Source organism: Eucalyptus grandis, chromosome 4, assembly GCF_016545825.1.
Source record: "Eucalyptus grandis isolate ANBG69807.140 chromosome 4, ASM1654582v1, whole genome shotgun sequence".
In the NCBI taxonomy this organism is placed as follows: domain Eukaryota; kingdom Viridiplantae; phylum Streptophyta; class Magnoliopsida; order Myrtales; family Myrtaceae; genus Eucalyptus; species Eucalyptus grandis.
The window spans coordinates 27,839,309-27,908,729 of record NC_052615.1 but is presented as its reverse complement, the minus strand read 5'-3'; the positions used below and the strand labels follow the sequence as shown (position 1 = coordinate 27,908,729).

General features: G+C 41.6%; 9 protein-coding genes across 10 annotated transcripts in view; 6 read left to right on the top strand and 3 right to left on the bottom strand.

Moving 5' to 3' along the window:
• Positions 1–4,073: 4,073 nt before the first annotated feature.
• LOC104441611 (probable lysophospholipase BODYGUARD 3) lies at positions 4,074–9,248 on the bottom strand. Its single transcript, XM_010054764.3, has 4 exons — positions 8,365–9,248; positions 7,816–8,147; positions 6,935–7,134; positions 4,074–4,854 (listed from the first exon to the last, which is right to left on the bottom strand). The coding sequence occupies exons 1-4, from the start codon at positions 8,927–8,929 to the stop codon at positions 4,530–4,532; spliced, it is 1,422 nt and encodes a 473-aa protein (XP_010053066.1). The 5' UTR covers positions 8,930–9,248; the 3' UTR covers positions 4,074–4,529.
• A 3,366-nt stretch (positions 9,249–12,614) lies between these two features.
• LOC104443091 (GDSL esterase/lipase At5g41890) lies at positions 12,615–15,017 on the top strand. The gene is given in 5 exon segments (XM_018872682.2): positions 12,615–12,858; positions 13,129–13,271; positions 13,871–14,113; positions 14,208–14,469; positions 14,566–15,017. Coding segments are annotated over 5 exon segments (1,095 nt in total). The 3' UTR covers positions 14,769–15,017.
• Positions 15,018–18,900: 3,883 nt separating this feature from the next.
• LOC104441610 (beta-carotene isomerase D27, chloroplastic) lies at positions 18,901–21,949 on the top strand. Its single transcript, XM_010054763.3, has 7 exons — positions 18,901–19,483; positions 19,771–19,863; positions 20,605–20,666; positions 21,021–21,127; positions 21,278–21,373; positions 21,446–21,505; positions 21,603–21,949. Exons 1-6 carry the CDS (start codon positions 19,082–19,084, stop codon positions 21,493–21,495), a joined length of 810 nt encoding a protein of 269 aa, XP_010053065.1. The 5' UTR covers positions 18,901–19,081; the 3' UTR covers positions 21,496–21,505; positions 21,603–21,949.
• A 3,973-nt stretch (positions 21,950–25,922) lies between these two features.
• LOC104441609 (endoglucanase 1) lies at positions 25,923–28,752 on the top strand. Its single transcript, XM_010054762.3, has 7 exons — positions 25,923–26,252; positions 26,355–26,564; positions 26,939–27,139; positions 27,235–27,327; positions 27,418–27,579; positions 27,683–27,794; positions 28,110–28,752. Exons 1-7 carry the CDS (start codon positions 26,022–26,024, stop codon positions 28,598–28,600), a joined length of 1,500 nt encoding a protein of 499 aa, XP_010053064.1. The 5' UTR covers positions 25,923–26,021; the 3' UTR covers positions 28,601–28,752.
• A 4,337-nt stretch (positions 28,753–33,089) lies between these two features.
• LOC104441608 (growth-regulating factor 8) lies at positions 33,090–36,051 on the top strand. Its single transcript, XM_010054761.3, has 4 exons — positions 33,090–34,007; positions 34,209–34,394; positions 34,565–34,874; positions 35,126–36,051. Exons 1-4 carry the CDS (start codon positions 33,554–33,556, stop codon positions 35,715–35,717), a joined length of 1,542 nt encoding a protein of 513 aa, XP_010053063.2. The 5' UTR covers positions 33,090–33,553; the 3' UTR covers positions 35,718–36,051.
• A 2,750-nt stretch (positions 36,052–38,801) lies between these two features.
• LOC104441607 (protein IQ-DOMAIN 1) lies at positions 38,802–41,858 on the bottom strand. The gene is made up of 6 exons (XM_039311052.1): positions 41,615–41,858; positions 41,105–41,410; positions 40,491–40,739; positions 40,237–40,374; positions 39,184–39,893; positions 38,802–39,141 (listed from the first exon to the last, which is right to left on the bottom strand). The coding sequence occupies exons 1-6, from the start codon at positions 41,738–41,740 to the stop codon at positions 39,060–39,062; spliced, it is 1,611 nt and encodes a 536-aa protein (XP_039166986.1). The 5' UTR covers positions 41,741–41,858; the 3' UTR covers positions 38,802–39,059.
• Positions 41,859–49,737: 7,879 nt separating this feature from the next.
• Positions 49,738–51,224, top strand: LOC104441606 (uncharacterized protein At3g28850). The gene has a single exon (XM_010054758.3). It carries the CDS (start codon positions 50,017–50,019, stop codon positions 51,118–51,120), a length of 1,104 nt encoding a protein of 367 aa, XP_010053060.2. The 5' UTR covers positions 49,738–50,016; the 3' UTR covers positions 51,121–51,224.
• A 4,643-nt stretch (positions 51,225–55,867) lies between these two features.
• Positions 55,868–57,641, bottom strand: LOC104441605 (NAC domain-containing protein 66). Its single transcript, XM_010054757.3, has 3 exons — positions 57,318–57,641; positions 56,934–57,202; positions 55,868–56,794 (listed from the first exon to the last, which is right to left on the bottom strand). The coding sequence occupies exons 1-3, from the start codon at positions 57,493–57,495 to the stop codon at positions 56,090–56,092; spliced, it is 1,152 nt and encodes a 383-aa protein (XP_010053059.2). The 5' UTR covers positions 57,496–57,641; the 3' UTR covers positions 55,868–56,089.
• A 9,149-nt stretch (positions 57,642–66,790) lies between these two features.
• The window catches only part of LOC104441603 (hypothetical protein), a 6,367-nt gene continuing 3,736 nt past the window's right edge, over positions 66,791–69,421 (top strand). The window contains exons 1-2 of one of the 2 annotated variants that reach the window (XM_010054756.3): positions 66,791–68,189; positions 68,400–68,713. In XM_010054756.3, the coding sequence (XP_010053058.2) occupies positions 67,316–68,189; positions 68,400–68,713 (1,188 nt within the window). In that variant the 5' untranslated portion in view covers positions 66,791–67,315. Of the gene's footprint in view, positions 68,190–68,354; positions 68,714–69,421 lie in introns of both variants that reach the window. The other variant, XM_018872215.2, reaches the window with a different exon arrangement.

Genomic DNA, 69,421 nt, shown 5'->3' with positions numbered 1-69,421 from the left:
TCCACTTTGTTGCGAGAGCTAATCATACAACAATGCTCTTTTTCTTGACTAAACCATGAGGCTGCCATCAAGATTACATTGTTATACCAAAATGCACATCATTATTCTAGATTTCTTTTGTCATATCAAATCATTAAGGCTGCCCAGACCAAACACTAATGCACATTGAGAGTTACACCAATTAATCATCGGCTCTGATATCATTTGTTGGAAGCCTGCAACAAAAACTCAATACTTTCACCTAGGGAGATCATTAAGAAAAAACTCAAGTCTAAGCCCATCAATATATTCAATTAGACTCACTTTATTTAAAAACTTAAGTTAATGTGTTATGGGTCAACTAGGATATATATAACCGCTCACTATCATGCCAATTTTTTGATGTATGATTTTTTTTTACAGAATTCACAAGTATATCTTAACGTATCTCAACAATAAAATAATTTCTTTTTTTTTTCTGTGCTAACACATAGGATCAAACTTGTGACCAGCCCTATCTCATGCCATCGGGCAAAATGGCCCAGGATCAAGAAATCACAATATCGCTTGTACATATGGTGTTTTGCCACTAGAGCATGTCAATGTCATCACATGTCTCTGAATTTTTCTACCACTCCAACCGTCTATTCATAGACATGTCATCGATAATTTATCGATTATGTTGAGGGAGTAGAAATTATGAATAAATTAGGTAAGGCAAATCATATTATCACCGATAGAGTTAGTGCACCAAAAATTTATGACATCAATGATGACATGTAACACGTGATGGTTAGTTTGAGATCACAAAGGTTCATATCCTAGCATTAGTGTCATTTCTATAAAAACTATCCGAGGGATAATTGTATTCGACTCTCTATCCAACTCAGGTCAGCTCTAGAAGTTATATATTGGTCGCCTCTAGTTGATCAAATTCGTCCTTGCGATCTTACAAAATTATGGTAAGAATTCTGCGCACGAACTCATTTCACCGTCGTTGGACCAATGCGAAGGACTCACGCTCATCTCATCAATGAATCAGCGGTATTGCCAGGAGACGAGAATACAAAGGAGCAGTAAACGGGGACTTGTACGTGCGTGAGCGACTGCAACTTCTCAACTCCAGCTGATTTGATGCGCTAGACGAAATCGATATAACTTGGGTCTGTCGGAATCTAGAAAGACGCTGCAAAATGCCAACCACATCACGTGTCTCCCCACTAATTTGTTTATATTTTTCGTACTCGGCACAGCTAATGGGTGCAGGATTGCTTCTTTCACCAAAAACAGCTCGAACATCATGCGTGCCGACACGGACGACGACGTTAACGTCGCCCTTTCTTTATTTGCCATCTTCTGCAGGTCACCCAACAACAATTTTCGAACAGTCTTTTGCGCAAGAGATCTTTCTAATTGTATATCTGCGCTCATCTCAAGTCAATGTGAGCGGTGCACCTAACAAGTACACGAGAGTTCTTAGTGCTACCCGAGCTATGTCTTCCCTTAGAAGATGTGACATATGCTTATTTCTTTCGGAATTTTATTTTATTTTTCGCTAATTGGTGTGGACTGCATCAAATTGCAAGACACTTTTATTTATGGTGGACGTTTGTTTGGTTTGAAGCAATGGAGGTACCCCAGATTAGGCACCGTAATGAACCGTCATCATCGTCATGGACCCATTCAAGCAAAAGCTTTGTCGGTTATAACTAGAGGCGCAATTATTACATGGGGGTGGGACAACTTGGTCAGTCCTTCTCAGGTGGGAAGCGAGCGTTTCCTCATGCATTAATTGGCGATTCGAATGCCGATGTTTTTTTTTTTTTTTATCAATCCTACTCTATTTCTACTCTACACTCACTCTTAGACTTTTGCCCTGCCTCTTCCATGACGTGGGAGTCGAAACCCACTCCTGAAACTTACGCGTCCTCACCCCATCCCCCCTGAGAATGTGGGGATTTGAATCCCTCACCTCCCATTCCATGTTGAAAGGGTGGCTACTGGGACAAATCCCAGTGGTTGGATGCCGATGTTTAACGAGTGGAAAAGTGGAAAGAGAATCCAATTCTTATGTTACGATCAATCTCCCAGAGATCTAATCATATCATCAATTTGTACCCTAATGAAAATGGACGATCAATACCTGAGATGGACCCATCATTCTAAAAGAGTCGGAAAAGTGTTGATTTTCGTGCCCAAACAGTGGTTATCCGCAGTAAATTCGACCACCGAAAATCGACATATGGAGGACATGTGGGATCAACATGTTCTAACAACGTCGCTCCCGAAAGGTTGCCCAAATCTGATTGAAAGCTTGGCAATGAAACAAACGAGGGGCACTCGTCCGTGCGCCGAATTTAGCGGCGTCGGAGTTATATCTCTGCACGACGTCATGTCTTGTAAGCATTACGACCGAGAGAATTTTGGGTTGTCGGTGTTACCGTTGTGACTACTATATTCGCGCATGATTCGCATGGGATTTTTCACATAATATTTTTTGCGAATTTGTGTTGACAGAAATTGTTTCTCTGCTCTTGCACATTCAACATATATGAAAACAGTGACAATAATATTGGAAAAGAAACAATGTCACTCCAAAATATTATATACAACTTGAAAATTGATCGAATATAGTTGTGTCATTAGCCATATATATTTGCAATCTGCGCTTATCATTCATCTCATACGCTATATTTTACAAAGTGAATTTATCCGAACCTAATTCTATATAATTTAACTTGATCATTTGGTCATTTCATTTTTAGTATTGTTATCAAAGTAGTATTGTTATCGAAGTAATATTAATCTGATATTTTCATTTACTGGATGTAATATTAGATGGCAGCGAAGTTATTTTACTCTCTACGGTGTATTATATTGCGACAACAAACTCAAATTTTCCTTTCATACTGCTTCATAGAGATATGAGTAGAAATTTTTTTATAAATATATCACATCATGCATCATACATGTAAAGTCTATTTCTTATGCGAATTATAAATATAATTGCTTTCTCATTGCTGCAGAGGTAATTTTAGTACTCGTTGCTGTACATATTACGAAAGAGATGTAATAACTATAATTATATTAAGATTTTAGAAATATATTCTTTTAGCTTTTTGAAAAATATTTTCTCATCCTCTTGGTCAATTTCACTACACATTGTTAATGGAAAAATTATCCAAAAAGTTATAAGCCTATTACAATTTCATATATTCAGTTCTAAATATTTTAATTATGTCTATTAAGTCCTAAACATGTTTATGTTATGTCATAAACATGTTTGAAATCACTTATGTGGATGCTGATCATCCTATATGGCATAACTTGTGTTGATGTGGACAATTTTAATAATAATTCAATTTTTTCCTTTTTTAGTTAATTTTTTAATTTTTCCCTCTTTACTTTTTTTTCCTTTCTATTCTTTTCTTTTTCCCCCTTTTCCTTTATCTCTCCACTAGCCTCAAGCAAGGACTACCCTCACTGGCCTCGGGTGAGGGAAGCTACACCTAGCCTAGCGAGGGCCACCCTCGCCTAATTTGGTGAAGGGCCACCCTCGTCTAAGTCTAACAACCTTCATTGGCCATTAACAAGGCCCGACGATGGTTGACAAAGGGAAAAAGGGAAAAATGAAAAAAAAAAAAAAAAAAAAATTAAAGAAGGAAAATAGAAGAAAAGAAAAAATTATAAAAAAATCGAAAAAAATATTAGAAATTATCCACATCAACTCCACCCGCACCACATCAACGATTTTCATCCAAAATTAGTGGATGGGCTCAATTAGCGAAACTTCAAAGCTAAGTTTAGGATTAGCAAAAGTATACTAGATTTAGGACTTATTGGACAAATTTTCTGAGATGGCTGTTTCAGGCATTTCTTGAAAAGTACCACTTAAATTTTCATTCGGAAAGCTCTTCAATTGTTGACAGATACACCACCTGATGTTTGGCGGGACTCAGGAGCAACGAATAGATTGAAAAGGAAATCAAAATCTACCGAAAATGGTTAGACAAAACATATGTGGTTTGGTCATTCGTAATCCGAAAGCAAAAGGTCAGGAAAATTACAGTTATGTACGAAAGAGAACCCCACTATATAGAAAGTCGATTCGCAAGGATGACTGCGATTATTTTCCATTTCTTTTAACATACACAACGGCAATACAAACAAGCTCCACAAAAAGAAAACAAAGGAAAAGGAGATGCCTCCTTAAACCAGGCCAAGCATGATGATGTTCTATCATACTTTATCTTGCAGTATAACAACAATGGACGAATGGTCATCTAACATCCTACGCGCCCATATATATATTTTTATACTTGGCAATGGCATAATATACGCCTATGTATATATATATATATATATATATATATATATATATATATACTCCATTAGAAGCTTGACCCGTTGAAAGGAAGGAAAAAAAAAGACTTGATGACGATGGTGAAGGCCTTCGGATCTCTTAGGGATAACTTTATCGATCCATGCATTGCAAATTGCTCTCTCCTCAATCGATTTGAACTTATTAAATGGTGCTCCCATTTGCTTGGCTAACCCCTCGATCTCCCCCAGATCTCCTCCAGCTCCCTCGCGAACTCCTTCTGCCTCCCGACGACTATCGTGATGTGATCCTCCCGCTCCATCACCTTCACGTTGGCTCGGCGCAGCCGCCTCTTCACGTTGTGAGTGCATTCCACAGGGATTACCTCGTCATCCTTGCCATGAAAGACGTTGATCTCACACTTCAGGCGGTCTCGGACTGTGTCAAGGTAGTTGTCGAGCTTGCCGGCCGTGCCACAAATGATGTTGTGGAGGGTGTGCCACGCAGCATTGTGGGTGTGGCAGCAGAAGCCTTCGACCAAATATGTCCTAAGTCTGAACGAGACATCTCATTAATCCAAGGATCATGTACAAGTTAGGAGTGTGTGTTCAGAACATATAAGTATGTATGTATGTATCTATATATATATATAAACAAGTTAGATGGATATTAGCAAAAAGATATGTGTCTATATCGTCCTTTATATTTATTTTTCAAGATGTGATTGCTGCTGTAGATTGACCTAGAGTATGGACACTTTAGTGTCTTCCTAATTAATATTCAACTACTTTTCTCGCTTTCTTGGACTTTTCCTGGGCCCATTTTGACGCACCAAAATCAATCCCTATTTCCTGATTTACGCCAATAATTAGGAAATTCAGGAGGAAATAATCCACCGTGGTTTCATGCTAAGTAATTACACTCAGCTTGAATCTAATCTAAAAGCTTTTATTTGCATAAAGCACCAACTCCAAATTGTCTTATCCACTAACATTCTTCTAAACTAATTTCCACATATTTTATATGTTACTTTCCACCTCGATCGTACTTATTCAATCTTAAAAACAATACCGACCAAAAAAAAATCTTAAAAACAAGAGTTTCCCCAGAATAAACACCGTAGTTATTGCAAGTACCGAACCATCAAAATAGACAGCATCATGAATTGCTTTGCTGAACTTCTTCGGACTTTGTAATTAAGATACCAAAAGCGTCATCTTTCACGGCTCGATTAATGCTATAGCAAGATAATAAGGAATTTTTACGCGGCACCGATAATTTAATCTTGTTCATTCAGTTACCACTAGTTGCACGGCATATGTGTCGGAGGAGAGAAAGAGATAATTAGAGACATAGATCAAATGATCCAACATCGAACATGCACCTACAGAAACAACGATAATAATAGTACCAAAAATAGCATAAAAAGTAATCGAAAAAGACCCTACTTCGGAAGCATAGATCTTTGGCTCCTAACAACGAAACACCAAAAAGAGAAAAGAAAATATAAGAATCAAAGGAAAAGGTCGTATTGCACCATTGAATCGGTCCTAGAAATTATTGCGAGCAAAAAGCAAGCATCACTTTCTTTTTGTGATGTCCCGATTGCCAGTTGCCACGACCCTAACCAATTTGTCGACGACATAAATGGGTGGATGCCCCGACCACCAACTTTTGACGGCGATCCACCACTTTCATTAGGGCTTACGGCTATTCTGCTCTCCATTTTTGGGCCCCGCATTGAGGGAAAGCGGGGCCCGCTAACTACTCTGACTGGACGACCGAGTCAAGTTCCCCGGGCCAAAGTACAATATTCTTACATGGACCAACCAAGTGGGTCCACGTGGATCGAGACACCTCCATAAGCTAAAGCAGTTGTGGTGCCACTTGGTCCAAATACATAAATTTTTTAGGGGAAAACCTCATCTAATATTTAAAATTTTGTTATACTTTATGTCACGCTTATATTGAGATTTGGTCTTTATCATAACTGTAACATGAAAAGAATTGAAACCGGACGTTTTATTTCGATACCATGTTGGCGTATATTGGAAGGCATTGTATTTTTCATTAGATTTTAACTTGGGTGATGTTTTGGATACCTTAATAATAATTATTTCATCACTAGTTTCATTTACTGAAAAATTTGTTAGTTAAATGGCTCCGAACATTCTAAACCCTCCACAAAAAAAGAAGAAGAAATTAACTCCTAAAAAAAGATCTAGGGTAGGCAAGACTTTTATGCGTCAACCAAGCATCAACCACATGCACATCTATCTAAACCTATCTATCTATAATATAAGGGCAAAGCATAGTCTAACCCACATTTATAAAGCAGAATCGGGTAGTTCAGTGACTTGACTTGGAAGAATAAGGAAAGTCCCTGGCAGTGAACCGAACCAGGAAAAAAAGTAATTGCCTCAATCTTTCCAAAAGGTCGATAGGAAAATAAAACGAAGCCCCTTTGTTTATTTCCTTAAAGGCAAAGAACATGGAGAAAGGTTGAGATTGGAACATTAAATGTATTAAGACCCTTGTTTGCTTCTTGTTTCCTATGACGAGGGAAAGATAAAAGAGACGGAGAGGTTGAGCGAGCTGATTGAAAATAGGAAGTTGGTAGCGCAAGAGGCTTACCTGTTTCTGGTGACTAGCTTGATGAGAAACTCCCACACCCGGTGGTTCTTGCATATGAGCAGGCAAATCGTACGGCTGACGTGCTCATACCAGCAAGCCATCGATGCCCCGAAGGCGATCAATGGCCACACGCGCCTCGGAGCAACCCTCCTCATCACGTATTGCGTCGCTTCTTCTCCCTCCGGCACTGGAAAATAGGGCTGTGTCACATAGCAACTGGTTTATATTTACACGTGATAATCTGTTGTATTGTTACGTGAGTTTAAGATGATACGAAGGCAACACCAAGTCAAGAGATCAAGTTTTCGAGACATTTCTATATAAAGTATAGATCGGGTGCATGCATTCTTGAGCCATCTCTATACTTAGTGAGATAATTTTCCTTAACTTTTACGTGAGATCCATAAGATCTAACGGTCCAAATAACCTCATGATGTATGCACTCAGCCTATCTAATAATTTCCCTAAGTTTTGTTAACTCTTAATAAGTGGAGTACCCTCTTGCAATCATTGATTTTTATCAAATAGCGTCTTAAATTCATTTGGTCAAATCCTTTAAATAACCTGCACTACCTCTGGTCAACATTTATCAAAACCATCGATATGTCACTATCCATATTCACACCTAAAATATATACCTCCATTTGTAACATTCACATACGTATCGTATGTTTCTTATCACACCCCTCGCAATCTCCTAGTCATAAATCAATGCACGAATTCAATTAACATGAATGCACGGCATTCAAAACACTAAATCTAGAGAAACCAGCCGGATCAAAATGTGGAGACAAGGTGGTCTCACATGAGTCGTGAATATATAGGAGAATAGGTCAAATGCAGACAGATCAATTTGATGGTTTTGAATGCCAACTACTTACCGGTGCGAGTAGAGTTAAGGACTTGATTGACTTAGGGCGCCGAACCGCGAGCGCGAGGGCCAAAATGCAACCTAAGGAGTGAGCCACAATGTGGAACGACTTGACCTTGTACGGCTCCAACACCGACTTCTCTATCATGTCCACGTGCTCCTTGAGCGTGTACAGCGACTCGGCCGGCTTCGGGCTCCTCCCGAAGCCCAGGAGGTCGATCGCGAAGAACCGGTACATCGAGCTTGCCTCCTCTGAGAAGTTCGGGAACAGCGTCTCCGTCCAGAATGCCGACGAGGAAATGAAGCCGTGGATGAACACGACATCCTCATTTGTCTTGCCCCCTGAAAAAAGAAAAAGAGAGAGCGATAAGCCTCCGTCACATATCCTACGAAAGATCAGTAACACAAAGTCGTCCCTATAGAGAAAAAGAAATTATGCTCGTTTTGTCTTCTTTTTGGCCAAGATTATCTGCATAAGTTTCCCAAGATCGGATATCTCATCAAGTTGTCCATACGTCACCAATGCATGTCAGATCGCAGCTAAAGGGAAAAAACTTGCCTGTACCGCCGGCGGATTTGACGTAGAGGGTCTTGCTACCAGAAGACGACCAGGAATTGCAAAGTTGGCAATCGCAATCCGACCACCTGGGAATCGGCTGCGATTTCTGCCCGGCCATCCTTCCATGAAGCATCTCGACGACGGTCGAATTCACCACAAAGCTGGACCGTGCCCCAGGACTGCCGGTCTTCTTCTTATGATTATGACCGGCGTGGTTCCTGCCGTTGTTGCTGTTAAGCCTCTTGACAGCAGAGTTCGAGGCCTCGGTCACCCGCGAGGCCCGCACGTAGAGCGTGTCGGAGACGTCCTCCATCTGGACCTTGCTCGAGCTCGTCATGCGGACGATCTTGGACTCGCCTTGCGCGGAGAGCAGGATGTCGCCGCCGTTGGTGGGGATGGCCTCCCTCGGCGACGAGCAGTAGCACGGCTTCCACTCCGACTCGATGAAGAAGTCCGCCACCCGGTAGGCGAAGCACAGGACCACATCAAGGACATCGAGGAGGGAGAACACCACGAAGCTCACAACGTCGATGATGGCCGTTCCAATGCGTGCCAGGGTGGGCATGGTTTTGGCGATGGGATCCGTACTGTTTTTACGAGAGAGAAGCACTAAGAGAGTACTGTCGGCTATTGTATGTGTGTGTCTGTGTCCCTACGAAGATGATGGCAATGGTGAGGTATGATCATTCATGGCGGGTATGTGCGGTGGGCTTTGCTCTCTCTCTCTCTCTCTCTCTCTCTCCCTCCCTCTCCCTCTCTCTCTCTCTCTCTCTCTGGTTGTGTCTTCGTGGGCGATCTTGATCCTCTCTTAATAATGCGCGATGCGAGGGGGTGAAAACGACGGGAGAATTGGGGTGTGATTTGTCGTTTGGCTGGCTTTTGGGTTCGGGAGATGAAATGGCGACCTTGTTGGGAAGGACTCCCCATAAATCATGCGAGTAGTTGGGTTGAGACGGGAGGGTCGTCTTTTTCTTTCGAAATTATGTCAATCCTTTATTCATTCTGACACTCCCAATACTAAGTCTGTGGGAAAAGAATTATTAATTAGACTTGTTGTGTTATAGATAATCTTGATGGGACGATACATCATCAAATATCACGGCTTTTACTTGTTTTTTTCTAGGGAAAAAGCACCAAAAATCCTAAACCATGCCAATGACACATTTATTCTAAACTTTTGTTTTTGTGGCACAAAAAATTAGAAACTTATACCCATATAATACATTAAACCTCTACCAAATTTTCGTCAATGATCACTATTAACATTCTGCCCACATGAACGCCTGAAAATCATACGACAGAACCTTGAATGAGGGCAAATATATCAAGAAAAAGTTTATGCTACAATGGACATAATTTAAGATTTTCTATGTCACGGATAAAAATTCAAAATAAATGTGTCACAATAGTTATAGTTTCGGGCTTTTGGTAAGTTTTTGCCTTTTCTTGAAAATGTGATCGAATTGATGTAAAAGAATAATCTAAACACTAGACACCAATCGGAGATATTCTGATCGAAAAAAAGGTCAATTACCATTCAACCCTACTTAAAGTTGATCTAGCAACCGCACATTTTTCTTTGTACAACGAACATTTTCTTTTGCCGCAAACTAGAATCATAACTGAGTTGAGGATATCTGCAAATATGAATCGTCTTTTCTCTTCTGTTGGGCGATAGGGAGAGAGAGACTTAAGATGCACACAACAGTAGCAAAGCGTCCTTAATTGTTAATTGAGACATGGCCCGTGCGGGACGAAGGCAAAAAGTAGGTGGTGGTTGAGCACCCCGGCGAAGAAAAAAACGTTACTCAAGACTCCCTAAGCGGAAACGGTCTGGCCACATTCCCACACGAGCTTTCTTCTCCATCAAGACTCTCCGCTTCTTCATCAGCTCAAGAAATCGATACTTCCCTTTTTTTCGCATATCACTTTCTTGCTCCTTTGCGAATTCTTAAAACTGGGTCACCCCCTCGTTTTCTCACCCAATTCGCGGCGATCGTTTCGACGATATTACGGCAAGGAAAAAAAAAATATAGATATCTAAACTCATAAATGTCGAGTTGCACTTTGTCAAACCATATTGGTGCAAACCCTTATTAATTGCTCGCTCTCTTGGAGCACATGCACATGGCTCGCTCTCTCTCTCTCTCTCACTATAAGATATTAAATAATTGGCTTTTAACATTCTCTCTCTCTCTCTGCCTCATCAACTATAAGATATTAAATAATTGGCTTTTCACATTGTATAGAATTTTTCAATTTTTGTATTCATATGCAATGAGGAACAAGAGAAAAATAGTACTTGGTAATGAATTGCTTAAATCATGGCAACAAATAACGTGGAGGAAATGAAATTTTAATTTAATGGAAGGTAAAATAATGAAGAAGATGATTTATGTAAAATAATTTGATCTTGATATTTTTAATAAGGTTGAAGTTAGACCCATCTTCTAACCCACCAAGATTCTCTAAACTTAAAACAGTCCAAGAAGTTCATTGTTCTCTCATAGAGGATGAAAAGAGAGCCACAAAGATAGGTTGGATTTGGGTATACCGTGAATCTCTTTAACGCCCATATTTTTTGGGGTTTCGTCACTTATAACCCATTTACCGTACATAACTAATCCATATAATGACTCAGCCCATCAAATATGGATTAACAAATATGTCTTGAACCTATTTTGATAGGTTGAAAAAAATTACCTTCATCCAAACATATGCTCCTATATAAGTGATTAAACTTCGTGTTTTGATATTACATATCTATTTGCGCATGTTGTGTTTACCATAAAAAGTCACAAGATAAGAGATTTGGAAGAGGTAAGTAATCGCAAAAGGTACATGCTTCTAGAGATTCTGCCAACGATAGATTATACTTGTTAACCGTTCTTAATGAACGTGTAAGCATTGTCATTGGAGAACAGAACACTTCACTTGCTATAAGAAGCAAGTTCATCAATTGCCGTCTTAACAGATCTGCTCCGACAGCGATGGGAGTACAAAACAACCGTCCGCCAAGTAAAAAGGTGGTAATTAAGGCCAATGGCCAACCCTGCACCATCTTAAATTAATAGAAGCAATAGTCATGCAGGAGATCGCTCTCATTCCGACCTCAATGCTTGACTTGGTAGAAAATCATCCAGACAATGATCATGTTGTGCAGGCCAATCCAGCCGCGCCAGATGTCAAAATGTCGTGAAAGAGAATCCATAATCCACATCACATTTATACCACAGCCACTTATGCCACGCATTTAATGAACTTTGCCTAACATATCATCGGATGGCAATGGGAATAGATCCGGCATATAGCTTTGGCGGTACTTGTGGGAGGACGAGGTTGCGCGAACAACTATTGCCGGCTTATCTGGGCATATTAAATTTGACCATTTACTATGAAGCAATTCAAATCACCTTAGGTTTTCTAAACAATATAAACCGAATTTTTCGCTTACATCAATTCATGAATAGGGGTTGTCCAATTGAAGCTCTCTCGTAGAAGCCCAGGAGGAAAGGAAAGCATGGACCCCGTGAAATAGCAAGTACATTGGCTCATATGACAATGACAGAGAGTGAATATGTCCATCCACATTCTTTCTCATTCGATATATTCGTGGCCCCTATCGTTCTCTAAAAATGGGGCTCTAAATGATTCACAAAATCATATTGAGTTAAAAACTAAGGCCATGTCTCAAGTGAAAGAAAAACTCTGAATTCATCATTTGGCAAAGAAAATGACTCGTCGTTAAATATTTTATGCCTTTGATGTACAAAAGTCTCTTTTAGTATTACTTATCGGGCAATTTCGCTGTCACTTCTTGATATAGTTCATCTTGGTTGTGCTTTGTCTCTGAGTCCCCTAAAACTTAATTGACTGACTCACTTCCTCAAAACAAATGAAGAACTCTTCCCTACGTTTAGTTCAATTCAGTCCTAACCAAAAAGAAGAAAGACAAAACCAAAACGTAATTGAAAATGAGAGTTCGAAGTTTGAACTTATAACAATGCGAGAACTGCTCGACCCATGTGGTGTTTGAAATTTGAACGAGCCCAAGCTCTCTGGAATCCAAATTGACACACGTCACAGAGAAGCAATTTCAGTCCCCTCACCTGCCGCAGCCTCATGCACACCATGCTATTCTCAGTCGTTGTTCCGTGTTTGTGACACATATAACAATCAAGCTAGGTCATTCACGCACCCACCAAATCAAAACCATTCGCAATACCACTTCAAATTTTTTGTTTTCCAAAATGGTGTTCGAAAAGTTGGTAATGATACTGCCAGTGATGCTCCCTCTTGTCTCCTTGAATTTTGAACTTTGTTCCTGCTTCACTTCCTTTGTGTTCGGGGATTTGTTCGTGGATTCTGGAAATAACGACTATCTCTTGACGCTTTCCAGGGCTGATTCGCCTCCTTATGGCATTGACTTTAAACCATCCGGTGGTCAACCCACGGGAAGGTTCACCAATGGCCGAACCATTGCAGACATAGTCGGTACATTCTTGCCCCCAATTACTTATATGCGTAAATCTTTCATGGAAGTATGCCATGAGGTATTTCAGGAGGACCAATAGACACTCTGTTGAGTTTCACCAAACCCTAAAGCGGTAAACTTAAATTTTCCTGTGATGAAAACTTGCTATTGACTAATTCAAAGGCAAAGGCTCGAGCTCAATAAACATGGTTCAATGCCTATCAGGCCAAGCGACTACATGGGTTACGTACATGGTTTCTACTAAATGTCCTAACTTGATTCAAAATTAGGTCAAGCTCTTGGGGAAGAGTCATTTCCTCCACCATTCTTGGCCCCATATAGTCAAGAACACGCCACGAGTAGAGGCATAAACTATGCTTCTGGAGCAGCAGGAATTTGGATGAAGCAGGATCCTTATTTGTAAGTACCATTTGTAGTCTTTTTTACCAGAGAAACCTAGCCCTTGCCTCAATATTTCCCATCCGAAAAAGAACATAGTCCTTCATGCTAGAGAAAAAGTTCAATTGATTTCCTGATACTCCACTTGTACATTGGAATCCAAATGAGATTTCCCGGTATAATGCATTGTGTTATCGCATGATTTGTCTAAACTTGAACATACTTGATCGCTTTGAGTTGTATCTTCATAAGGATGTTTCTCTTTTAGACTATCTGATTTCACTTTGGATATTTTGTTTGTTTTCCCTCACCAGTTTTATGCAGTACTACAATGTTACAAATGTTCTCATAAAAAATGGATTCACTAAAAGAGGTGGAATGATGTTGCTACACACTCAGCCAAATCAAATAACAAAAAGCACGCAGTCTGCTTGACTCCACGTCCATTCAACATTCACAACATCATAGTCATAGCTCGGGTACGAAATGCTTTATTATTACATGCACATATGTACTAATTTGAACCTAAACCATTGAAAGTGGCGGGTCCTTCGTATAAAGTTTTAGTATCCCAGCCAAAACTGCTCAGTTTCCCAATTTCCAATAACCTCGTACGCATCTTCGTTGGCACAGATAGAGAGAGTTCCATTGCGGAAGCAGGTGGACCACTTCGAGAATACGAAGAACTACATGGGCGGTGTAATGGGAGAGAGAGAGACAAATGACTTCCTGGAGAGGGTAGTCTTTTCGCTCACAGTTGGGTCTAATGACATCATAAACTACATCCTAACGTCCGTACCATATCTCTCTGCCCAGAAGCTGCCTCCCGCGATGTACCAAAGTTTCGTGATCTCCAATTTGACATTGCAGCCCAAGGTAGCATTCTTGGTCACATGTGCTCACATCAAGCTAGTGCATTCTTTCGCAATGTCATTGTAATGAAGATGTATTTCCGTTTCTATGTACTCAGGGGTTCCGTGAGATGAGGCCTAGAAGATTTGTCATGGTCAGGATCGGGCCGTTGGGGCGCATACCCTTCATCCGTGCCCTCAATCTATTTCTTCCCAGCAGAAGCTGTGTCGTACAAGTGAATCATTTTGTTCAGGGCTACAACAAGAAGCTGAAGGAGCTGCTCAATGAGCTGAATCAAGAGGGAAGTCGTGAAGCCATGTTCATTTATGTGAACTCATACAAAGTATTCATGGAAATCGAGCTAAACTATCAGCAACATGGTATTCAACAACCGAATTTTCGTACCTTTGTTTAGCCGTGCACCGTGTTGTTAAGGCATTGTTTTGTTTCCCCTTCACACACCGCAATGTTTCCAGCGTTCAAGAATGCCGATGCCCCGTGTTGCAGGGGATTCTTTCCGCCATTCGATTGTCACAACGCAACCTCCGTGATGTGCAACGATGGATCCATGTACGTGTACTGGGATGCTTGTCACAACACAGAAGCCGCCAATATAGTTGTTGCTCGGGAATTGCTGGGCGGATATCAAACCAGAAGCTACCACATCTGTAATAAATGAGCTTTGAAAAAAAAAAGGATTTGAAAAGTCAACCAAAGAAACTAAAGGAGAACAGTGGAAGCTTCGGCTATTTTTAAAGAGGAGAGAGGGAGGGCTTGGGCAGAAACGAAACAGGGGAAAGAAAGAAACAGGGGAGAGGAGAGAAAGAAGAGAAAGGAAAAAGTGAAAAAGAGAAAAAATTTGCCGTGCTCGTGATCCGGACACTTCATCAAGCCGAGTCAACTTTGTTGTCAACTTTGTTTTGCAACGCCAGTAAGTGATCAAAGCCTTCAATCATCTATTCAAACGAATCTTCACAATTAGGTTCGAAATTCGGAATTCTTAGATATTTGTGCGGCGAAGTCCGATTTTTCAATCTTTAAGCTGCATATTTTTATAGAAATGGTATTTTAGAGTGTTGTGAAGTTATAGCATTTTACAGATCTTGATTTGAGCTTACAGTTTATCCGGAACGGAATTTTTAAGTTTGGGTGCATTCTGGAATTGTAGCAAACAGTAATTTTGGGCCCGATTTTTAGCCGTTTTCAGAGATGTTTTTGGGCAGCTGAGTTGGGTTTGTTGTAGTACGTTAAGAGGGCTTTCTAAGGACTATGAGATGGCTCAAAACGGAATTTTGTTAAGGAAATTATGATGCGACGAAGTTTAGTGCGCGGATTGCACCTAGCGGACAACAATAGGTTGCCACTAGAGGCGAGCCTTTTGTGGCGTGTAAGTGTTGTTTTATCAACAAAGTCTAGTTGAGTCATTTATTAGAATATCATTTTACTTGATCTTTTAATATTATTTTCGGTTATTTATTAGGAATTCAAGTGTGCCGACTTGAGTTACCACCGTAATTGACTTTTTGCTTTTCCAAGTTAGTGACACTATTTCTTCTTTGTATTTTAAACTCATATTTTGAAAAACATAGTGGATTATATATTCCATGAGTTGATAAAAAGCACATTTTGTTGCATAAAACATGATTGAGCTATTACTATCATTTTGTTGTTTGAAAGATGGAGTTATATTTCGAATTCGATTTGAATAATTGTTTGAAAATGGTTTGTGAAACTCTTTATGAAGAAATCTTGAAACATTATGAAGAACGCTTTGATATTTATATATCAAACATTTGAATTGTGATATGACTTTCAATCTAATGTTGGATTACTGGATATTGTGATTGATGGTTGATGTTCAATGTCTTTGTGAATCCTAAGGGGTGTGTGGGTATGCGCATATTAGTCTAGATATCCTTGTAAGCTAAGCCACTGACTAATAATAGATGGAGATCTTGCCAAGGAAAGAATCTTGGTTGTCTTGTCACAAGCGTTATGCATGACCATGACTAAACATTTGAGCATGAGTTGGTCAATGGAATAAATCATTTGTTAGAGAAATCCCTTATGATGTTTTGAAGATGATAAAATAAATCAAAGGCTACTAACGTATTTATCGGTTGAATAACAGATTATGCAAATAATAGAACATGTAAAAGATATTGTCAAAGTCTATACTTGAAAGAACTAGAAGATGGACCATATGCTGAAGCTAAACTTATTCAAACCGTGTCTAGACCTTAAGGCTAAATATGTCTAGAAGCAGAAGATGTTTAGACTTACATCTATATTATAAAGTCTATTTCAAACAAAGACACTCAGATTCTACTTCAAATGGAAGACACTCAGACTCTACTTCAGACAGAATATTATCAGACTTTACATCTAGAACGAGACACAAGTCCAAAACGTGACAAGATCCAGAACGAGACACGAGTTCAGAACGTAGCAGATTCAAAATGAAGCATGTTCAAAACAAGTCAACTTGACAGAACGTAACATAAGCCCCAAACATATAACGGCTAGTGATTTAGTTTGGATTTTACATCAATATAGATTTGATTGATGCAATCTAATTGATTGACAATTGGATATTGAAGATAAGAACTTTCTATATAAAGAAGCTCTACTTATGAAAACCAAAATTTTGTTTGTATGAGTGATTAGAATCAATTTGGAATTCTACTTTTAATTCAACGTCTACCAAATCTTCTAAATACATATCTGTCCAATGGGTAGATTAAAAGACGATTCTCTAGATATTGTCCAACAGCTAGTTTGGAAGTGGAGGAGTATTTAAGGAAATCAATAACCGATGAGCAAATAAGAGACGGAGCGTAGAATTGATAATTCTAAAGTCTGAGTGAACTTTAATCATACACTTGTCTTTTGTGAGCTTAATCATTAATCATACACTTGTCTTTTGTGAGTTTAAATGTTTGTGATTGTGAGAGAAATACCAAAAAAGTGACTTAGTGAGATAGTGTGATCTACCACTGGGTGTTTGCACTCAAAGTTATAATCTCTTGTTGATCGTATAGTAGAATCCAACCAGAAATCTGTTAGCGTGAGAGAGTGGATATAGGCCTGATTTAAGCCAAATCCACTATAAATTTCGTATGCAATATTTTCTTTTCTTAACTCTTTATATTTAAGTCTGTTGTATACTTACAGGTTATTTAAAATATATGTTCCATCGCATAATAGATTCTGAACATCTACTAAAAATCTAATGCTCGTTATCGGACTCTAATCTTTATTTAGATTTTGCTCAATATTTATTTTATTCTGCATTTATTTGTCAAGATTTCTTTTAAACACCTATTCACCCCCTTCCCTCTAGGTGTTTGTACTAGCACTTTCACCATTGACACATGATTTGAGTTTGATCGATAGAATGGACCATCGATACGTGGTTTGATAAGATTAATAAATGGAATAAACCATTAATACATGTTTTATGAGATTGATCGATGGACTAGACCATTGGTATTTTTGGTATATAAGTTATGATTATATATTATGTTAAAGTGAGTTATGATTGTCTTTTAAATATGCATAATGATTTTTCAATTCGCTTAGAAGAAATGTATTACTCACTGAGCTATAGTAGCTCACTCCGCTCATCTACTTCTTTTTTAAGTTCTTTAGCAAGTCGCAAGTAGACATGAGTGTCCATTAAGGGGGAGAACTTTTTGTGGTAGGGACTTTTGGTATGACTTGTATATATCTGATAAGTTTGTAAGTTAGTCTTTGGATGAGGTATATGTTTTGATTTGGTAGATTATAAAACTACTATAATATTGTAACCGAATACATTTTTGTCAAATATATATGATATCAAGCTGAATTTTGTATATATTTGATTTTTGGTTATAACTGTGTCTTTTGCTGAAAGGACAACCATGTCATGCTCTTGTTCTTATGAATCAAGGTGCAACAGCATCAACATTTGTCAACTATAAAACTATAATTTCCCCAGCTAGTTTAAGAAGCTTAAGATGGAGCGCTAACGTTATATATGTGGCCATGCCGAGATTGATGTAATCCAAAATGTAAATAATTCATGTGTCAAAGCATTTTCTCTAGAAGGAAAACTATGCAACAGCTTTTGATTGAGAATGCTCTAATTTACTTATTTTGAAAATTTTATGTATTTCCATGGTTGAAGAACTCTAAATTGGGGAAATGCCAGCCTATTTGGCTGTAGCACTACATTTTCACAAAACTCTGTACTAATATGTGGCACATATATTACCGTCATGCATCAAGAAAATGATACATTTATTCTCATTGTATAATCATTACATTAGTTCCCATCTTATTTAATATCTTGACACGCGAAATTATTCTTTGAAACACGATCAATCCTATAATTTATTACATGCCGCCTCCCTATGAGTCGTATGCTTTTTATTTTTTGGTCCCCTTATCTCCTAGGTACGTGCAAAACATTAATCTCAACGAAGCTTTTAATTGCTGAGAGTTTCGTATGGTCGGTTATGATTGCAACCTTAGCATTAAGGTGAGAGGATGAGATGAGGCCGTCGTGACCCCATGAGCCCCATTTTCTCTGGTCGATTTTTCCCCTGTTCGCGTGGCGCAGATTCCAGCCTCAATTCTGGAAATCGATTGCGGATCAACAACCAATTACATCTAAATCGCAACTTCAGAAGATGGAAGGAAAAGAAAAGCCAGTCGTTGAAGGAGAAAAAAAGATAATAAGCGAGAGGATAAAATTCTAAGTATTGCCTAGATTTCAATTTTATTAATTTTTGTCAAAAGATATGGATGGAAAATGTCTGGGATTTTGTATGGCTGCTAGCTTTCCTATGAAAAAACCAAGCAACGCTCCACCAGCCAAACAAAAAGTTCTTGTTGCTGCATTGTATTCGTGCATTTACGTACTGAGATTGATTCCGAATAATTCTTTGAAACCAAACGAAACAGGGGAGAAAGAAGGCTCTGTTCTTGCCAGCTTCGCATCAATTCATGGTGGCCCTCGCCCACTGCGGCTCTCAACTCCTCCACTGCCCGCCGCCGTCCGGCCGCCTCCGCCCTCCGCGGCGGAGAGCCGTCGTGAGGTGCGGGATCGCGGAGCCGTCGGGGGAGCCGGCCCCGATGGGGCAGAAGACGAAGTACAGGGACGGGTTCTTCGAGAAGGTGTTCATGACCCTGTTCGCTCGCAAGATGGAGAAGTTCGCGGCCTCGCCGGCGAGGGCCCGAGGGGTCGGCGGCGGAGGCGTCGAGAGGCCGAAGGGGTGGCTGGAGTACGACTACGAGAGCTTCGTGGACGTGTCGAAGAGGGTAACGCAAGGGAGGTCTCGGGCTCGGCAGCAGGAAGTGGTCCGAGAAGTGCTCATGTCGATGCTTCCTCCCGGTGCGCCTGCTCAGGTGGGTAAGTCCTTTCTTTATATCTTTTCAATTGAGAATTTCAGTAGTTTGAGAACAGCTATTATGTTTTTGAGTGTTGAGTGTGATTGTGATCCTGCGAAATTTGAGTTTTTATGATGAATCATGTTCAATTCTTAAAATATCGATTGTGCGTGCCACGGCGAGTCTATCAAAATTGATGAATTTTCCTTGTATGTTCAAGTGCCTATCTTTAAAGAAATCCTCTTTTATTTGTAAAACATGGAGTTGAAGCAGTGAACTGGTGATTTTATTGATTGTCGGTGCAGTTTAAGAAGCTGTTTCCACCGACAAAGTGGGCTGCTGAGTTCAATGCTGCACTCACTGTGCCTTTCTTCCACTGGTTAGTTGGGCCTTCCGAGGTAAATGTTTGCAAATTTACACCAATCGCTGGTACTTTTTCTCTAGCTATTTGGTTCAAAAGCAGAGGATATCCTGGAAAAAGTCTTGGAAAATTGCTGTTTGGAAATGTTCTTTATAGATGATGCAGGGGTTCTACTATGATCGATTCGGAAGTTGTGACTTAGGAAATCTAGTTTTCGAAGAAGAGCAGGTTCATAGACCACTGCTGTAGATGCTGACAACGCATGATTTGTGACTAGAAAATTGTTTAGTACAGTTAGCACTCTGTTAAGACGGCATAAACCTGAGTTTCTCCTTAGTAGTGGATGGAGGCCGAAATGAAGAAAGGTTTCTCTTGATGTGGGTTTGGGTTTAAAAACTAGGTCTTGCATGTGTTCCTCAAAGCTACAGGTTGCAACACGGACATTAGTAAATGACAGAGGATCGTAATTTAGTACATTCAGGAATAGGATCTTTCTGCACAGCAAATTCATAAACTGTGACCTAAGAAGAGCTTGTCAAGAGAGTATTCTGGATTCTAGAAACAGTAAGAGCATGAGGTCTGGCAATTTCTCCATCCAAGGTTTTTATATTAATGCTGCCAAAAGGTTTTGATTGGTTTTTTATGACCTCATGCTGCCGGTAATGTCGATGATCAAGCATCACAGGACTTCTCCGCTTTGATTACTTCCTGATGATGTCTATATTTTGATTTGGGCCGATAATTTGATACAAACTCTAACTCATTGAGCTTCCAGTAGGTTGTGGAGGTAGAAGTAAATGGAGTGAAGCAAAAGAGTGGAGTGCACATTAAAAAGTGCAGGTAAAATCTCTCCCTACAACACCCCCCTCTTCAAAAAAAAAAAAAAAAATTGTTAGTGCTTATATAGGTGCAACGGTTGGCGCTTAGATCAGATCTTTAGGAGATTGAAAAGATCCATGAAATAAAGTGCGGAGCAAATAAGTTTCAAATTGCACCAGCATCTAATTTCTTGCCATAGCTAGCCTAGCTTCGTGATTTTCAGACTGGCAGAATCCATCTTCCTGCTTGTGAATGCTATTCTTTGAATGGGAAAGCAACACAGCAAGGACTCTGTGTCTTACTGTTCTTTGTTGTCTTTGATAACTTTCGGCTAGTCCTCTATTTGAAATTTATCACTTGATTTTTCTATTTTAGGTACTTGGAGAATAGTGGCTGTGTAGGGATGTGCGTAAACATGTGCAAGATACCCACTCAGGATTTCTTCACCAATGAGTTTGGGCTACCCCTCACCATGATTCCGAGTATCCTCTCACTGCCAAACTTTTCGATCAATATGTGGACAACATATTTTCTGTGAACTAAATGCATTACGGCCTATTGGCATGAATTATCTATCTTTCGGGTCATATGTTGACTGCTTTAAGCATTCCGATTCTGTTTCTCTTGCCCAGATTTTGAAGATATGAGCTGTGAAATGGTGTATGGTCAAGCTCCACCGCCATTTGAAGAGGATCCTGTGTCTAAGCAGCCCTGTTTTGCAGATATATGTAAGTAATATAGGTTTTTCTTTCATTACCCACAAGCTTTTTCTTTCTTTCTAACTCTTATATTTCCCTCAGGTTCAATGTCAAATCCTAGCAGTAGCATCTGTCCGAAACTGGAACCTTGAGAAAGATCTCGTAAGCTTTATTGATGTATACTGCAGATTCACGTATACATTGCAGTTCATCATATCCACAGATTAGAATTAAACATGTCGAACCATTTTTATACCAGTTATCAAGGATGTCTTGATCCAGAAGAAAGAGATGCGGATTACACATTCATTGCCATTTATCTTGGAAATCTACGAGAAAGGTGTTGCTGAGTCTACCATTTGTCTGTATAATCAAATCCTGAAACTGAGCTGTACATTCTCAGGGAAACATATCCGTGTACCACTCAATGTACATTTAGAATATTTTGTATATTAGTGTCATAAAGGCTGCCCGACGGGAGTTATGCAATATGATGATTTGCTCTTCCCAATCTCAATGAATCAGAGTTACATTGAGGCTCACGTGATTGGGATAACTGATGAGCTGGAAAGAATTGGCCATATGCTTAGCCATGAGATTGCATCAGGAAATTTGGTGCTTCTATCTCTGTAGATAATACTTGCTTTTGGTTCAGCTGCAGTCCGATCGGCTTACCAGGTCAACAAATTATGCCTATTTGGAGTATTAAATCCACTTCCTATTCTGCCTTCATAAGATATTGTAGTATAAATCATGATGTTTGGTCCAATTGAAGGATCAGAAAAATAGTTTTACTGACCAGATACGAACTGATTGAGTTCATTATAGGAGAAACTTATGTGCTGATAACTAGTCATTTTATTCGAGGTTGGCATTTTTTATGGGATTACTTTTTCTTAGTGACTAGATACAAACCAATTGAGTTCATTCATGAGTGTAATATTAGGGTTTGTTTGGTAATACTTTTATTCCTAAACAATTTCTTTTCGAAATAGTTTTTTTTTTATTTATTTCCGAAATAATTTCTCAATAAAAAAACGCGTTTAGTAATTTCATAAAATTTATATTCTTGAAATGAAAAAGAATCAAAATACGTTTGGTATGATTCACAATGTTAATTTCTTTTAAATTTTTTCTTATTCTTCTTTATCGCCGCCACCGCCAATCGTGGCCATCGCCAACCATCGCCGACCACCGCCATCGCTGACTGTCACCGCTAGCCACTAGTGACCGCTAACAACGGACCGCCACCCCAATCGGTGTCGACCGGCGCGATTGGTGGCGGTGGGCGGCGATCCATCATGATTATCAGTGTGGTTGGTGGCCATGGTGGCAATCGACAATGGTCATTGGCGGGCGGCGGTGGCAACGGTGGTCGACATCGGTTAGTCGATCGGCCAGTGGCAACCGTCATCGTCAACCGTCATCAGTGGTGGGTGTGTGGCCAGACAGCAACGGCGGCCAGCCTAGCGGTGGTGGCCTCAATGGTCATCAATGGTGGGCCATGGCAATCAATCGATGGTGACGGGCGGTCGGGAGGCAATCGGGCGGGCGGGCGACAAGGCGATGACAAGCGACGGGTGATGGCGGCGACGAGAGGTAGGTGGCAGTAGTTAGCAACAACGGCCAACCGGCAACAGTGGCCGAATAGCAAGGGCAACAGAGAAGGGGAGAGGCAACAAGGAAGAAGAAAAGAAAATATAACTTATTTTTAGAAATTATTCCTGAGAATAAGAAGCTATTTCCAAATTTATGTTCCATATCTATTCATTTTCTATTTAAGAAATAGAAAAATCAATTGATGTTATCAAATATATTTTTGTTCTTTTTTGTTCCGGGGAACAAAAGAACATAAATTTAGAGGAATAAAACGTTACCAAATAGGGGCTTAAATGCTGCTAACCAGTGATGTTCATGCTCGGCATTTTCTTAGGGATTAACTTTCCCTCATGCTGCCCTGTAGTTAAATTTCAAACGCTGATTGAGTCCCTTCCAAGGTTTGCCAAATATGTACGTTAAGGCTCGGAAAAGAAGCAAACAAGAAACATGTCGAGTCATCATAACTACGAGCCAAAGCTTTTCACCTTCGAGATTTGTAATGCAGAAAATCCATCCATCAATGAATGCTAGAATTCGGCCAGCCTTGCTATTCTTGTGCCCGAAAAATGGATGCCATTCCTCCTCATTTCTTGTTTACTGCTAAGTTTCGGCAACTGAGATCCTGCAGGTATTGTTCAATGGGTCTTCTGGACTCTGGAAACTCCCAATAATTGTACAAGCTCCAATTCTTCTTCTTGTCTTGATCTCTCGCTCACAGGACAGGGAGACACATGGCCATTACGGCTACATTGATTGATCCACAGAAGACTGCAAAACAGCAAGCCTAACAGTAGGCCAGCAAGTAGCAACATGAGATTACCCAAAAGCTTAGCTGACAGAGTCTCCTTCGAAACTCTGGAGATTTGTCAGTTCCTAAAACCAAGTGAAATTTCGGGGTTTCTTGAAGAGTCGCGCATCTCCAAAATTTGAATGACCCTCTGATATCATATCTATGATAATTACTCGAATGACTCCAGACTACAAAACCATCATTGGTGCAAGCCCATCATGAGAGCTCTACTCAACAAGGCAATAGAATTTTGCGAAACACCGTGGCGCGTAAGCTAACTTGTTAGTTTAATCATGGTCCTGCTGTACACTTGGAAAAGGATTGCTATCTGGTATTAATTTCCAACATCTATCACAACGAATTCCTGGCTTTTCATGTGAAGCTTCAGTGGGCCTTTGTGAACTCCCCCAGTCACATGATGCATAGGGAAGAAGAAATTCCATTACTAATAAAACCGTCTTTTAAAAGTGATTTTTACAGTTATTTATGCGCAAAAATGGTGAGGGTTCACGTGCTGTTCGCCTTTAATTTTAATATTCGATTAGCGGGTTTCCCTTGTTAGCCCATTGGATTATTTCCCAAACCAATAGCCTCTTGTCAGTATCCTTTTCCGCTTTTTGCTACGGTCAGTGTGCAGAGCACCTACTTTCAGTAGCTATGTTTGTGTTCCAGGACAAAATACAAAGATTGCAGCGTTGATTCAAGTGCTCTAGGGACTTCACAGGAGGGAGGTAGGGAGGCAAGAGGAGGGGGGGAGGAGGAGAGAGGGGGAGAGCATCTTGTGACTAGTATCTTCTTCCGTGACGCTAGTTATGAAGACTTCTTGGAGCATCCGCCCTTCTCATCGGTTGCAAGCATTCATGACAATATAAATATTTATTTTATGATATCTACTATCGGATCTTTTCGGCTACGACATTCCAAAGCACCCATTAGGTGATTTATAGATAAGATTCGCATCAAATGGCCGTCCTTTGCGGGGTTATTTCAAGTACTGATTGGCCTCATTAGAGATGGTGTCAAAGCAAAACTCTCTAGTGGATATACAGTTTGTAGAACGGTTAGGCCCCTACCCAACAAACGGTTAGGCTTCTACCCATTCTTACGAGGGGAGGCGGTCGTCATGACTTCTAGGATGGTAGAAGGATGAGAATTTTAATCAAATCACACATCGAATAGAGGGAGTTACATCATGCAATATAGCCTAACACAATCTTGTTGAGCGAAAGTCTAGTTAAGCTCCATCACAAAATGGTCATCATTTCATAACATCTTATTAGACGCATTGGCTTGCCACACTACATATAGGCTCATTACATGGCTTCAACCATAGGAGGTCTCTGAAATTAAACTTGGCCAACAAATGGACCGACCTAGAAATACTTGATTAATATACATCAGCGATTAAGAAGAATGAAACTTCCTGTACATAATATAATTCATCAGGTCTGCGCAAACGAGGTCGAGGATTAGGCATGCTAGGGCCTACCTATTTTACCTTCAAGCCTCGAGGCCTAGGGAGGGCCAATCGATTCGACGCCCCCCCTCCGGCGATCAAGGCTATTTACAATGGCTAGAATCTTGAAAAAATGACCAAGCGTGGATGTGGAAATCTTCCTTATGAGCGTATGTTGGTGCCGTAAATTCAGTGACTGGAAAGCTTTCGTGTCCGAGTATGGCGGTACCCATGTGAATCCATTCGGTCGCCGCCCATGCGTCCGTGACTCCGTCTGCTAAAGACAAATTAGGACTTAGACCAATGTAGAAACGCGAACATAACTCCTGGAATCATGCCGTATACGAAGTAATTCTTTTCCTTTCATAATCCACGCCGCTCGACGACTTTTTATGCATCGATGAACAGTAAAAGTAGGGGAAAGGGAGGATGGAGGGCGCAAAGCACGACCAAGAACAGTGAAAGTTCGATGCACAGATCTTGTCTTGTCTTCGTTTTTCTGGTTTTCGGCATGTCAGGGGACGCAACTTTCCTACAATTCGGAAGAAGGCGTGCCGGTTGTCCCCACTACATTACATCCGGTTTGGCGCAGTTGATCCCGTGAATAACCACCCTCCTCTCTCCCTCAACGACCAACGAACTCGAGGGCTGTTTTTTTCCAACTTTTCTAGGATAATGAATTGTATGATACAGCACCTCTGATGTTATAAATACCCACCTCTCCACCTCCTCCTCCACATCGCCACTTTCCAACTTCCGCACACCCCCCACAACCTCTTAAGAAAGAAGACAAACCGTTTTTGTATTCTTGAAAGCCTTGACGGTTGTGGGGAATGGCTTTGCCTTCTCTTCCCAGAGCCCCTTCTCTATTGGTGCAACTATTGTGCCTCGCTCTGCTTTCGATGCTGTGCATCTCTTGCGATGCATTCACCGCGAAAGATTACTCCGTGGCTCTCGAGAAGTCGATCCTCTTCTTCGAGGGGCAGCGGTCGGGGAAGCTGCCATCGTCCCAGCGGCTCACGTGGAGGGGCAACTCCGGATTGTCTGACGGCTCGTCATTTAATGTCCGAGAGACTATCTGATGCTTTATTCGTGACACTTCAACTGAAGGTTTTTTCATTCACGAAATGATTATGGTTTTTTTTATTATGATCTCTGGCTTTCAGGTGGACTTGGTAGGAGGGTACTATGATGCGGGAGACAATGTCAAGTTTGGGCTCCCCATGGCCTTCACCACCACCTTGCTCGCTTGGAGTGTGATAGAGTTTGGCAGTTCGATGCCGAGCCAGGTCGAGAACGCCCGAGCCGCGGTTCGTTGGAGTGCTGATTATCTGTTGAAAGCATCAACTGCTACTCCAGGAACCTTATACGTCCAAGTGAGCTACTTTTTTTTTCTTTTCTTCATGCATTAACATGCATCAGAACTTCAATTACCAAATTCCAACCACAGTCGAAAGAAAAAAAAGAGCTAAAAACAGCATTGCTGGGGTGAAAATTCAGACTCCAAAGTGAGTTTGTTTTGTTGCTTCTAAATGAAAAGGAGACAAAAGCAATTATGTTGGAGAGTCTATAATGAGACAGAAGTTCCCATGCATCGTAATCATCAATGTTTTACCTCAGTAGAATCTAATCTAGCGCAGTCTTCTGACCGAACGGGTAGGTAAATTTGTGCAGCGAATGTTGACTTCGAGAGACCGTCTCGAACATTAACGAAAACTTTTCCAAAGCATGAAGGTTTTGCGTGGTTCAGGTTGGAGATCCTAACAATGACCATAAGTGCTGGGAGAGGCCGGAAGACATGGACACGGCACGGACCGTCTACAAGGTGTCAGCTCAAAACCCAGGATCCGACGTGGCCGCTGAAACGGCCGCAGCTCTAGCCGCAGCTTCGATAGTGTTCAAAGATTCCGACCCTTCTTATTCGAGCAAATTGCTTCAAACTGCCAAGAAGGTGACAAAATATGCTCGCACCTACCTAAATTTTTGCAGTTTGGTTCTGCACTTGATGGGACTCACCGAAACCTACCACCGCCCATTTTCGTGCAGGTTTTCGACTTTGCGGACAAGTACAGAGGTTCCTACAGCGACTCTCTCAATTCAGCCGTCTGCCCTTTTTACTGCTCTTATTCAGGATACCAAGTAAGCCTCACTGAAAATCTCCTCCTAGCTCTGTCCGAAATTCTCGAGTCGATCAAAACTCTTGAACTCATTTCTGTTTTCCAACGTCAGGATGAGCTGCTATGGGGTGCTTCATGGATCCATAGAGCTTCACAGGACAGCTCGTACTTGGCATACATACAGTCGAACGGCCACACTATGGGTGCCGACGACGATGACTACTCGTTCAGTTGGGACGACAAGAGGGCTGGAACCAAAATCCTCCTATCTAAGGTTCCGTCATCAGATTTTCTGTCTCGTCTCTTGATCTATGGCATCACAGATGATAATGTCTAATAGGCCTACTCACGAGTTTGGTGGGTTTTAAAAACTCCAGGGATTTTTGGAGAAGAACTCGGAAGAATTTCAAGTGTACAAAGCGCATTCGGACAACTACATATGCTCTCTGATCCCCGGAACGTCTAGCTTCCAGGCTCAGTACACACCAGGTTAGCAGAGAATCCCCTCCATCGTTCACACGTGAATATGTGATTAACAACAGTTTTATAAATCAATGTAATGGAGAAGTCATCTATGCTGCACCATAAACAACTCGAGCAGCAATCCCAAATGATACTTGCCCTATTCTATTTCATTTCATATCATAGCGCAATCGCTTATGTCATAGTTGTTATCTAGTTATATTTGTGAGTCCGAACTCTGCATTTACCTCTGCACTCTCTTTCAACACAATAAGGATTTACTTGATCCATTGAATCGATTGCTTGAGAAAGAAAAACTCATAAGGCCATCGATTTTTTCAGGAGGACTTCTCTACAAGGGAAGCGCGAGCAACCTCCAGTACGTCACGTCGACTTCGTTCCTCCTCCTGACCTACGCCAAGTACCTTGCTACAAACGGCGTCTCCATCTCATGCGGCGCCACCACCGTCACGGCCAAGAGCCTCATCACACAGGCCAGGAAGCAAGTGGACTACATCCTGGGGGACAACCCAGCCAAGACATCATACATGGTCGGGTTCGGTGACAAGTACCCCCTGCATGTGCACCACAGGGGATCGTCCGTCCCTTCCGTGCAATCACACCCTAGCCGCATCTCGTGCAACGATGGGTTCCAGTATCTTTACTCAGGGTCGCCCAACCCGAACGTGCTTGTCGGGGCCATCATTGGAGGCCCGGACAACAATGATCATTTCGCCGACGACAGGAACAACTACCAGCAGTCCGAACCTGCCACTTATATCAACGCACCATTCGTCGGCGCGCTCGCTTTCTTCTCTGGCAAAGCAGCTTAAGGACACTGAAATGACGCCCTCCTTGCTTTGCCTTCTTAGGAAGAGTTGATGTATCGTAGGGCAAAGAAGGATAGAGGTGTGAGTGTTTCTTTCTATGAGAATCTGCAGGATCTCCATGCTATAATCAAGAAGAAATTATGCTTTTCTCTTCTCATGGCTGCTCAGTGAATCCATGATCATAAGAAAAGTTCAAAAGGAAAGTAGAAAATCAACTTACATGGTTTCGATCCACTATGGAACAATAGATTAGTATGATCAGCCCTCCACAAAAGACATCAGAACTGGACTTGAACAAAAGAGATGATCAGGAATCAATCAAGCACAAACATCGGAATGGCTTTAATTAATCAAGTGCCAGAACAAACCTCTGCACATCTTATACCTTCACTGCAATGACTTTAATAGATTTTGGGTGGCGATGAAACTTCCTACCGATCAACCGGGCAACGCGTCCGCTACTAATAAAAATTTGCAACGCTACGACGATCTGTCATAACTGTTTCACCAGGCGATCGTGTTTTCTTAGTGCATCCTGCAAAAATGTGAACTAAACTTGAAGCCGTCTCATGTTTCAATTGGGGTCGGTTCACTGGTACTGCTATGTGCTATCAAACAAAGCAGCAATTGTCAAGCGCAATCTCTGAGAGATCTCGTAGGAATGGTCGGGTTTGCTTCTTTGCACGCTCGGTTTTTCACGAGATTTCATCAATCCTTGCTTCGGACACTTCGAATTTTCTTGTCTATCTGGAATGAAAGCCCATATCAAAATGAAATCGTCTAGACACCCTGTTTTTCTCCGCCATTTCCGCTCATTGGGAAAAACCCCGACCGAGGGCCGTTATGAGCGAATCATAGTTTCAACGTCTTGATTTTCAAATATTGAAACTTTCACGCTTTGATTTTTACTTGATTCCCGAAACGGCTTTTCAATCTTTTCAAATGTTGAAACGTGGAATCATTTCTTTTCAAAGCTTTTTTCTTTCAAAATAATTTTATGTTTATTTCCAAATTGGGGAGAGTAAACGTCATCTATAGAAGCAATAAATAGTTTATGAGCACTCGTCTTTTCACATCAAGACTTTTTCGGGCTTTGCTACCGAGGCTGTTCTGGACGGGTCAGGATACCGGGCTACATCAGAGCCCGCCAATAGCCCAAAATGGCCTCGCACGTTATCTTTAAAGATAAAAAAATCAACACCGTGAACTAAAATGAACTTTCTAATCAACCTATGGGCCAAAATTATTAATCTCCAGCGTAAACAAATTTGATTTCTGCAACTTTCATTGCGATTTGAGATTTTCCAACGATGGTTTTTCGCGAATCATGTGATAATCTAAGTCAGCACGTGATTTGACCTTGAAATTTGAACGATTGAAAAGGGCTAATCATGTGATAATTTCCCAGTGCAGAATGGAAAGGGGAGGGAGGGCTCCAATTCCTTTGTGGCAGGCGCGAGGGCGGTGGTGGTCCTGAGGCGTACCTCTTTCTGAGAAGAAAAGCAAAGTTAAAAAAGGGAGTGTCTCTCTGACAAGTGACCAGAGCATGGTGCCCATAATCATTGCCCGCTTTGGGTACATGCGAATTAGCCCGGACAAGGAACCCACGACATCCTTTTGTTTTTCATATGGACAAAATTCAAAAGAGAGAGAGAGTCAAAATGCATCGGTCAATGCCCATCTCCTCATTAGTTATATACAGATACGCCTTAGAAATTTGATGTTGGAATTTGATTTAGTTTCCTACGCCGTGAAAAGCACGTGATCAACAGTAGAGATGAGCTTGGTCCTATGTGATAGGTGATATTTCTCCTCGTCTAAGAGCACCTCCGGAAGAACCAAATATGCTTAAGAAGGGAACCGTCCATAATAGGATGACCCATGAAGATCTCAATGAAAGCTTAGCTCCGAGAGAAATCATCTTCTATCAACTTACAGAAACACAAGACTTCTCTTATGCTTGTAACATGTTTACACTTTTAACCATTTCAAAGAAGTGACCAATTCACAATGAAACTCACAGAAATTACATTTTGTCGTACTTGTGATATCAAGGCCAACCGAACACCACTTACGAAGTGAGGTCCCCAAGGCAAGTCTAAGCGTGGCCAGGAGAACAAAACTTAAGGGTCACCGACAGTACTACCATTCTTTGGTAACTACTTTTCATGCTCCACGAATTTCATTTGATTGCAAACGTCCATAATTCCATTAATGAGGACATTTCGTTGTAATTGGTTAATCCAAAAAATAAAAAAAGTAGATACAATGCACACTTCTTTTCGATTATCACGCCATTCGTCGTACCCCGAAAAAATATAAAACTATGTGCTGAACATCGGACCCCCAAATCGACACACCAATTCAGCAAACAAAAATAATAACGAGAAAGCAAAAATGGTACGTTAAAAGCAAATGGGGTCGGAATCAGTATGGATTTATTTCACGAAAGTAGGAATATCGTATGTAAAATTTTGAAGCCCCGGGAAGGCATCCTAATTCAGTTAGGGCATCACATCAAATGCGACCCCCCATAACTCCAAAAAAAAAAAAAGAGAAAAAAAAAAATTTGGTCCCCGCCCCACCGGTCCACACACGAAACCCCATGTGGGCCCCACCCCCACCCCACCGTCGCGACTTCCAATGCGCTCCGCTCTCTGCTTTTTAACGGTCGGGCTGGACGGAGAGCGACGGCTCTTGACGGAGGGAGGTCCGTCAGTCAGTCGGGAGGCCAGCCGACCGCGACGGTCAACGGCCTAGAAGAATCGCGTGCGAGAAAAAAAAAAAAAAAGAAGAATTCAACGCTTGATCCAGGGAGATGAAAGTCAAAATGTTAGTGTTAATTAAATATTCGACGGGCTTCTGGTGTACTTCGGGAGATGCAACCGGGGGAGGGGGGCACTTTTGACTTTTCACTCCCCATCCAAAATGATTATTCTCGTTCTGGTTGTCATGTGGCAGATAATCACTATTAAAAGGAGGAGCAAGAGCTGATGAGTTTATTACTCTTCATCACAGTCAATATGGAAATTAGCATATTCAACACATTATTAACGGCTCTACCATTCTCGACAGAATACCTTATTGCAAACACGTTTTATTTAGGTCAAATGCGCCCGAAATTATGTTGGATAGATTTGTATAGGGGAATATATACGAGCTCGGCTATGCATGATATGTGCTTGAGACAAACCACGCAACATGGAAAAATACTTATTTTCCTATGCATAAGATCAAAAGGGCAATTAAATTTTGACTCGTCGTAAAAAAAGAAGAAATTTGAGAGACGCGTTGTAAACGAAATACTAATTTGAAGGATTGATCCGAATTAATAGAGTTATTCTAGGCACGTGAAATGGGGTTTTGCAGATTATGTTGACTAAAGAAAGAAAATTTTTAACAAATCAAATTGTGAAAACAGATACAAATTGATAAACAAGCTTATCCTAATTTTTATTTTCCCTTGCAAACTCAAAGTATGGCAAGGTATGTGAAACCGAGTTACAAAGTTATCGAAATACTGAAAAGTGGCATTTAATATCATTAAATATCATGATAATTATAGTTTAGCTCTAAGGTTTATTTTTATCTCGGTTAATTCAAATAGTTACCATTGCTTGATCTGGATTAGGCTTTGGCCACCATTGACGGTGGCTAGCAACGGCACCGCCACCCTCCATTAGCCACGTACAAGTCTGAGAATTTTTATTTTCCAAATTCCTTCTTATAAGAAAAAAAAATATTCTTGTGATATTATGAGTTCTCTTTATTCAAGCAACTGCTAGTTAGGGGGAGAGGGCAACACTTCACAGCCATTTATCAGCCCCACACCATGTCTAGTATGTTTTAAATGGAACAATCAAGATCGAGAAATAAAAAAAAAAATAAAAAATATCTAGCTACAAGATTTAATAGGTGATATTACAAAGATAAAAAGAGAATCAATCTATCGATATTATTATATTTTTAAGATTTTATTTATTTTACAAAAAATGGACGATTTTGAAAAGTTCTAATAATTTATTATGTTTCTTTTTTATGACCCAGGAACCCCCGTACAGCCAGTAGTCAGCGAGATAAATCCGGGAGGATGCTAATGGAAAACCTATCATCCCGACATCCCACGTAAAAGACCAAATGCCTCAATCAGGTCTCGAACTCCTCACTTTTGGAGAAGGATTAATTGAGCTCTTATCCAGCGGAGTTACCACGGCCGGTGGTTCTAATAATTTATTATATTCATGTTTATAGATAATACAAATTAATATCTTTAAAATATATATATTGGGGGGGCAAAATGACAATACCTGTGCAATGGTCGAAGGGGGGGAGTACTTTGCCTCCCTGAATTAGATAAGTGGAGGTAAACGTGCGGCCCTTAGTTTTTTTAACAGCGTTGAAGGCCTGTCCGTCCTTCTTTTCGGACAGTAAAGCTAAACAGTGTTAAAGACTTTAGACGGCATCGAAAAAGGTTTCTTGGCAAAGCGTACGTGTATCCGCGCGTCCCTCACAGAGGGACAGACAGAGATTGAAGAAGAGAGAGGAGAAAGAAGAGAGAGAGAGATTGTCTGTATTCCTAAAGGGGTGCGAATGTTGGAAGCTGAGGAAGCAAAACCAATACTCATGGCTCGAAATGGCGGCACCGCTAAACCCCACCCTTCACCTCCCTCTCTTATCATCACCACCACCACCACCACCTTCCTTTTCCATTGAGAGAGAGGAAGCTCTAGAGAGAGAGAGAAAGAGAGAGAGAGGGAGAGGGGACGTTCAGTGTCGTCCAAGTCTTGCTTCCTGATTTCTTGCGGTGAGGGCTAAAATCGAAGTAGCTTCAGCTCCAAGTCTTTTCCTTTTCTCTGCTCTCTTCCTTGGTTTTCCTTCTTCTGGGCGGTGCCATCTTGTTGATGGGAAAGGGCGCTTTTTGTTGAGACCCAGAGAGAAAGGAAAGGAAAACCAATCATGGGTACGAGGAACGGCAACGAAAGTGGGATGATGATGGTGGTTTCTGCTGGGGAGGAGGAGTGCGATGTCGGGCTGGGTCTGAGGACGCAACAACCCAAGAACGGTGACGGCTATTCTCGTAAAAAGACGACCCCGGTGATGATGTCCATGTCCTTGCCTCCGCCGCCTCATCATCATCATCCCCACCACCATCACCAACATCACCACCATCCTTACCACCAGCAATACACGCTGTCGCCATCATCCTCCGGTAGAGGAGGAGTTGCTGGTGGTGCTGGAGAGTATTATGGCGGTTTGGGTGGGTCCGTCTTCTCGGGCGCGAGCAACCATCACTTAGCGTGCGTCGGTGAAGAAGCAGCGGCAGCAGCCACGCTGCTCGCTGCTGGCTCTGCCTCTGCTGATTCTTCTTCTTCCGCTGCCGCTGCTGCTGCTCCTGTCTTTGACTCCTCAGGTAAAGTTGCTTCCTTTTCTCTCCTCCCCTTATCAGAACTTCTCAGCGATCTTTTTTCTTTATTATCAGCAAGAAAAAAATAACGGTTCTTTATGTCTTTTTGGAATTGAGGATATGACTGCAGATGGACTAGGGAGGCGTGAGTTTTCTGTAGCTTTTGTTGATTTTCCTTTGGGAATAATTGGGGTTGTTCGGTTGCAGGAAAAATGGCAGCATCTACAAATGCGAGAGTACCATTTACAGCAGCACAGTGGCAAGAGATGGACATGGAGAGACAGAGCATGATGCTCAAGCACATGCTGACCTCTGTGCCTGTGCCTGCTGGTCCTGAACTCATCTTGCCCATCACCAGATCCCTGCCCACAGTTCTTCCTCCCCAGTCCAACAGTAAACATTTCCTTGTCCTCTTCAACCTTTTTTTTTCTCTCTTGACGTCATTCGCGTCTTTCTTTATACTCGGTCTTTCACTTTTAACAGCTCAAACTTTTAAGTCAAGTTCATTTCTTTTCCCTTGAGATTTGCTAAAAAAGATGGTTTCTTTATCTGGCTTTCCTTAGGGGGTTCTGATCCAGAGCCGTGGAGGTGCAGAAGAACAGATGGGAAGAAATGGAGGTGCTCGCGAGACGTGGCTCCTCACCAGAAGTACTGTGAGCGCCACTCTCACAAGAACCGTCCCCGTTCAAGAAAGCCTGTGGAATTGCAAGCTGATTACACAAAAGCCGCCAACGCCACCACCAAGAAAAGCAACGTCACCACCACAAACTCTCAATCCCTCAGCTCGTGCCAAAATCCTCAATTCCTCAACCAGACACCAATCCCATCTTCAGTTTTCCCCACCGCGGCGGCCTCAGCTTATGACCAACCCAGGTGAGCAAAGAGAAGAATTTCTTTAAATGAAACAAAAAGAAAAAGGAAAAAGGAAAACCCCCTATAACACGAACCCTAGGCCCGAATTTTTTAATCGATTCAAAAAATTCATTGCATCCCTCGTGCTTATCCAGTGGGCAATGAATGTTGTGCACATCTTTCTCTGTCTTCCTTTTGTTGTTTTGTGCGTAACTATCTGCAAGCCTCTTTTAAAGCTGTTTTTGTTCTGGTCGGTTCTGACGCTCGTGAAGGGGCTTGGAGTGGTTCATGAAGGCCGAGACCATCCCCAGCCAAGAAGACTATCACCATCACCAACAGCCTATGCATGCCGCCTGCAACAGAATCGACCCATTTCATTTGAAGCAGCCACATATGCCCCTGAGCTCATACTCTGATTATGGAAGTACCCACGAACTGCATGAGACCAGGCATTTCATCGACGCATGGTCAGCCCCGCACAGAGACGACAGCTCAAACAGGGCAGCCTCTGTTTCTGCAGGCAAGAAGATGCCCGTTTCCTCCCTCAGTTTGACGATGTGCGGGATTGGAGAAGAAGACAGCAAGAATACGGACATGGGCCCGGGTTTAATGGGTGGAGAGCGCGAGAAGTCAGGGGATCTGAGGCCGCCGCACTGGATGATGAGCCCCGCCGGGTCATGGATGGGTTCAACGACGCCGGGCGGGCCGTTGGCTGAGGCTCTTTGTCTGGGGACTGCAAATGCAAGTTCCGCGAGAATGGCGGCAGCATGCGAGGCGACTCCTCAAGGTCGCATTAGTGTCACCCCTACTAGCAGTAGGAGCTCCAGTAAAGATGAAGGGCATGAGCTTAATCTCATAAGCTGAAGGATAGCTCCATCCTTTCGCCAATGAAGGTCAGGTAGAACTGGATGGTTTTTTTGTTTTTTGAGTTGATGATACAATTGAACAGTGAGTGCAACAAAAAAAGGAATGTTATTTTCGATTCGTTTATATGGTCTGATCCAATTTGTTCGATATGTTTTCATATGTTTTCATCTTAGGATCGAAGTACTTTCTTTCAGGTGCTCTGTAATTGTTCCTTTGCCTTGCTGATTTCCATGTGTCCATTTTTATCGTTGTTTGTTCACGGCTGATGTGTACTTATTGCGAAATGATGACACGATGCTCTTGCTTCTGCTAATCATGAATCGGTTCCACATTCATTCTGAGTTATTTCCCGGCTGGTAAAGTTCGTGATTTGAATTTGGTATGGCTGCAATGGTCCTTGCCAAATGCCCATACAAAAGACAAAAAGCTTGTGCAAGTCGTGAAGATATTTTTGCATCTGCACAAATTCGTACCTTCTATTGTGGACCTTCCTGGGAGTAAGTTCGATTAGGATGAGGCGAGCAGTGGAATCGGAATCGTACGATGGTAGGTTAGCTTTCATCAGACATCGGGATTCAGGAATAATGTCACATCCTACGTGGAAAAAGGATCATGAGCCTATAAGGAAGAACTCGGGTCTAGTATGTTTTTGAGGCCGACGTTTTCGATTCGACTTAAATCATAGGACGATTCAATTTGCAAGGAGATATTGATTGGTCGCGAGTTGGCCATCATGCTGTTACTTAAAAGGGACTGAATGCATCTGGAGACCTAACACAACATTCTGAAATCTTGTGGAGATTTCGAAACTGCACCTGGTGATGGACCTTCCGCGGTGGCGGGTCGAGAGGACCGCCAATCTGGCAAATTTATGTGCGCATTGGGTCGGCAACTGGAAACGAGCGGGCTCGGCCATGTTTGCTCCCCTGTAGAGCCGACCTGGCCCGCCCGAGCTGAAGGTTCTGCACATGGTTTTATTCGATAATTCGTTTCGTGGGCGGGCTTGGGGAAAGGATTGCTCTAGGCCTGAAGTTGGCCCGATTGGGCCCAGCACACCCAATCGAATTGTTCCGATCCGAAGTGAAGTTCTAGGCATATTGACCCAGTAATTCAACTGTAGAATCCTTGTGTTGGCGGGGCTTTGGAACACGCTATATTTTATGTTTGATGAGGTGTCCTTGTGGGAAAATGTTAGGCAATGTAAATTTGTGTCCTTCATATGTCAGTCAATGAAAGAAAATGGCAAAATGTAGGAATACATACAAAACCAAAATCCTAGAACTTCCTTATATGCCTAGCCGGCAAGGAAAGTAGATACTTTGTCAAGTCAGACAGTAAAGCGACTCAACAAAATCAGGGGTACTTAAAGTCGACAGTGAGCACAATCATGATTTTCCTAACCCTCAATCGGAAAGGTCCTTCCTCTTTTGAGCCGGTGATGGGCAAAGAGGAATTCAAATCCCCGACGCAATGGTTCGTAGCCACGTATTCTAATCCTTTGTGTCCCTTTGTCTTTAAGCAATTCATCTTGAATTTGTTTAGATTAGAAACCCCTTTCTAATCGATTCACCTACGTTTAGATCTTAGACACATGTTTATGACACTTGACCTTTTTTTTTGTGAGGCATTACTGCTGATGATGAACTGGAGCACAATTCCATACAATGATGAGAGAGTTTAGTATGCCAATTAAGTTGGGTTAGGTGACTGGCGAGATAAAGACAAGGGCAAAATTTTGGTGGGACCGCAGTGATGCCCCGCTAATGCTGTCAGAAATTTAAATTTTAAACAAGTGGGGACTCTAAGATTAAATCATCAGACCCACCAAAGCAAAAGGAGCCAAGTTAATCATGGGGTTAGAATCTTTCTGCTTACCCATGTTTAGGAATTAGCACATTTATTCAATATGCCTGTCGGCCTAGGGGAATGAGACATGGTTATCTCCTTCAAGCAAAGCATCCCATTGTTTTATAGCTTTAGTTAGGAGCAAAAAGAGTAGATCTTCATGGCCCATCTACAAGCATGGTACGGTGCAATCTCTCTCCTTGATAAGTTTATTTAAGTGGTCCCCTTGGTAAGCATTTGGAATTTAGGCATGTTTAGGTCAAAAGCAATTTCCTTAGGTATGCTAATAGCTGTAGGGAGAAGGTGCAATCCGCTTACTTCAGAGGAGGAAAAAACAAGATCTAAGTATGGAATAATAGGTGGGAGTCTGTGCTCGTAATGAAGAGGATGGTGGAGCCATGTATTGAGCAAAGCCTTGGAAGTCGCACGTCTCGAAATCCGTTTCACTTAGCTGTAGCTTTCCGTACTATAAGTCTATAATATAGGTATACTTTACTGTATCTACTATAAATGTTGTTCATGTGGCTTGAATCCGCCATACCTTTTCTCAATGTTAGACTTTTCTTTTTCTTATTTAATCTAATGTTGGAACTTTCAAAAACCCACTCATTCTAATCACAACGTCTCTCACCATGTTACTTGCTTTTCTTCCCACATAGACTGTTACATCAGTGTTTATCGAGCTGATATGATGATGCAGTTTGCCACGTCACTTCTCCTATTCAGTAAATCTCGTTATCCTTTCTCTTTTAGTTTTTCATTTTCTTTTCGGATCAAAATAAGGAAAGAGATGTGACATGAAAACCGTGTGTAAGTCACCTGAATGATGGTATCACAAATCTAACGTCAAGTTACCCTGAATTATGGTCACGCCAGCTAATGGTGTTAGAACTCTTGATGGAACGAATGCATTTTGAGTGAATTATTAAAGATTTACGGACTACGTTGACCCCCTAAAAAAAAAATTCAAGAATCGCATATATCCCGAAAGTAGATGCATGTGTAAAGATATATTCTTTTGGGCAATAGTAATATTTCTTATGTTTGTGTTACATCCACGAATGAGTATAAGCTCCATGTTACATCAAAGCATGAGTTGCCTAAGACATAACTTCAACTTTCAGTTTGCTGGGACTGCCCAGACATGAGTTTCAGTATCAGTAAATGTCAATTTATTTCACGAGTTGCAGAAGCAATAATGTCGCCACTGAAGCAGGTACGCATGGAGGGTTCAGATTCTTGCACCCAAACCGGGACATGCTGCTGTATATTCATGAAGTGGCGTGCCCTGTGCGTGACTCTCACAAATGCTTTGGTCAAATCCAATTCCATTAAAAGCCTTCCCAGAACTTTAACACCATTCAATTCCCCTAGTGAGAACAAGAACAAAATGGAAGAAGTACAGCAGAAAGAAAATTCAAACTAAGAATCATCTTCAAATCGTTCCCTCCATAATAAGGCTGGCATCGCGAACACTTGTCTTGCTAATTTCCCTCACCTAAACCACCTCAGGTCCGTCGTCGAGCATGGCGAAATCTCGCCGCCGATGCTCTCCCCGTAACATGACAGATTCGATCTGTGTTCGCCCCCGTAGTTGTAGGTACATGACAGATTCGATCTGTGTTCGCCCCCGTAGTTGTAGGTGTAATTCCCGCTGTAAACGCTCTTGAAGCTCGGGCTCCTCAAGTTCTGGCTGAACCCGCCGGGCCCATACCCTGCCCCGAAGCCGCCGTGTGGGTCCGGGGCTGGATATGACAATCTCTTTTTGGCGGACCCGGTGCGGTCCCGCTCCGGGGTGGATGGCCTCTGCCTCGGTGCGCTCTGTGACCGGGACCTGGCCTTGGCGGACTCGGTGGCGGCCATGTAGTTCGGAACGGCCATGGAGTTGCGGTGCAGGAAGGCTAGGCTTGGGGTGTTGGCGGCTGAGTAGCACTGGTCTTCCCGGTAGCAGCGGGGGCTCGCCGACCGGACCTGGATGGGCCGGGCCTTGGCGGGTGAGGGGGTTATGGGGGAGTGGTGAAGGGAGGGGTTGGAGTGGTGCGAGTGTGACCTGTGGAGCGGTGAAGCAACGGAGCGCGGGGTCGGGCTGGGGCTCGGCTGTCTATGGAAGTGATTCTGATGGAATGACCTGCGGTGGTTCCTCGGCGTGGAGTGAGAGTAGGGCCGGGAGGTGTCGATCTCGACGGTCTTGATCGGGTCTTTCTTGTCGGTCGAGGCTCGGCTCTCGGTCTCCCACACCTTGGTGGCCATCCAGCGGTCCAGCCATTTGGTTCGCTCTTCAAGCTCGGTTTCGTTCCCGGCCGATGGGTGCCTCCGAGATCTCCAAATCTGGGGGAATGTGAAAGAACTTGAAGTGATCAGTGTCTATTATCCGAGACCAGAACATGTAGAACCAGCAGGTAAAAATCAAAGTAGTAAACAGAGATTGCAATGAAACGGAGCTCAAAACTTGATGTGTTCCATCTCAGCTCGATTCGACATGATATGAATGCGTAACTCGCGGGAATTCGAAAGAAAGTGATTGTGCACTCATTTCCTCGATTTGGGTCGACAACAAAATCAATTAACTACCACCAGCATAAAGAACAATTCGAGTCAACTGGTGCTTATCGAGCTCTACAACAGATGAATACAGTCTCCTTGTTGCCTTAATGCAGAAAGAGAAACCTACCTGCTGAGAGAAGGCCTGAGAAAGTAATTTCTCTCGTTGCGAAGCAATCTCCTTGCCACTCTGCAACAACGCCTCGACGTCCTCCATTTTGAATGAATGCTCGTCCCAGAAGTCGGCGGTGCAGCTTGTATTCCTCGACTGTAGGTGAAAGCAAAACCGAAACGAGCTCGATCAATGCACATTCAAAAGAAAACACTCCTGCTTTGTCTCCCAGGAGACATCGAAAAGACTAGCGAAGTAACTCGGTCACATACAACTGATCTCCTCTCGCGAATGTCCTGCAGATAAGAGGACTCCCACAGGTTGTTGGTCTCGGGATCGAACATTGACTTCCTACTCCCCTCATGCGAGAGCCTCGCTCGCTGATCCCGCATCCGGTCCTGGACTCGGACCAGCGCTTGCATGCACTGAAGCGTCAGCTTCGCTTGCTTCCGGACATTGTGGCCTCTCACCAACGCCTGGAGCTTCACGAGCCCCTTCAGCGCTCGGAGCGCTCTCCTCGCCTTCAAGAAACAAAAAGAGCACATGAACCTTAACTTCCAGGGATTAATTCTTTTTAACTAGCTTCTCAAAACATCAAATTTTGCAGGATTGGGTTCTATGCCTAAGGTTCGTATTGAGCCAACACATGGTTTGGCTTGAAAGGGACTGCTCGGGAGAGAACTGAACCGATGCTGACTAATGTTAAAAGCCTCAGAAGTGAAGTCAGTTTCGAGACAATGTCGACAAAGTGCAACTAAACTACCCAAGATTGGGATACATTTTTGCTTTCTCTTTTGTATTATACTGGTTTAGCCTGATAAGTTTTTGACGGGGTAGTCTTAAGAAGCTGAACAAATTTTTAATTTTGACTAGGTTTCTGACTCACCAAGTAACCTCTGAAAGCTGTCTGAATGATTACGGCAGCACGGTTCTCCTTGGGCAAACCGGAAGGAGGCCTGCTCAGCCGGGCGATCTCCATGGCCACCTGCGCAGTCGCCACCGCTGCCTCAGCTGCCGCCGCGGTGGCCGCGGCCACTGCAATCGCGTGCCTCTGGTCGTCCACCATTATAGGATTTACCACCGTACAAATGTCAGCCGCTGCCGCCGCCGCCGCCGCCGCTTCCTTCGTCTCGCAATCGGCAGAGTGGTTACCGCCGGCCTTACGGAACAGCCATCTTCTCTTTTCTCTCTTCTGCACGACAAATTGTGTATATATTTCCAAATCTGTAAGCAGCTCTTTTTCACCATTAACGAGCATTCCACTTAACTAGAAGATAAAACCAAAAGAAGATAAGACCATTTCAAGTAGACTTACTTCAGCAGCTAAAAGTCATCAAAACAGAGAGATAGTTAAAGAAACGATGAAAAGGGACAAGAGCTGAGAATGAAGTCATACCCTTTCCTCATCTTCTTGCCCACATTCTTCTCTCCTCCTGCCACTTCTCTTCTCGTTATCTTTAGCTGGAGACCTGAAAGCCCTCTTGACTTTGGTCAACCAAGAAGTACCCCCATTCTTCCCCATGGGGGGAAAGCAACACCAACAAACACGCACACAGAAGAAGCAAAATAAAGCTCTCTCTCTCTCTCTCTCAGATTCAAAGTCAGAGCAAAGATGGAGGCGTCATGGGGAGGACGAGGTGGCGAAGCCTTTTTACATTATTGCTGAACTGTGGGACTGAAGAGATGCAGAGAGGGACTGGGGTTTATTTATGAAGAGCCCAAAGCGACTGAGCCAGTGCGAGCTCCAACAACACACCTCTCTCTCTCTCTCTCTCTCCCCCACTCATCCTTAACTTGAATGAAAGCTTTTAGCTAGGTAGGTGTTTTGTTGGGCCATTGGAAGTTAAAAACTCCAAAAGATATTCTTATCTTTTACCAAAAAAAAAAAAACTCCAGAAGAAAAAGTAATAATAAGAGGGTGACAATATAGTAATCATATGTGTGGAGTGTCAGAAGGGATTGGTAAGAACCATGTAGAAATAGTATTCTGAGGGAGGGGAGGGTGAGTGGACGTGAGGGAATTTCAATGCAGTGCAAGAATCCAAAAGAAGACCCCACTTATAAAATTGAAAGGTACTTTCGATTTGGAGCGAATGGCTTTTCGCCTTCTGTGAAGAGGAGGAGGAGGAGGAGAGGTGCCTAAATTAAACATTAAAATCAGGGAAAAGTACTGACCCGAGTCTCATGCCTTCACGTGCCCGCAGTAGCCGAAGGGCAAAGGACGAGTTCCTTTTCAGTTTTGGTTTTCCGTTCTCCCCCCTTTTTTTCCATTTGCCGCTTTTCTTTTTTTTATCTTTTATGAACGTGGGGGTTGGACCAATCTCTTATCAAATTATTCTGATTGAATGAATAGGTCAGGATAACCTGTCAAATGGACCTAAGATTTTTGTGATATTGGGGGTGTCAATCAACTCGACAACCCTTTAAAAATTCGTTAAGATCTTGCGAATATTTTTAAGAAACGGTATCAAAGCATCAAAAGGGTATGATCCAAAAAATTATGCGGATGAAATTATATTTTCAAAATGAGTATTTTGGATCCATCCATTGAAACAGAAATCTTATTCTCAACATGATCACAATTTCCTGAGAATATGCATTATAGAAGGGAAGTTGTTCTACATTAGCATTAAAGGAATTTTTTAGAAAAACCAACTAAAATGGGACTCTTTACTTTACTTAGTTAGGACAACCTCAACCAACCTCTTTATTACCTTACTTAATGTAAGTAGGCACGTATACATCAGTTATCCGAATCCTTAGCTTGATTAGCATCAACTAATCCCAAAATATTCTGGGTGAGCATTATTTAATCATCTCCCTTTTTCTTAATGCAGAAAGAGAGAAACTGTTTTCATAATGGGTGTCAAGAAAGCATAGCGAGAAGATGGAGCGAGTTATATATGAAAAGATATTAAAGTGAGAAAAAAAAAAAGAACACCGCGAAGATCAATGTCTAGGGCAGATTTCCAGCTAAGGAACGATGAAATAAAATGAGCAGAGCGGTTCAGGGCATCGAAGGACGGTGGTGCTGTGCTGGACTTATCATCTTTGCTCGGTGGACCGGTCAAACTGTCTCAGATTCTCCTCATCGTACATTCCAAACTAGATTCTTTGTCTCGTTCCGGGATGAAGTAAGAAATGTGGCTGCAGCCTCTGCTGCTTATGACTCTGACGTAAACTCTAATTTTCACAAACCCGATATGTTTTCCCGCCTATTTTGTCTTGAAATTTCCTTTTGTTAAGCGTACGGATGGAGTGAGAATAGATCACTCTACTTTCTTTCGCAAAAGGGGGGAAACAAGTAATAGGGCTGATGGATCTTGCCAACTAATCTTAACATTGTTGATAATGTCCGGTTTATGTGATTTCATGAAAATATAAACCAACCCTTAATGATTACAAGCGTCCTGACCTTTGCAGACTGTGTATATTATGCAAAGGATATACTATCCAGTAGATTAACATGACATCGATCATTCAATCATTAACTTTTCAATATAATTTCATTAAAATAAAAGGTACTTTTGATTTTGGGCATGGCTCGTCTCATATTTCTCCAAACCCCTTCACGAGGCTTGTGCCTGTCATTTAACTATTTTCTCTTCTAAGCTTTTAGCTATATGTGGACACAAAAAAATAATCTAGTTATGGATAAACACATGCCTAACACGTGAATAAGAACAAATATGTGAACAGTACATGAGCATGAAGGATACTATGCGCGGCACACGACATATGCCAGCTTATCGACAAACATAGGGATTAACATGTGTTAATCGACATTGGTAGTCATCATTGCCATGTCCAGTTATCGAAGCACGATGTCGAATAATTGGTACTTGCCGAGTTAAGCATCAACGATTAATGATTATCAGAGAGATGTTGAAATGCAATTTCGACACTTGAAAATGACAAGACAATTAAGGTCAAGGGCACACATGTTTCAAGGGAACAGTTATTACTTAAAAGTAGGATTATGAGACAATCATTGTTACAAGAAAGAATCGTTGGAGGTTTGTTTGTTAAAACAAACAGAGAGTTTTCTTTGTCCCACATAGGAAAAGTGGGAGGGAGTGGGCTAATTTAAAAGTGCGGATTTTTCTTTTTGCAATTAAAGGAATGATTGGGTGGAGCTAGACCCCACCATACCCGCGTGCTATTTATTTATTTATTTATTTATTCAAAGGTTGCCTTTTAATTGGAGAATTTTCGGAAATGAAATATAAAATGAAAATTCGAAATTCGAAATTCTATTTTAAAAAAAATTACTTATTCGTTTTGCAATTTTTTCTGAAATGTTGCAATTGTTCGGTTTTCAACTTCTTCCAAAGAGTGGCATTTGTTTATCCGAACAATTTTCTAAAAGACATGTTTGTTAATTCTTTGGCAATTTTCACGAAGAATTGCAAGATTGTTTCATATATATACTTGTTATTTTCGGAAAGAAAAATGTGGTCATTTTTCGAGTTTTATTTCTGAAAAACTGCAACCAATTTTTCGATTGTTTTCCTAGAGAGACTCTGGAGAAATACTAGAATTGCTATATAGTATTTTCATCTGAGACTTTATTGTATCCTGGAAGATTTTTGCCGGTGACAATTAGCAACGTTGTGGGGCAAATAAATCCTTAAAGAAAGTGATATCACGCCTCAAAGTCCGAGTTGTTTTACTCGATCCGATTTCATTGTTCAACTCATTTCGAAGCCATATTTTCCAACAAGAAGATCATAGAGTAGTTCACACCTGGCAATGAAAACCATTTGAAAACATGGGTGCGAAGCTTGTGGAGAAATAGAAACACGGAGGCGATCAATGGAAGTTACTTGAGGATGTGCAATCGTTGGAAACCGTCAAAAGATAGTTACTTCAAAACCATTATAAAATACCACTAGTCCATCAAAGAAGCCCCAGCACAAATCAAATCAAATATCATCTTTCAATTATCTTTAACTTTCTTACAATGTACTTTTAATTTCCCTAATTGTAGTTCTTCGATTTGCATTGTCAATTAGATTCCAATGTGTATCTTTATCCTAAATGCTATATTGTCAATTAAAAATTCGGCATAGTGTCTTTACCTTTACACTCTCAGGCTATGTCGATCAATAGAATCTGGTTACATTTTGTTATCCCAGTGAGTTTGTACCTTTCAGATCTTGTTGTGATTAAATTTTGATACGATCTGAGTTTGTGTGATTAAATTCGAATACCAAAGTGTTGATTCCTTTTGATTGTGTTTGTGATATTTTCTATTCGGAGTTAACGCAAGACCCTAATTTCCTTAAATAAAAGCTGAAGAACTACTTTTGATCAAAGATATTTTGTCGTGGAACATTTCTGACAAAACACTAGTTGTAGTATATTTCTAAGTAGACAAGTCTCAACTCGAGCCTCCGGCCATTGGAAATTGTCGAAACTCGACATTCTACCAAGGTCCCTCCTCCTTGAAATCGAACCATGTAATGACGAATAAGACTCGATGTGGTTATTTCAATATATTCCTCATTAAGATACTCTTCATATGCCCGCGCACACTAGAGCTATCATTTTCAATCATCGGTGCATGCTATTTTTGTTTAAGCGTCAATTTTGGGGGAATAAAAAAATAGCACTAACTTTATCTATTGACACATTTCATTGGATTCAATTTCATCCGAAAATCGACTTTGGCGCGCCTTTTTTAACATGTCTTACGTGAGAGTTTTCTTTCTAAATTAACTTGTCAAGGATGAGATGTCCGTCACTTTTGCAATCAAGACAAAATCAAATTCAAAGAATCATAGAGTTACAGTTTTTGACTCAAAAACTAATTCCAACTTATGGGACCACAGGCTTGGACACACAAGTAGAAGGTAGATGAATGTGTTAGCATCAAAAGAAAATATACTTGATCAAAGTCCATAAATATTGCTCTATGTGAGGATTGCGATTTGGCAAGCAAAACATGTCGGTTCTCCGAAGATTGGAAGAGAACCAAAGAAAGGAAAATTAGAGTTGGTGCATACAGTGGTGGTGAGTATGATAGCAAGGTATTAAAGCAAACTCTTTTGTTTGTGAGTATTACATTACTCCATGGTGACTAAGAGAAGAACACCTACATGATACAACCAGAACATTTCCCAAAGCCTAAAACTTGATACGAAGGTGTAATTTAATTTTAAAATTTGTAAAAAGTTCAATCAAATTGTATAATTTGTTGAGTTGGTGCAATTAAGTCCTTTTGCTAGTTCTGTTCAATTAGGGAATGGAAAATGTTAACGTGACTTCTTCGAATCATTTTTCTCTCCACATGGAAAATATCTTAACGTCCATATTCCATGTGTCCAAAATTACGTCATTTTGGATTCAAAACGGCATCATTCAACTCTTACCCCAAGTATTTGTTCGTTCTTCTCCCTTTTGTGCATTTCGTTGCCCAGACTTTTATTTTTCCCTAAATCCCAAGTTTTGAGTCCTAAACCACAGGCGAGTCAGCAAAAGTCCCAAATCAAAGGTCTGAGATATTCTTTGTCAATCGCGATTCTGTGCAAGTCATCCCTTCTTATTCACCATGTTATGGCGGCAAATCGAAGAATGGGGGTGGCATGTCTTCTCATCGTGTGCAAGTCATCTCGCAGAAGCGAGTCCGTGCAAGTCTCAAATTGGTGCGAGCCCTAAATCACATGCTTCCTTCTGTACCATTGCATGGCTTTGCATTGCTCAGTGCAATGAGCATTGGGCCGATCGCCCAAAATGACATAGTTTCCATAGAGTATAATCTGAATCCTTTTAGCCAGACTTGAGGTGCTGACCCAGCAGGAGGTTGAAATTGTTTTGTGAAAATATAAAAGACAAGGTGTTTCCATTGCTGTCTTCATTATTTCATTATTTCATGGAAAATGGTTCTCTCTGAAATGCTAAGAATATAATAAATATTTGCTACTCTATTGTTATTTCAGAAACAAAATCGCATGTAAGATAATTGGAGAATACCCTTGTCAAACATTGGCTCAGCAAAGGATCGAAACTGGCCAATGACAGACTGCTTTCGTATGGCAATCATTGTGCGAAAGAACCAACATTTTTGGAAGAATCTTTTGTGTATACAGGTCTTAGATTATAAGGTTCCTATATTTAATTCGACATGATGGCTACATGCATATGCGTCTTTTTCCTTGTAGCTAAATTTATGTTTGATCCAAAAGATTAAGGGCTCGTTTGGTTCCGCTTTGGGGAAATGCCTTTGGGAGAATGCAAATAACTTCGAAGTAAAGGGGTTTTCCGAAATGCTAGACTGTTTGGTAAATTATAACTGAAAAGTGTTTTAAGAAAATGCAAGACTATTTGGTAAACATATATTTGAAAAGTCCTTTAGTGTGACCAAATTAAGTATTTTAGTAATTGCAAAAAAGAAATAATGACTATATAACATTTTACATTTTCATGTTGAGAGTAATGTAAAAGATATATATTACTAAATTTATTTAAAAATTATATTAAAATAATTTGATTATAGATTAGATGCAAAACTCAAATTTTGGCCTAGGGTTCTTTTAGGTTTGTTTTCAACTTTGAATAATTTTCTTTTAATTATTGTAGTATTAATCATCTTCGTTAATTAGTGATCATTCTAGTGTATTGATAAAAAGTTGAGCTATTGTTTGTCAAAAGATAAAAATGACCAAAAAAAAGAAGGTAAACCCAACATTTGCAAAGGGTTTTTATATTTCTTTTAAAAATAAAAATAAAATCCAATGAAACTTCGTCGCCGATCAACGGCGGTTGGGGTGTGGGGAAGATGATCGGTTTTAAAAAAAGAAGAAGTCAATGGATGAATAGTCCTGCTTTGGGCTTTCAGTATTTCAAATGTCAGCATTTGGCCAATGACACTTCTAAATGCTAAATCAAATACCTAAATTTTTTTTTCCAATGGGCTTTCTGGTCTGAACCAAACACCTAAATTTTTTCCCAAGGGGCTTTGGCCGAAAGCTCATTGAAAATCTTGAATCAAACGAGGCCTAAGAAAAAATTTCAAATAAGGGTTTTTTTTTTAAATAATATAAAGTGGACATTATTTCAAATAAAATATTGAAGTACCATCATTTTTTCAAATAAGGGTTTTAAGTAAATCTTGTTTTAAATAAGGGTTCAAAGTGGATATTAATTCAAATAAGAGCTTAAATGAGTTATATACGTTTCAAATAGGCCCTGGTCAATGGCATTTTCGTTATTTACTTTTTCTTGGAATTTCCCCTTTATTCCTTTTTTCTGGTTTTTCTTTTTCTTCCTTTTCACCAGTGGCCCTCACTTAGGGTGAGGCCATCCCTCACTAAATTTGGGTGAGGGTGGCCTCGCCAGCAGTTAACAAGGGATGGCCTTGCTCAAGCAATGCGACCCTTGCCTTAGTGGAGGTTGAGGCAAAAAAAGTTAAAAAATAATTTAAAAGTAAAATTGTATTTGGATGAAAAATGCCTTTTGATTTGTCAAAATATTTAACTAGTTGGAGACTAGTGGGGTTTAGCCCTTATTTGAAACAACTATGGTTACTTTAGATCCTTATTTAAAACAGTCTCAGTCTTATTAGATATAAGGTTTATTTAAGGTATTTATTTGAGAAAATGATAGCATTTTAAGTTATTATTTGGAATTTTCCAGATATTAATGCCAAAAAGAGGTAGCATAGATGAAATCTATTGTTCTTCTCTATTCCTTGTTCACACAAACCAATGCTTAGAATTCGTTTGGACACTTTCTACATATTTATTCAATGAAATGCACATGGCTAGAGAACCCCCTCGTGGTGCAAATTGTTAATTAAATTGCTTCTCTTCTCTAATCCCCTCTCATGAGCTGGAATAAAGAGTCGCTTCTTTAATTATGGATTAGTTTATATTAATACTACCTTTGAAATGGTGTTGCAAGGGCTCGCCAACGGTGTCGCTTCAAACCTAGATTGTCATCGAAATCCGCTTGGTCAGTTTGGTTTCAAATTAATTTCCAAATGAACTCCTAAGTTCATGAGTAAAGGAAGAAGTTAGAGACACCCCTTGCCCTATTCTTTTTATTTGTTTTCTTTTTTGGAAATAGATGAGGTATGTAGATGGGAAGTCTCAACTCTAAACAGGTTGATTCCAATTTGCGAATCAACCCATTTTAAAACCGTCACCCCAATGACTAGTTTAATCCAAGAATTGTCACCCTAATGACTAGTTTAATCCAAGAAGATCAATTTCAAGCAAAAAAAACCTAAAACCCAATTACCAACCTCGCGGGTGTCGGCTCCTTATAAACCGAACAACATTTTTTTCGAAACCCGACTCGACACCAATCTAGTTGCACACCCCTGGAAGGAAAGGGATGGACATACACTTCTCAACCAAAGGAAAAAGGGGAGCGGGTCCGAGGGGGCAGGCCGGATCGGACCCCACCCCTTTGAACGAACGAACGAACGAACGAATCACGTGTTTCGGTTCTCGCTCCTCGCTTTAAATTTTCACCGCTGCCTGTCGCCCGGTTTTTCCCAACTCTCATTTCCTTTCCAAAGTTCGAATTGGAATCGCTCGCACCATTTCACTCCATCTCCTTCTTCTTCCTCACTCCCATTTTCCCCTTTACTTTATTCTACTTTCCCCCTTCTCTCGGATCGAAGCCAGAACTCTCTCTCTCTCTCTCTACCCAAACCCTTCAAGCTTTCTTCCCGCGTTGCGCCATCTCCTTCTTCAAAATTCTTGCTTTCGTTTCGGGTTCCGAGCAGAGGGAAGAAAGGTGCCAACTTTAGCAGCTCCGGAGCTCCGACGGTGGTAGTCCGAGCCAATCATGGGTTGCGTCTCCTCCAACCTGCTGAGCCACGACGAGGAGTTCTCCTCCGCCCTCGGCACCTCCTCCGCCCTCGGCCACCACATCGTCTCCCTCACCTCCACCACCTACGGCCTCCTCACCCTCGACCCGCCATCATCGCCCCAGCCGCCCTCCTCCGCCTCCGCCGCCGCCGCCACCACGGCGCCGACTCCCCCGCCGCGGTTCACCCTCGGATCCATCTTCCCCTCCCCGCTCCTCTCCGACCCCAAGTCCTTCCGCTCCGAGTCCAAGGCCCAGTGGTCCGACCCGACCCGACCCGAGATCATCAACTCCTGGGAGCTCATGGCCGGCCTGGACGCCGAAAGCTTCCGCTTTTCCCCTCTCCCGCAACCCAAATTCAAAGACCTGTTCGGCGTCGACAAGGAGAATTCGAACCCTAATTCCGCTTCCCGCGCTAATTCGTTTAAATTTCAAATTCACCCATCGCCCGTTCCCAAGCTGCCGCTGCCGCTGCTGCCGCGAGATGGCGGCTGCGGCGAAGTTCCGAGTCCGCCTGCTGCTGCGGCGGTGGTAGCGGCGAATCCTGCGCTCGACAGGTTTGATTACCTCTGCCCTCCGAGGGGGGAGGACAGGGTTGTGATCTACACGACCACTCTGCGAGGGGTGCGGAAGACGTTCGAGGACTGCAGTGCCGTGAGGGCGGCAGTTGAAGGGCTTGGCGTGGCGGTGTGCGAGCGGGACGTGTCGATGGATAGTGGGTTCAAGGAGGAGCTGAGGGAGCTGATGAAGGGGCGGGCGAGGGAGGAAGTTGTGCCGCCGAGGGTCTTCGTGAGGGGTAGGTACTTGGGTGGGGCCGAGGAGGTGATGAGGATCGCCGAGGAGGGCGGTCTTGGGGAGCTGCTCAAGGGATTGCCGAAGAGGAAGGCGGGTGTGTTGTGCGAAGGGTGCGGGGGCGTGCGGTTCTTGCCTTGTTTCCAGTGTAATGGGAGTTGCAAAGTGGTGGTGAATCTGGTGATGGTGAAGGAGGAAGGTGAAGGTGGACAGAAACCAGAGAGGGTTGTTGTGATAAGGTGTTCTGACTGCAATGAGAATGGGTTGGTCTTGTGCCCAATCTGTAGCTAATTTCTGTGATGATGTGAGTCTTGAACTAGATGGTCTCTCACAGTTGTTCTAAATAACTTACTAATTATGTGAAATGAAAATGGTTAGCGTTTTGTTTTCTTGCACTTGCTGTATGGTTCTATACCGTTGGTTTCTTGCTTGTGTTATTCTGGTGATTTATTTTTGTTCTTTTATGAAATGACAATGTGCAGACGCTTAGGACTTCAGGCTGAACAGCATGGGTAGGATTAACATGATATAAGCAAAGAGTACTTGTGATGGCAAATGCTAATATTGACATTGGACACGATGTTAGATGATGTGATTTAATGATGTTCTCGGGCCACTGCGAATGATTTTGGTCATCGAGCTGTGGTAGTGTGTATGAGTTCTGTCGGTTTCTTTGATAAATCATCATTGAAATTCGAGTCTTGAACAAGTCTTAAAATAATATAGTTGCTACTTGTCTAGGAAATTAAGCAAGCTAGGAGAATGGTCTTTTTGAAACTGGATCAGTGCGAGCCTTTTGCAATCTGAGCCATCTTTGTAGGCAAATGAAGAGCTAGTCTTCCAATCCAGGCTTGTTTATTGTGAATGCTAATGTATCTTATCCCTTGCTCTGTTCATCTGTCTATGAGGAGCATTTATACAATTCCATCTAGGTAAAAGCACTTTGGAAGAAGAAAGCGAGATTTGGATCCTTTTGTCATTGACACAACTTTAGATATTGCAAAACCGTTTGCATTTGTGTTCTACTTTTCTATGTTTGAGATAGATACTTCCAAACTACATTGCTATGTTCTGCTTCTACGAATGTTCCACTGGATGTAATAGCGTCATGGGGTGTGCTATACGGCGTAAGTTACGAGAAGACAAAGCTTACATAGCAGTTGGAAAAGCAGACGCGGCAATGCACTCTTCTACATCTCTAAATATTTCTCGAGTTGAGTGGTTTAAGGTTTTGCATGTTTTTGCTTTGGAAATTTGCTAAATGGAATGCTGAACCGTCCATTTAAAGCATATAAAAGATCTGCAAGTTATTTTCACAGCTCCTGCCTCATGGGAACGAACGTGTAATTTGCGTATTAAGTAATGGCCATCTCTTTTAATTAAGTATGAACATTGGAAAGGCCTACTTCATGAAGTTGCTCGATTCTGCAAATGAGGCTGCTTTTGTACGGATTCTGCGAGTGCAAGTTTGCTTATGAGCCTGGCTGATAGGAGTCTGGACGAGCTTGTTGGCTAAGCAGCTTATTTTACACTGTCATGGATAGTACAGTGAGTGGCCTGAAGAATATGAACCACAATCAGTGATGCTATGCCAACAGTTTACTTTCTGCTCTGTTTAGATGGACCATTTTGCATAATTGTTTGTAGATTGTGTCAATTTGTGTTGACATACTCGCATTTGTAATACATGTCGACTCGTGTTAGACTTGACCATTGGTCTGATGACCCGAAGGGGTCGCCTAGGCTCTGCCTGAATCAAGAGTGTCCACAAAGGCTTAAGGTTATAGGCTTGGTCTGGTTGGTTGGGTCCGAACCAGGCTCGCTTAGCCCGCTGCTTGTTTATATTTTAGGGTATTGGGCAGGCTTCGGCTGTAATTTAGGCTAGATATTGATCACTGCTATCGTGGTACTATGCAATATCATAACTTTGATTTTACAAGTCAAATAATTAAATTACTTTGAAAGCATGTTGATTTGTGTCGATTACAAGCTAATAAGCCTGTCGTGTGGTTTCATATTCGAGTGTAAAACTTTAGCCTTCGCTAGTATCTCTTCGTCATTCTTGTCGGCATGTCCAAATTCACTGGCTCTGACATTTTTGCTCTTTGCCGGTGCTCCCAGCCCCTCATCATCGGTGTGCTCGAATGACTCTCATCTCGATATCTAGGAGTCCTCTCTCTCAGTATTTGCTAGTCTCAATATGTACTTTATCTATATTCATGAAGGAAAAAAATTAAATTATGAATACTAAGATATAAAATGAATAATGAGCATCACAAAATTTTTTTTCAACCGAATTTATAAAATTTGAAGTCTTCTAATGCAAAAAGGAAAAAACTAAATGATACTTAAGACTTCGCATTAGCATAAAACTCAAACTTATTGGAGATTTAATATATTGTCCATGCCAATTATGAAGAATCAAAAGTTATATAAAACTAATTAAAAACCTAATACAAAAATATATAAAAAAATTTGATTAACTTGAATTTAATAAAAATGAAGCATTAATTTCAAAAGAAATATTAGAAGAAATATTAGAAGAATTGTTTAAGACTTAAAGCATGGGAAAACTCAAATAATTTGGTTTGTTGGGTTGGGGGGGGCGCTAATATAAATTGAAGGGAGGCAACAGCTCCTGCTTGCTTCTCTAGGGTATCGAACCACCTTAAAATCTGAAATCTATTGATATCATAAGTTGTAGGGTAGCTTATATCGTGCTGTACTTTTTTTTTTTTTAGAATAAAAAGGGTCGCAATCTTTATCATTAACACGTTTAACACTCAACCTCAAACCACAAAGTGCATTCACAATGAGATACAAGTTTAAGGGATAGCAAAATGATTTCATAACACAATCACATGAAAAGTACAATGAAGAAGAAGATAACCATACTTCCTCCCCTCATTCCAAACATTCAAAGATAAAAAATCCGTAAAGAAACTAGAAAAATCACAAATTAGTTTAGCATACAAGTATTTACTTAAATATTATATAGGGCACCGTATATCTTTAGATTCAGGTCTAGGGTACATGGTGGATGTAACGTGTGTGCAAGGTAGATATTATCTCGAATCTGCAACCTGTCCTATTCTTATTAATCACGAAATTTTTAGAACCTATAATTTACCATGTGAAAGAGCGGGAACGAGAGGCCACGGTCGGGCCATGTAAGAGTCAGCGTTTGGTGCCAACAGACCGATAATGTGGGGCCTGTCGGCAAAACCCATATGTCGGCCTCGCATTGGGCCCTCCCTTACTGCGTCCAGCTACTGCTGTCAATTCCCAAAATGAATCCCCCTATTTCTAAATTTCAAAAGAAAAGAAAAATATGGTTTTCTTGTTCTCTGTAAGAAGACGAGCTTAAATCATTCTCTAAATTCTGAAAGTGTAAGGGAAGATATGATTGGAATCAGACATAGATGGAATTGAACTCTAAGTGGAGCAAATTGGTGTCGTACGCTTAGGACCGCCCTGATTGAATTTTCCAACACTTATGAAATACTCGACCAATTCAACTATTGATTTTTCGTAAATTTAAGAGAATTTAATCTCATTTTGATAAAAGAAAAGATGCATTGAGAAGTATCCAATATCAACATGAGAATTTCTCAGCCTGATTGAACTTCATCTCTCATGAATTTATGACTTATGTAGACTCCATGCGAAGAGAGAAGAGGGATGGACCTTCATCAGCAAAATGAGAGATGAACCATAATAATCATTTATCTCTACTCTAGCAGGGCTTTAGATTTTTCTTTTTTAATTCCTTTCATCTCATGGAGATTTATATTTGACAAACGACTATTAAGTATGCACTATAATAGGGTTTGTTAACATCTACAAATTTATTTATCTTTAGACCATGAATCTCCCATTCATGAGACAAGAACTAGAAGAGTAGAACATTGACAAAATCTCTACTTAAATGCTATCTAATTGGAGGAATTGGTGGTGAAACCACCTCTTAAAAGCCCAAGCACTCATCGATCGTCGGATATCAAGATAGATCACACTTATCATAATGTATTGCTATTTGTCACGACCAACTGATGCTCGTCACTGCTTGTTGACACTAACCCAATGGACATGAGAGGAACAACATCTATATAGTCATTTGGAAGCCAAGAAGCCGGTTCTTAACCCCAATCTAAACTTCATATAATTCTACCTTCCTCCTTATCCTAACTTAAGCATTGAAGGACCAATTCGTGCTAAAAGCCTAGGCACCCTAACCTGCATTCTTGGTTATAGGTCCAAAGTAAGTTTGAACCTTTAATGGATCCCTAGAGACCGAAAGAAGAAGACATACATAAGAAGAGTTTCAATTCTTTCTTTCTCTTTAATAATAAAGGAAATGAGCATTGACTTCCTATTACTTGAAAATCCATGACAACTTTTTAATTTATCATGAACCGATTAAGTTTATATTTTCATCATTACACATGGTGGAAATCTAGAACAATTGGCTCGCATTTGATAAGGTTCCTGTAATTTCTACTTTAGAAATTCTCATACGGCTCAACCAATTACTTCATAAAGTATTGGATTGCAATTCTTCCTTCTTGTCATTGCCAGAAATTCGAAAGAACTTCAGTGCATGTAAACATATGGACAAGACTTCAGACAAGATGTCCTAAGTGGGCTAAGCTCTCTCTGATTCTCATGCGGCATAATTCGCACCTCACATTCCCCAAAAGTATTCGCCTTTTCTTGTATCAATCATTTGATCTCTGTAGGGTGTGCCGTTAGGTAAGAAAAAAATCTCTCCCTCTCCCTCTCTCTCTATCACGATACTAACGAACTGATGAAGCACTTCACCGAATGATATTCCACAGACATGACGCGGCCCTACCAATTTGGACAAATAATTTTAACGTGTGAGGCCCTCCTTGAGCCTCAAAGTCAGCAACGAGCCATGATTAAACCATGTCAACCTTTTCAAATTAGTTAACATCTTTGGTTAAGACCTCTTAGCCGATACACAATTATTACAGGTGAGAAATTAAATGTCCCAAAGCAAACTCAACAACAATTCTTAACAAACGACAAATCCACGTTGCGTTGAAGATGAGATATTGCGGGACAGAATGCCACTGCATTGATTATTTCAGATAAGGTGACTAAGCAGTATTTTAACCGAGAATTGTATAGAGAACACGTTTATTCCTAAGTAATCTATGCGTACATGTACACAGGAAAATGTAACTTCACTGTAGGAGCTGCTAATCGGTTATTGATCGATATATCTTGGCTATAATTATACTGACAAGTGGTGCAACGGGTTCGATGGGGTCACCGACGACGACTTTCCGAAGCTCCAGTCGAAACTGCTCTCGCTACTGTAGATTTGATTGGGTCTGTTTAGCTGCAGCGGGGACAGTTGCCCTACTTGATGGTCGCCTGGAGTCGGACCGGCCAGTACCGGGTTTGGAGCTCCGGGATAAGGCGATTGCTTGGATGCAGCGCTGATCTCAAGCTGGCCATTAAGCTGCGAAGCCACGAGCCGGTCCAATGCGACCCAGTCATTGATCCCAGCAGTCCCAGCTTTCGGTTCGTAATCAGAACTGGTGTGCTTGGAGGAGGGGTCATCGCTCCCTGGGATGCGGATTTCATCGAACTTCTGATAAAATGTCCTCAAGCCGGTCTCTTGACCCAAGTGCGAACTGTCATCCAGCCTTGGGAGGTGCAAGAACTTCCCATGGATCAGTTGAGTTTGCATGCTGCTGATGTTGATGGGCGCTTGATAATTCTCTGGCGATTCGCAGTTAGTCCTTCCCATGTACGATAGTATCTGATCCAGGACGCTGCTGTCTGCGCTCGCGTTCATCAGCATCTCGGTGTCCATGGACGAGGTCGACGTGCTTTTAGGACTCTCTAGTGTTCTTTGATGGCTCTTCTTCCTGAATACCCGGCAGACCACCCACCCGTCTTCCGGGGAGGACTCGCAAACCAAGCTCGGACCCTGAAATTTTCGTTTGTCCCAAAACATAAGCATGAAAAGCTGTTCTCCTAAAGATTTGCTAATCTGTGTGCTGATCTAAGATGAGAGTGGATATTGAAGAGGGATTTTGTGAATAGTGGAGGGAAAGTTCTGAGCCTACCACGGAACTGTTTGAACCCTCGTCGAGCCGGTACTCATGCATGATCCAGTCCGATTTCTGTCCATGTGGGGCTCGTCCTTTGTAAAACACAAGGGTCTTCCTCAACCCGATCCTCGAAGAGCCGCCGTATATGATCTTGTCGCGGCCGGTCGCCTTCCAAAACCCCACGGCTGTTGCGCGGTTCGTCCGAGTCCCGGTTGGGTACTTCTTGTCCTTGTGGCTAAAGAAGTACCAGTCGCTCTGGGGCCCAGATCCTATCTTGCACCTCTCTACGTGTAAATTCAACGTTCAGCGAAACAAACTTCGTTAGATTAGGAATTGGAAACAATTATAAACAAAGCGATCGAAGTGGAAACCAAATGAAATGAGAGGTTTTAGCATTACCTTGGATATCCCATGGCTCAAGCTTATTAAGATCAACATCGCGAATCACATCCAGATCGATCTTTTTGTTCGACATTTTCTTTCTCAGATAATAATGCAGAAGCTCCTCTTCCGTTGGATGGAATCTGAAGCCTGGAGGAATCTGAGACTGGCCATTTATGGACAAATTCATGTCCATCTCTTCTAAAGCATATAGCCTGAAGTTACAAATTGATCCTTTGGATGAAGCAGAAGCTTTTGAAACTTCGATGGGTTGGGTATCTTCTGGCGTTCTGAGATGATATATATAGCATACCGCGTTGCTGTTGAAGAGACTCGACTCGTTGAAGTGACAAGGGGTTTCGTGGTGAGAGAAGTTTCTCCTTTTAGACATGTAGATGCGTAAAGGTGCTGTGCTGGTCGCGTTTTCCTGGATCTCCGTTGGCAGAAACTTTTCCTAACCGATCTTTTGATTTTTTTATTTTCCGGTCCAACAAATTGCAAGTATGGATAACCCATTCATATCTGGTTTAATTTGCACACGCAAGATATCTTTAACTGGTAATTCACCAATAAAAGAATTCCAATGGAATTGCTCTAGTGGTATCAATATGTCATCACTGCTCAAGGTTTGTAACTCGAATAACAACATTTATGTATTTAATTAGGTATAACATCTCAAGTCATACATCAGATCGAGAGAAGCCATATTGAGTCATAAGACAACACCCATCACTAAACGGTTTCCACTTTGTGTGGTTAAGCCGAGTACTCATTTTAAAGGTTTAGTCTATATGAAATGGATAGAATCGTTATAAATGGTATCAATGCAATGCCATTTAATGTGTGGTTCATGGAAGGCATTAGGCCTAAACCCAATCTAACGAGGGCAATGAGTGATTATTGCAACAAGATGGCTCGGACAAGATAAGGCTTTTTGTAGGCCTTTAGGATAGCGGAAAAAGTAGGAATAGAGAGGATCGCACATTGAATGGAAGGAAGAAAATACGGGCTAACACTAACGTGGATGTTAGTTCTTTAAGTGAGGGAATTTGTGATATCCCAAGTCTCATGTAGGAGAGACCCTGTTAAGTGATTATTGAGTCAACATCCACCCCTAAACGATCGTCGCATTGTGTGATTATTTTAAATACTACTTTAAGGAGTGTGGAACAAATCGGTTTGTTACTACTAGTGCCATGCTTAAGGGCGCAAAGTTACACGTCTCCAATAATTATTTGGTGTCTGAAAAACGGATGAATTGCCTACTTGATGGGAATTCTTTGGCACCCATAGATTCTAGAAACCTTCTGACTGTCAAAAAAAAAAAAAAAAAAAAGCCAAATGAAAGGTATGATTAGAGATTTTCTAGTTAGGGATAAAAGAAATATAACCCCTTTCGCAATTAGATGATGGTTTATGACTATTGTGGTAGTGGGACATTTGAAATTAGGTCAAGAACTCTACAGCCGCATGGGATTCATGTCATTTACTTATTTATATAGTTTTCAGCTCGAAAGCATCATAAAAGAGATGGGTGTCGTCAGCGCAAGTGACATTGAACATGTGCAAAAGAGAGGAAAGCGGACTGTGGGCTTTTGGTTCTTTGGGGACTTAATTCCTGATTAGTCATACACGTGGTACAATACGAATGGCTCCCGACAATAATAAATTAGCTTACTTAATTAGAAGTGTCTGAAATCTATAATATTTCTTGAGGAAGTCAATGGGTCAAGCTTGGATGCAATACATTCGTAAGGATGTTTTTAGATTACTTTATAACATCAAAAGCAACATTTTTCTTTATTCGATCGGTGATTTACAACTTACGACATCAAGAGCGTGTGGGTAATTGGAATTTAGTATGAGTAGTGTCTATGTTTATAACCCGCCAATGAAAGGTATGGTTCGAGAAATTTCGCTCTAAATCAGGTCTCGAAGGACATCGATTCATCGATCGTAATTATGAGATTGAGAACCCTATACAGAAACGGACAGTAGCTAGACTCCTAGTGCGAGGTGCCCAGGCGGGTATGCCTCCCCATCTCTCAACTACGACCTTCGACCTCAAAATCCGAGTGACAGCGACCTCTTAATTAACCACCACCTCACCCTCCCACTCTCTCTCTCTCTCTCTCTACTTGCTCAACCACCTCAACGGGAAAAAGAGGCAGGAAAGTGATGATGGGGTCGGAGGCACTGAGCTTTCAAGAATGTGGACTTTTTGTTGCAGACTCGGGGTCTCCGGTTCTCCGTTACGCTGCGCTGCTACAGCTCAAAAGCGCTTCCGCCGCCGACGTGAAACCCATCAAGCGTAGACGCAAGAAGTACCATCGTGTGTGTCTGCATAATCTTTTGCATGGCCCTTCACTTCTCGACATCGCCGGTGGATGGTGCATCCTCAATCATCCTGTTGCCTTCATTATGTACGAAGGGCTAAGATAGATACATATATGCTAAGGTTTATGATCGATGATGAATCGGTTACCTATAAGTTGCCTTGCAACACGTATCGAGATATAAAGACCGTTTGGTATAGCATTCTCATTTTCACAGTAGTTTCAGCTATGAAAATGAGCGATGTGATTTCAACGTGATCCCATTGTTGCAACATCTATAAAGTTTTAATATGTCACGACAGCCTATAAAGATAGATAGCTAAATGAGGTGTTCTCGTTGAGCTCTCTGTTAGTAGTTGATTTTCGCTTGCAACGTGCCATTCGGATTCTAGAAAATGAGGCTATTTAGATATTGGAAAAAGTTATACACAACTCTATAGATATTTAAATGTTTTGCTCAAAAGTATTTCGACTAAAATGAGCATATTCTGCATTACCTGGACCGTAAATGGAGCTCCACAAGGCATGATGATGCGATAATGACGCCATGTTTCGCGTGAATTTCAATCTATATTAATCTTATTAAAATCCTTTAGGTTAATCTACCAAAAGTGCATGGATGGATGGCGGCAGGCCGCTAAGTTTTTAATCAAATCGGTCTGGCGATTCCATTGTGCGCTTTTCGCGTATCACGCAGAGGGTCAGGAAAGTGATGATGCTGCAGCGCGATAATTCCCGGGGCTAATCATGATTATCTCTGGGGTTAAAAGGGACTGAGCAACTACCTCTCACTAACTCGCACTCTGACATTTCATCCGCTTTTGATGGAATGGCCTTGTCTTTCTCACGTTTATTTCCTTTTTTCCTTTTTGAATTCCGGACCTTATTCCATTTAACCAATTTCCAAGACTGAGTAGTTTCGTGATATTGAAATCTTTTGGGGTTTAGCAAAAAGGAAAATATTAGGGTCTTGCGAGTTTTGATCAGGCTCAGGATGAAACTTACATATAGTGACATGTGCTTAGGAGTGAGCATGGTTTAAGTGGGCGGTTCTCCTTTTACAATTGTGAATTGCTCACTAAGGATCGGTTCTAAAAAATTGGAATTGAGAACTGTTTGTTGATTTTATGAATCTACCCGAAATCGAATTGTCGGTTTGGTTTGATTCTTGGGTGGGTCCATGAAATCGGTCCCATCAAGTTTCATGCACTCATTACAACGTTTTCCAACAAGCCAAGGTAAAGCAAATAACAAAGAACTTCCATATTCTTAATTGCAAGATAAAAAAAAAGATTAGGCTCGTATTGAAAATTGAGAGTCGATGCTATGAGTTGATGGCCATTGAGCTTGGTAGTTGAGGCTATGAGTGAGAGATAGTGATATGACTTAGACAAGGTGAGAGCAAGACGAGACAAGTACTTAGTCAATGGATGATGTTGAGCTTCATATTAGGAATTTTAGGGTTTTTATTTTTCTTAAAAATATTTTTGTTAGAAATTTTTCTTAATATAAATAACCGATTCGGTTCGAGTGAGTGCTTTAACTCCTAGCGTAGGGAACTTGACTAATTCTCCTGGGAACCATCAGTTTGGGTCTAGTTCTGGGCGGTTCCCGATTTCTTTATACACTCTTGATTTGTGCTTGCTCGTATTGGAATTGTCTTAGTGGGTATCAAGACACTTATTAAACATATTTAACAAGAAAGATTTCGAATCCTTGTTAATATATGATGTTCGTTGCAAATAGTTAGCGAAATTACAAAACAACAAGAGAGCTTGCACCTAGGAAAGGGGTGATTATTTTGGAGTCATTAGGTCATAAAGAATTACTTAGTTGCTTAGCCTCCCTTCCATATAAGGATGAAGAGGTGAACTTGTTCTGATGCACAAAATTCAGCCAAGACCCTACATAAAATATCTCTCGGATGTATAGTTGATGGAACGCGCAATCTAAGTTTGAATGTCATCTTGAAATCCCTTTGGACAGCATTATGTAGTCTAGAAGATTTGGCCCGACAGGACATCGAAAGGATCAAATTGGATACGACGTGAGTTCAAATATCTCTTGCATTATGGGGTACAACTAATATAATCATTATGGAATAAAACGTGTACTACCTAACTTAGCATTTGGTGTGTCGTGGAGCGATAAGATGAAAGAGATAATTATTAATTGGGAAAGATCAATTTGAAAAAATCAAAGACGTCGGGTGGTGGAAGCATCGACCATTGCCCAAAACAATCGTGTGACCATCTTATGCGTGTGGTTGCTTGAGAACGACGATCTTGAACCTCATAAGTCATATGTAATCACGAAGAGAAAAGAGAGAGTTCTGCTGACATTAGGGATGCTCGTTCTAATGTGAATCGGTTCTCACCTGGGAATCTAAAATTGGACCAAACGTGATCGGTTTACTCTTTCTAGAATTGGCCCACCTAGTCTAGGATCCAATCAGAACCGGTGATTTCTTCTTCTTCTTTTTAGTTTCTTCTATTTCTTAAAAGAAAAAAATAATAATTTACTAATTAGAATTTATTTTTAAAAAAATAATAATAAAATTTTTTTGTTTGGTCCGTCGATCCAATTCAGCTGATCCGGTTAGTCCAGTTCCTTACGTGACACCGAGAACATGACTAATTATTCTCAATTCCAAATTTTTGGAATAACAAATTGGACCAGTCTTTCGGGAACAACTAAGAACCAACTACTCTAATCCAGTTATTGGGTGGGATTGGGAATAATGTACACTCCTAACCACCGTCACGACTGTGATGGCTTGAGAGCTGCGACGGTGTCTTGACGATAGCCTGATTGCGGCGACCATCGCAATGCCGGTGCGTACAGGCGGGGGCTGCAAATTGGTGCCTCTCCCTGTTTCATTTATGAGGTCGGTATAGGTGGGATCATCTTTTATTATCCGACCTATCTAGAATGAAGCACCAAATACCGAATACGACAAAATTATCCTATAGTGTTTCCATAAATGTACCGGTGGCCAAACACAAGATGCGACATCGACTTTATATTAGCAGGGGTTGGTGAAAGCAATATTAACCTAAGACATTCAATAGATGGGACTTCTGCACGCCTAGTTCATGCATTTCATGTTCTAGTCTTAGAGTTTAGGAACCATGGTCACTCTCCTTCGTGTCACATTTTTTGTTCCATTGTCTAATCACTCTTTGTGAGTGATCATCTTAAACAACAGTAAGAATTTGAAAAGAGATAATTAAATGATTAGCCGAACTTAGGAGTGATCGATTCTAAGGTAGACAGATCTGAAACTTACTATGTTATAATTGGTTTCTAGTTTTTGAACCTTGGAATTTACCACGTTTGTTTAGAATTGGTTTTGGAATCAATTTTTCCGGTCTGATTTCAGGATCTATTCAAGAACTTTTTTTTTTTTGGTTCATTTTCTTGCAGCAAAATCATATGAGATTATGAGTAATGAAATGATTCAAAGTAAAAGATAAACAACAGAAATCCTAATTTCGATAAGATGAATATGTAGTCACATACAATTATAAATAATAGAAAGTTCAAACTTGTAACATAAAATATAAATTATAAAACTCCTTCCCAAAGAGGAAAGACTAGTGAGGAACTTTGAGAAAGGACAAAAAACGAAAGAGTGCTAAAGTTAGAATTTAGGAGGAAAAAATTAGGACACCCAGATCTCTAGAGTGCCAAAAGTTGGTACAAAGAGACACTTAAGTGCCAAAAATTACGAATGTGACATTTAAGTGCTAAAATCGGACCAAAATGGATCACTTAAGTGCCACCGGCGAGAAAATCCGGCCAAAACGCCGACATAGCAATTTTCCAACGAACTACGCGCAAAACGACGTTGTTTTGGTATAATTTAAAATTTAATATAATAATTAATTAAATTAAAAATAAAGGGGGTGGGGAAGGAGGAGAAGGGAGGTGGCCGGGCCGAGGGCTCGCCCTCGTTGCTTTGCCGCCGCCGCTACCTCCCCTCCATCGCCTACGAGTTGGGGAGGGTCGACCGAGGCCGCCAAGCCTTGGCGAGGGCTGGTGGCCCTAGTCGACCGCTGACAAGGGCTTGCGTGCCCTCACCTAGCGAGCGGTGGCCCTTGGGTTGGCCGGGTGAGGGCCAACAACCCTTGCTAGATCCGGGCGAGGGCCGCGACCCTTGCCCAGATCCGGGGTGAGGGCACGTAGGTCCTCACCGCCAATTGGTTGGGGTCGCCTACCCTTAGCCAAGGCTCGGCGGGCCCGACCAACCCTCCCCACCTCGTAGGTGATAGAGGGAGGGCGGCGAGGGCCGAGCCCTCGCTTGCCGGCTGTCTCCCTCCTCCTCCCCTCTTTTTAAAAAAAAAAAATTTAAATAATCTTTTAAAATTTAATTTAATTAATTATTATATTAAAATTCGAATTATATCAAAACGACGTCATTTTTGTGTTTGGTTCGCTGAGTTAGTCTTTTGGTGAGCCTCACAAACGAAAAAAAAAAAAAAAAATGCTATGTAGGATTTCCGGTGAGGTTCGTCAGATGTGACGTGACACTCAAGTGTCCCATTTTTTTTTTTTTTATATAAAAAGTGGCACTTAAGTATCACTTTTGTAAATTTTGGGACTTAAGTATCCATTGGTGCCAACTTTTGGCACTTGAAGGGTTTTTTTGCCATAAAATTAGAGTTTTGACTTTTGAGCTTATAAAATTAGTTCCGCAACCAATTCCAAAATAGGACAGTTCGGTCTGATTCTCGAGTGGGTATTAAGTTGAAATCTATTCCCGGACTGATTTTAATGGACACCAGTTCTCAAACCTATTTTTCGAGTGATAGAACCGTTTTGTTTACACATCCCTAGCTAGCTGAACTCCTAGATTTTAGACACATAAATTTCGTACATACTAAATTACGGAAGGCAGGTGGCGGAACCACTCACGCTATATAAACTATTTCACAACTTGTAATTTTTTAGTGGGATTCTCTGGAAATTCCAGGTATTTTTGAAATATGATTGATTTGGTGAGATGGATTGATCTATGCAATGCTTCTCTTCAGAGAGCATGTAACCAATGGCGTTACGCACCAACCTAGCGGAACAAAAATCAAGGTGAAGAGTAGTGTAATCTGAGCAGATGACCTCAAAACCAATGAAGTTTGGTCGTTCTCTAGGCAGCCTCGATTCTTGCAAGGAACCCCTTCTGATGTAACACGTTTGACGTTTCCCTTCGTGCGCATCTCTTTCGCTAGGGCAAATTATAATGCAAAAACAGTGGCCAATACTTCTCTTCCCAAGTCCTCCGACCTCACATCCTAGGTTCCAAAAAGATGTTGCGATCGATCACTACACACTTTGATGAAATGGGAATATAGATAATTAATTTCTCAGTAAGAAAAAATGATAAGATTCCCAGAAGGAATATTGATCAGGAAATATTGAGGCGCTTTGAAATGTGACTGATGGAGAAGGTGATGTTGATGTCCTAACATTTTCAGCAATTTCATTTCACGGGGTGGAAAGATGGTCCGATACCGCAGCCGCTTAGTTTGATTTGTTAGATTAGTATGATCGTATGAGTCATGACAGTCAATCATTATATGCTTTTGACAAGATTACATTAGGGGAAGAAATAGACGGATAAGGAATTCTTGTAGGGAAAGCTAGTCTTTCGGTAGAATCGACATCAATGGCTCTTACCTGCAAGGGGAAAATGAAGGCGGCCATGGCGTGTGTGTGTCGTGACAGCTCTGGCCTTCTCGTCGTCATATTTGCATGCATGGTCAAGGATTCCTTGGCTGCGCAAACGGAAGTCGTAGCTCTGCTACAAATCCTAGGATACTCTAGATCTTAAGCTAGAGCCGCACCTAGATCACTTTATTTGATGAGAAGCCTTTCCACCACATATCTGTTTCCGTGGGAGGTGCCCACTGAAGACTTTTTTTTTTGTTGAAAGTGATCCATTGCAATCGAGAAGCGAGTAAGATAGTAGATTATGCTGTCAAAGCTTATCGTAGGAAAAAGTCTTCCATCCGATATATGTCCTCCTTAAGCCCTTTGAGCTTTGTCACGTTCTAAAGCCAGCCTAATTTATGTTCGATCAGACTCGTCTTTAATGAATGGAAGTTATCATCCTAACCAAAAAAAAAAAAAAAAAAAAAAAAAATTCTGTCAAGGTTTTCTCCTTTTCTTAATGTATGATAGAATGATCTAGGCAGCTTACATAGTAGATGGGCTTCTAATCATCATAAAAGGAAAGAAAGAAGACAAGCTTGAACCATCTATTTAGTTGAGGAACCAATGACAAGTTATGTGCCCAGGCACATTCAAAATGTCGAGAATGATATTGCTATTTGTAGAGAAGGAAAATTCTTTATTGTTAGTAAAATTCAATGAGCATCTCATATTTCAACTTCTTTTTTGCCATGCCCATCATATTTGAAATCATAAGGGCTCTCCTATTTTTTCACCTATTAGGTTTCTTCCATCTCTCCCTTCCTCTGTCTCGACAATCTCCCAAGCTTGAGCTCAACTCAACTTGAGGTTGCAACAACACTCGAGTTGGTAGCCCCTGATATCAATGGGTTGGGTCGGATTTTCATGATACCCGACGTGACCTGAAACCTTACAGGGTGTGCTTGAACTAATCGGACCCGATATGCAAATATCATACAAGCAAAGAGAACGGATAAGGTCGGTGCTAATTAGCTGGGCTCAAATTTACGGTTTCATCCTCAGGGGTGTCAAAAAACCCATGCTGGCCCGACCCAACCTGAAAATTAGGATATTTTGGGGTCAGGTCAATTTTCGGGCCGGGTTTGTCTTCTTTGTGTAGGAATTTTTAGATGTTGATATTGTTAGGGTTGGGGGTTGGGCCGGGTCGAGCTGGCGTGGGTTTTTTGACACTCCCAGGCGGCGGATGGCTCTGATTCGCCCATAACGACCTCCGGACGAGATCGAGAGGATGGTGCAGAGCTGGGGCTTCCGCCATCAAACGACGTTCACGGATCGAGCTGAGCCCAACGGCCCCGGTCCGAACATCCCAACTGGGCCTCCATGGACGGGCCCGGGCCGGGGCCCATCCGGTTCGATATTTTGGAGCCGAGCCGGAGCCGCCCGAGGAGGAAGAGGTCAAAACCGGAAATCGCTGACGGACGCCTCGCTCCGGTCTTCGCCAAAATCAATGATTCGGTTTCAGTTCCGGCGCATAGAGAGAGAAAGAAGAGAGAGAAGGAAGAGGAGAGAGAGAGAGAGAGAGAGAGAGGGAAGCCATTGTCGTCGTCGCTGCTGCTGCTGATTTCGCCATAGATCCGTAGACGCCGCAGGCGGTGCCGATTGCTCGCAGCATTCGCTTTCCCCTTCGCCGTCGCCGTCGCCGTCGCCGTTGCCGTCGTCGAATTCGAGCTCAGGAGCGCCTCAAAGGCGAGGCCTTTTTCCCGCTTCGGCAGCTCGCAGGGATCGCCGTCGCCGCCGCGCCACCGCCGCCGCTTCGTTCGGGTTCCGAGGTACTCGTTCTCTCGCCCCGCGCCTTGAATTCGCGCTGCTCCGGATTCGGAATTTGGTGAGGGATAAGGAAATAGGGAGTGGGGTTCGGCGGGCTTTGTTGTGGCTCTGGGGTGTTGCGGAGGATGGGATCGTGAATTCGGTCGTGTTTGCGTGCGTCGGAAGTGTGGGGGGATTAGTGATTTAGGGGATTAGTGTGATATGAAGGGGCGGTCGCAGCGGTTGCAGAGCACGGACCCGCCCGACGACTGGGTGGACGGCTCCTGGACCGTCGATTGCATTTGCGGCGTGAATTTCGACGATGGGGAGGAGATGGTCAACTGCGATGAGTGCGGGGTGTGGGTGCACACGCGCTGCTCGCGTTACGTGAAAGGGGAGGAGTCGTTCACCTGTGACAAGTGTAAGAGTAAGAACAATAGGAATGACAGCGAGGAGACTGAGGTTGCTCAGTTGTTAGTCGAGCTGCCGACTAAGACTATGAGGATGGAGGCTTCATATGCAGGAAATGAGCCTGCGAGGCGGCCGTTTAGGCTTTGGACGGAGATGCCATTGGAGAAGAAGGTACATGTGCAAGGGATTCCTGGTGGAGATCCGGGGCTATTTAGTGGGCTGTCATCAGTTTTTACACCGCAGCTGTGGAAGTGCACAGGATACGTGCCGAAGAAGTTTAATTTTCAGTATCGGGAGTTCCCTTGTTGGGATGACAACAAGGAAGCTGATGGTAATGCCGAAGATGACAATGAGAATGCTGTTGATAAGGGTGCTGGGGTTTTGTTCTCATTGTCAAAGGAGAATTTCGTGGCCACTCCTGTGAAAGATTTAGCTGGCATGAAAAGCAGAGATCAGGAATGCAGGTATGATAGGAAGACGCAGTTGAGAGAGACTAAGAAATGGGGGGCAGGTGATAATGCCATGAAAAAAGAAAGAACCTTAATTCGGCCTGTTGTGATACACACTGGGAAGCGAAAGAAAGAAGAATCGGGCATATTAAAAGACATAAGTGGAAAGAAGAAGGTTAGGACTGCTGAAAAAGATGTAGATCACAAGAGAAGAACCCTGCATACTTCTAAAGCAGGTAACTTTTTTTCACTTTTTCATATCATCGAATTCTCTTATTTCTTTGCTTATGATGATATACTATATCCTACTAGAAGCAAGAACATTTCTGTGGGTCACTTTTAGTTCTTGCCACGGCTAACCTGCGCTTGTTGACTTGATTTTCGTTCATTTTTATTACTAGTGTTAACGCCTGCCAGTGATGCAAAACAATTGGCATTTTGTGAAGATAGAGGTCCGAAGTCTTTCAAGACTGACATTCGGAGTGTCAAGAACAGGGACTTGAGAGATGGTGTGCCTTTTGAACCTGAATCAGATGGTCATGTTGCAGTCTGCAAGATTCTTGAAAATGCTAAGGCTAACTCGGCAACTTTGAAGCAACCTCTGCAAGGTCCCTCTGCTGAATTCTCCTGTCCTGCTGATGCTGTGTCGACTAAAGATGAGGCTGGGAACCACTTGCTTTCAGGGGTCAATAGTTCCTTAAAGTTTGTTCCCTCCAGTGACCAGCGTAACGAAGCTGACAGCTCTACCAAGTTGAAAGTGGTATGCACCCGCTCGTACACCATTGAAATTTAAAAACATGCCTCATCATAATGTCTTTATTCAGTAACATCTCAGACTAAGTTAACCTGGATTTTGGCTCTAGTTCACTATTAATCCCTGATGTTTCACCTCTTAATTTTGATTTACTGCTGGTAGGGCAATCGATAGTCAGTTTTGGCAATGATTCTTGGTACTTCTAAGCTAAAAATAGTTGCTAGTAATCCATTTGCTTGCGTCTGGCATTGGTATCTTTTTAATTTACCTTGATAAATCAGGGTCCAGTTAGAGATTGCATTAGAAATTTGTGATACAGAATCAATGTAGAATTGAGCTATTATTGAGTGAGATTGGAATGTGGTGAGTTAAGACAATAGGATTTGAACTGCAGGTTGTAGGAATTTTTCAAAGGTTTAGCTGTTTAGGATGCATGTGATAGGTGATCTGTGAAAGGGAAGATGTCGAATTTCCTATAGAACCATGGATCAATGTTTATTGCCGGGGTCATAAGGAAATCCAATTCGGCATGAAGGCCTATCTGCTGAAGAAAGTAATTATGTAATCCATTTTTGACATCTTTTAAATAGTTGATTTCATATTTGGTGATTGATAATAATAGAGCTTACACTTGGACTCAAATGAAGTCTTGCATCATGGGACTGACAAGCTATATATTGCCATGTTGGTGGTGAAGATAATGATAGTAGTCGA

Bases quoted from the DNA above. Each gene is read 5' to 3' on its own strand.
- LOC104441611 (XM_010054764.3), bottom strand. From the start codon at position 8,929: ATGCCCACCCTGGCACGCATTGGAACGGCCATCATCGACGTTGTGAGC. The intron at 7,135-7,815 runs GTAAGTAGTTGG...TATGTGACACAG, and splicing joins CCTTAACTCTACTCGCACCG to CCCTATTTTCCAGTGCCGGA. The intron at 4,855-6,934 runs GTAAGCCTCTTG...TGTCTCGTTCAG, and splicing joins AAGCTAGTCACCAGAAACAG to ACTTAGGACATATTTGGTCG.
- LOC104441610 (XM_010054763.3), top strand. From the start codon at position 19,082: ATGGTGGCCCTCGCCCACTGCGGCTCTCAACTCCTCCACTGCCCGCCG. The intron at 19,864-20,604 runs GTAAATGTTTGC...AGCTTCCAGTAG, and splicing joins GGTTAGTTGGGCCTTCCGAG to GTTGTGGAGGTAGAAGTAAA. The intron at 21,374-21,445 runs GTAAGTAATATA...TATTTCCCTCAG, and splicing joins GCCCTGTTTTGCAGATATAT to GTTCAATGTCAAATCCTAGC.
- LOC104441609 (XM_010054762.3), top strand. From the start codon at position 26,022: ATGGCTTTGCCTTCTCTTCCCAGAGCCCCTTCTCTATTGGTGCAACTA. The intron at 26,253-26,354 runs GTCCGAGAGACT...TCTGGCTTTCAG, and splicing joins CTGACGGCTCGTCATTTAAT to GTGGACTTGGTAGGAGGGTA. The intron at 27,328-27,417 runs GTAAGCCTCACT...TTCCAACGTCAG, and splicing joins GCTCTTATTCAGGATACCAA to GATGAGCTGCTATGGGGTGC.
- LOC104441608 (XM_010054761.3), top strand. From the start codon at position 33,554: ATGGGTACGAGGAACGGCAACGAAAGTGGGATGATGATGGTGGTTTCT. The intron at 34,008-34,208 runs GTAAAGTTGCTT...GTTCGGTTGCAG, and splicing joins TCCTGTCTTTGACTCCTCAG to GAAAAATGGCAGCATCTACA. The intron at 34,875-35,125 runs GTGAGCAAAGAG...ACGCTCGTGAAG, and splicing joins TCAGCTTATGACCAACCCAG to GGGCTTGGAGTGGTTCATGA.
- LOC104441607 (XM_039311052.1), bottom strand. From the start codon at position 41,740: ATGGGGAAGAATGGGGGTACTTCTTGGTTGACCAAAGTCAAGAGGGCT. The intron at 40,375-40,490 runs GTATGTGACCGA...TTTCACCTACAG, and splicing joins TTCGCGAGAGGAGATCAGTT to TCGAGGAATACAAGCTGCAC. The intron at 39,142-39,183 runs ATCGAATCTGTC...GGGCGAACACAG, and splicing joins AACTACGGGGGCGAACACAG to ATCGAATCTGTCATGTTACG.
- LOC104441606 (XM_010054758.3), top strand. From the start codon at position 50,017: ATGGGTTGCGTCTCCTCCAACCTGCTGAGCCACGACGAGGAGTTCTCC.
- LOC104441605 (XM_010054757.3), bottom strand. From the start codon at position 57,495: ATGGACATGAATTTGTCCATAAATGGCCAGTCTCAGATTCCTCCAGGC. The intron at 57,203-57,317 runs GTAATGCTAAAA...ATTTACACGTAG, and splicing joins TGAGCCATGGGATATCCAAG to AGAGGTGCAAGATAGGATCT. The intron at 56,795-56,933 runs GTAGGCTCAGAA...CGAAAATTTCAG, and splicing joins AGGGTTCAAACAGTTCCGTG to GGTCCGAGCTTGGTTTGCGA.